General features: G+C 36.3%; 7 protein-coding genes across 8 annotated transcripts; 6 read left to right on the forward strand and 1 right to left on the reverse strand.

Annotated features, from left to right (window-relative positions):
* Positions 1-10,129: 10,129 nt before the first annotated feature.
* LOC115976427 (zinc finger protein 511) lies at positions 10,130-13,615 on the forward strand. Its single transcript, XM_031097695.1, has 4 exons — positions 10,130-10,362; positions 10,949-11,013; positions 11,962-12,160; positions 12,843-13,615. Exons 1-4 carry the CDS (start codon positions 10,225-10,227, stop codon positions 13,206-13,208), a joined length of 768 nt encoding a protein of 255 aa, XP_030953555.1. The 5' UTR covers positions 10,130-10,224; the 3' UTR covers positions 13,209-13,615.
* Positions 13,616-15,247: 1,632 nt separating this feature from the next.
* Positions 15,248-17,582, forward strand: LOC115976428 (protein transport protein Sec61 subunit gamma-like). The gene is made up of 3 exons (XM_031097696.1): positions 15,248-15,498; positions 15,642-15,758; positions 17,273-17,582. Exons 1-2 carry the CDS (start codon positions 15,405-15,407, stop codon positions 15,755-15,757), a joined length of 210 nt encoding a protein of 69 aa, XP_030953556.1. The 5' UTR covers positions 15,248-15,404; the 3' UTR covers position 15,758; positions 17,273-17,582.
* Positions 17,583-22,788: 5,206 nt separating this feature from the next.
* Positions 22,789-26,687, reverse strand: LOC115976429 (50S ribosomal protein L27, chloroplastic). The gene is made up of 3 exons (XM_031097697.1): positions 26,312-26,687; positions 23,223-23,324; positions 22,789-23,130 (listed from the first exon to the last, which is right to left on the reverse strand). Exons 1-3 carry the CDS (start codon positions 26,615-26,617, stop codon positions 22,951-22,953), a joined length of 588 nt encoding a protein of 195 aa, XP_030953557.1. The 5' UTR covers positions 26,618-26,687; the 3' UTR covers positions 22,789-22,950.
* Positions 26,688-28,126: 1,439 nt separating this feature from the next.
* Positions 28,127-30,489, forward strand: LOC115976430 (40S ribosomal protein S15a-1). Of its 2 annotated transcripts, none has more exons than XM_031097698.1 (4): positions 28,127-28,252; positions 29,167-29,301; positions 29,389-29,549; positions 30,117-30,489. In XM_031097698.1, the coding sequence occupies exons 2-4, from the start codon at positions 29,169-29,171 to the stop codon at positions 30,213-30,215; spliced, it is 393 nt and encodes a 130-aa protein (XP_030953558.1). In that variant the 5' UTR covers positions 28,127-28,252; positions 29,167-29,168; the 3' UTR covers positions 30,216-30,489. The 2 variants fall into 2 exon arrangements, with proteins under 2 accessions (XP_030953558.1, XP_030953559.1); XM_031097699.1 differs by having other exon boundaries at positions 28,195-28,252; positions 29,161-29,301.
* Positions 30,490-43,700: 13,211 nt separating this feature from the next.
* Positions 43,701-49,409, forward strand: LOC115976431 (ras-related protein RABE1c-like). The gene is made up of 8 exons (XM_031097700.1): positions 43,701-44,038; positions 45,387-45,459; positions 45,862-45,962; positions 47,750-47,815; positions 48,169-48,266; positions 48,587-48,649; positions 48,737-48,829; positions 48,996-49,409. Exons 1-8 carry the CDS (start codon positions 43,966-43,968, stop codon positions 49,077-49,079), a joined length of 651 nt encoding a protein of 216 aa, XP_030953560.1. The 5' UTR covers positions 43,701-43,965; the 3' UTR covers positions 49,080-49,409.
* A 3,120-nt stretch (positions 49,410-52,529) lies between these two features.
* LOC115978225 (probable methyltransferase At1g27930) lies at positions 52,530-53,715 on the forward strand. Its single transcript, XM_031100241.1, has one exon. The coding sequence runs from the start codon at positions 52,677-52,679 to the stop codon at positions 53,574-53,576; it is 900 nt and encodes a 299-aa protein (XP_030956101.1). The 5' UTR covers positions 52,530-52,676; the 3' UTR covers positions 53,577-53,715.
* A 9,047-nt stretch (positions 53,716-62,762) lies between these two features.
* LOC115969861 (inner centromere protein-like) lies at positions 62,763-64,340 on the forward strand. Its single transcript, XM_031089496.1, has 2 exons — positions 62,763-63,275; positions 63,477-64,340. The coding sequence occupies exons 1-2, from the start codon at positions 62,763-62,765 to the stop codon at positions 64,338-64,340; spliced, it is 1,377 nt and encodes a 458-aa protein (XP_030945356.1).
* The last annotated feature ends 6,428 nt before the right edge of the window (positions 64,341-70,768 follow it).

Below are 70,768 nucleotides of genomic sequence, written 5' to 3' on the forward strand. Positions count from 1 at the left end.
AGGACAGAAGCCTCATCCTCAATTCGATCAAAATCGCCAAGCGGGTGGAAACCTTATCGTTACAAAAAAAAATTCTAAGGACAGAAGCCTCATCCTCGGTTCGATCAAAATCCCCGAGCGGGTTGAAACCTTATCGTTACAAAAAAAAAAAAAAAAAAAAAAAAAAAAAAAAAAAAAAAAAAAAAAAAAAAAAAAAAAAAAAAACTCTATAGACAGAAGCCTCATCCTCAATTCGATCAAAATCGCCAAGCGGGTGGAAACCTTATCGTTACAAAAAAAAATTCTAAGGACAAAAGCCTCATCCTCGGTTCGATCAAAATCCCCGAGCGGGTTGAAACCTTATCGTTACAAAAAAAAAAAAAAAAAAAAAAAAAAAAAAAAAAAAAAACTCTAAGGACAGCCTCATCCTCAATTCGATCAAAATCGCCAAGCGGGTGGAAACCTTATCGTTACAAAAAAAAAATTCTAAGGACAGAAGCCTCATCCTCGGTTCGATCAAAATCCCCGAACGGGTTGAAACCTTATCGTTACAAAAAAAATTCTAAGGATAGAAGCCTCATCCTCGGTTCGATCAAAATCTCCGAGCAGGTAGAAACCTTAACACCCTTACAAACACTAACTGCAATTTCATTCTTGGATTATCCAAACACCGTGCAACAGGTTTTGGGGCATCATGCCATTTACGGTCGGGGAAACTAAATCCCGTTGTATGAACGCGATATATTAAGGCATGATTTAACCCACCGAGCGGGCAACTCTCGGCCCAACTTACTACAGAATAAGTAACCACAAAAATAGATAAAGAAAGGCGGCACAGAGGGTCAAAGTGAAACGCACGCAGACATAATCTAAGCAAACACGCAACGAATAAAACGTCATTCAAAAATTTAAAAGCAGAATTTATATCTCATCGCCAAAACTCGACAACCATTTACGGGTCATCCCCGCGAAATGAGGAAATTGTTCAGTCACCACAACTTGGTGACATAGACAAATATACCAATAATAAAACAAAATAAAAATGCTATAAAAATAAGTAAAAGCATGAAAAATCTAAATGGCAAGGAACTTAATCAAGTGGAGGGCCTGGTTGGATCTGTCACTTCGTGTTGCCGCTAGTCTGTCACGGGAAAATGCAGGTCCTCACCGAGTAGGTCTTGTACGGTTGGGATACTGGTGGCTTCCATCTCATCTGGCTCTGCATGAGCATCAATCTGTTCCACCAGCTCCCTCATGCTTGTCGTTTCTTCTTCCTCGGCGGGCAATGTTGGGTCCTGCACGGCAGTAATGGGGCTCGGGAAGGGAATCTGGTCGGAGTCTCTCAGGGGCGAATCCTCGGGAGCTCCCAGAGCTTGCAGGGCGGCAAACCACCAGACTCAAAACCCAGCCTCTGAGCTTGGGCCACCGGTTCCGCAGATTTCTCGGCGTCGGTGAACCCTTCGTTGTACCATTTTTGCTCATAGGCCTCCAAGGCTGCCCTTAGGTTGGTGAGTTCCTCGGCTTGAGAGGTGTTGATGCTAATGGTTTCAGCTAGCTTCATGTCAGTTTTGTTTTGCTTAGCCAGGAGCTCAGAGCATTTCTTCTCTGCCAGCACTCTATTCTTCTCCGCAGCAGCAACCTTCTTCTCGGCAAATTCAGCTGCCTTCAGTTTTTCCTTTGCTGTTTTGGCAGCTGACTCCCGCACCCCCTTCTCACGATTGACCTCCTCGGCAAGATCCCTTGCACGACCAGCCAATATGTGAGCCAGTTGAGCAATCTGACAAACATAGAGGTTAGTACGGAAGTGAAAATAAATGTATGGAAAGTAATAGATGAACAAGGAGTTTCCGCAATAGTATGCCACTCTAACTGATGCTCCACGGACTCCTCCGACCCATCCTCAAAAGCATGCATGTTGTCAGGAAGAAGAAGACCCTCAGCCAGGGTCTGAGCAATGTGACCACCCTCGCCTTTCTCTCATATCCGCACACAGGTGGTTAAAGGCAGAGGCTTGCCGTCCAGCAAAAATTTAGGCTTCCACGTTGGTGCGGCTTGGGAGGAGGATGCTATGCCCAGACCGACCTGGGTCTGCGGCTCGTGAATGACGATACTTCTTGTTGGCCGAGGAGGAGTCTGGACGGCAGTGTCTCTCGAACCCGTAGATGGTTGATCGGCAACCCTCTATTTTTTCCGGGCTTGTCCAGCTTGAGAAGAGGGTGGAGGGGGAGGCACTTGGCTCCAACCCTAAGAAGGTGGGGGCTAGGTGGGTTGCCGTGCACCGGGCACGAAACGATCAATGGTCATGACCCTCCTAGCCACCATGTTTTCGCCGGGATGGGTATCTGTAGCCGACAAGCTGGTAGCTTCAAGCGCAGGATGCTCGGGCTCCGCAACAGGATTCTCGGGCTGAGCTTGCTCTTGAACAGGGGCCTCTTGTTGAATGGCCTCATGAGCTAACTCTCGAAGGCGCCGAGACACGCGCTCCGCAGACTCGTCCCGCAAAGGAGCTAGCTAGTCCGAGCAGGTGTAGCGCTTTCCGAACTCCCTCGCCTCTTCGGTTGTAAGCTTCAGCGGCAAGAAATTCGCATACCGAACGTCGATATACGATAGAAGTGGACTATCAACCTATAGCGCCTGCTTGAAGGATTGCCAAGTCGAATAAACAGGCTCTACTCCGAGGATCAGGTGCGATGCTCAGAGCTGTCCGTCCCAGTGCACGAATACCTCAGAACGGAGGATAAAGTTCAAGTCTTTTACGTGGACTGTTCTGATGTCTGGAATGAACACTTTGCCGTCTGCAAAAGAACAAATGTTATGTCAATATCCGATAACGAAAATCTACTTCAGTAAAGAGGAAAGAAAAGGAAAAGGGGGGGGGGGGAGAACGGTTAGATCAAGAGATTGGTATGAACCCACTTCATGCCGTGAGAGAGGGCAAGGGACCTCCCCGGCAAACTAGTTGCCGTGCACTCGGACAAACTCCCCGGCGGAGTTCCTATTCGAATCAGGTAGGTATGATATCAGCCGTACCCGATTATCTCTAGGTTTTAGGTAAAAGTTGGAAGCTTTGTTCCCACAGAGGCTATACATGTGGTTAATATCATGGTAATCTAACTGTAAATCAAAGGTGTGGTTCAACCTACTAACGCAATTAACTACCTGGTAAAAGTTGGGGGGAAGTTGGTCGGGACACAGCCCGTACTACCTAAGTTTGTTTATCAAAAAGGGATCCATGGGAAACCTAACCCCACCCTCTAGAATTGCCATTAAAGGAAAAAAGGTCGTTCCGTGCCCTCGGTGGAGAGCGATTTCACTCTCGTGGCAGTAAGCCACTTCCACGTCATAGAGAATATTAAACTTTCGCCTAAAGGTGGCCAAGGCAGCCGGGGCCTCCAGGAGATAAGAGTAACCCATCTATGAAACTTAATGCTATGAAAGGGAACTCAAAGAAATAAGCTGAAGGAATAGGAAGGGGAAGAGAACTTACTTTGGGTTCTAAGGGAGAAAGGAACTCTGGGCAGGTGAGTAAGCGCACAAAGAAGTGGTCGGCAGAGAGTATGCTTAAGAGATCAGAGGTGGAAAAAATGAAAGAATGTTCTGAAGAAATCTATTTATAGGATCAGAAAAGGGCATGGGAACGTTTAATCAAGCAATAAATGGGCGCGATTCACAAAAGACCCTGTGAATGCCAAAGATAATCGACACGAGCGCTGCTTCGGTTCACGAACTGTTAGGCAATAATGACAACTGAACCTAGCGCCCCAGAACAACGTGTCTTTTGAGAATAGCATTAATGAGAAGCCATAACCGCATGAGTCCCTGGCCATAGGACTTTCGAGACCAAAAGGCTTGGTTGGCTCCTTGATTCTTCCCGGCAACCGGGTATGAATCAAGGGGGGGCTAATGTACGGCACCGAGGTCCCAAGACCCAGATGGGCCCTAGGCTCAGGCCCAATGGCACGGCCCCATTGCCCTAGGCTTTGCTTGAAACTACCTTCAAAGAATACGAGTTTTGGGCCTCGGCTCCTGAACTATGCTCGGCATAAACTTCCCGAACAATCAATGAAACCTTGTCCGGGCGTACCATAGGATGCTCAGGAAACATCACTACCGAGCATATTCACCTGAGTTGGAACCAAGTTCCAAGGCCATAATCGTTACATTCCACTCTCACCTAAACATCCATTTATAACAGATAATATTGGACCTTCAATTGCACTAACAATGGCAGTAATCATGATCTCCCCACTAACTTAAAACTATAAATAGAAGAAGTTGGGGAAGAAGAAGGGGTTCAGAAAAAGGGGGAGAAAAAACAGTCATTTAGGAAGAGAGGAGGAATATTACTTTGAGTCTCTGTATCGAGAACGACCCAAAGTAGGAAATCCTGAAACCCACTTTATAAATAAATTGTGAGCTCAAGTGAGGTTGAGCCCAACAGTTTCATTTCAGGCGCTCACAAATATAATTCAAGATTTAAAAAAAAAAAAAAAAGAAGAAGAAGAAAGAGAAGAAGAAGAAGCAAACATTTTAATTGAAGAGAAAATTATTAAAAAAAATATTGTTATGTTTCAATCAGACCTCAAATATCTATATAATAATTTATTGTTTTTTTTTTTATAAAAGTGCATGCATTATAATAAAATATGGAAATAATATAGTATCAATGATTTTATATTGTTTTCAAGTTAAACTCTAAGGTTTAAGATGGTAAAATGACTATATGATTTTAAATTGTTATAATTTAATCATTTTATGATTTTCTTTTTCTTTTCTTTTTTATGAGAAAAAATCATTTTATGAGTTTAATATAATGATATAAGTTGTAATTAACTTTTTTTTAAATTACTAAAAAGTAAAAACCATTACCTAAGAATAATAAGTGAAAATTTGACTATTAAAAAAATAACATGGTTTATTCTTATATGAAAATAAATCCAACAAAAAACTCAAAAGAATGTAGTTGCTATCTTTTTATGGACTTTTAACATTAAGAATATTAATATAAGTATCATTTTATGTATGAATTGATCTTATGTATTATATATACTAGTGGTATAACTTGTGTATATGCACAATACAATAAAAATCAATCATAATTGCACATATATTTGTGGTCAAATTATACCTAGTGTAAGAGTTATACATTTTTTAAGTCACAGATGAGTTTTACTCTCTCTCTCTAGTTTATATATATATATATATATATATATGTAGGGTGTTGGTTTTTGAGCACTCTTCCTATTAGACGAAAGGTCTCAAGCCCAACTGACTCAATGCAATGAATTTTTAGAGAGTGGGCCTAAGAACTAGGTGTTAGTCAAAACCACAATCACTATACATAGTTGGGTGTGGGCGGACCAATGAGGAAATGGGTTCAAGTCTGAAATGTTGTCCCCGGATGTTTTGTCCGAGGAGCTTGATATTCTTCTTCTTCTACTTTTAGTACTAGGTTCCTGCGGTTCTTCAAGACCATGCAGACTGCTGCAATTCTCTCCTTTTTCTCTCTTACTGTCCCTTCTCTGTGATCCCCCATTTTTGGGGGGTCTCTCCCATTAAATATTTCTTTCCGGTCGATCTTGACCCTCCATCTGTTGATTGTGCAAGCCATCACTTGAGTGCTCATCCCATCAACCACCTTCCCAAACCCTCTGTGAGTTGCAGCAACCAAGGTCATACTGTTTAGGGGTCCTTTCATCATTAATGCGGCCAGGATGTCAGTTGGACGCATTAAATGCAGAGATGACAGCTTTTCCTTGAACTGCTCCTACACTATACCCCCGTATGCGTCTTATTGTACTTGTCCTTTCTTCAGGTAACGCTCTGGGAGGCTGCCTTTGATGGAGTGCCGTTCTTTCCTACTGGAGTCTGGAATGCCGAGGACAGAATCGTCCTCGGCAACATCTGTAGGCCATTTGGATTTTCATCGTATGTCCTCGGACATTTCTCTCCTCGGCGCGGGCCTTGGCCTAGCACAAAGTGAGCCGGAGTCGCCAAGTTTTCTGGCCCCACAATATATATATATATATATATATATATATATACACATGAGTTTACTCTTCTTCTTTTTTTGGATTTTTTTTTTTATGGTTTATTTATATTAGACGATTCATCTTTTGCACAATATTAACTCACCTGGAACAAAAATTAAAAAAAAAAAAAAAAATTTAAATAGGACATGTGATACAAAATTAAACAACAATTGAAATCCAACTTAGAATGTAACTGGATTCTCTCTTAACTTTAACTTTAATTAATTAATTATATATATATATATATATAGATGTGTGTGCGTACGCGTGCGAATTATGTCATAATATATGTGTAGTTACATATGCTTGTAAGGTTGTAAAAATCGAGATCTTAAGTAGGATCGTGGGAGGTAGGTGGGATCGTGGATCGTAAGATCCTACATTATTTGAGAAAAAAAACAAAAAATATATATGTTAAATAATCACATAAATTATACATTCATTCATAAAAAACCAAATATTTGCATCAATTTGATATAATTACCATATATCATTACATCCATTTATAAGCATCATTTGACGAGGCCAAAAACCTCAAAACGTGATACTTTATTGGGATGTTATTTTTTATTTGGGTCCAATTGACACTTTATCTCTTAACATTGGAATGACAAAACTTGGTCTATTGGAATGTTATTTTTCATTTTGATCCAGCTGAGCTTTCTGTCAAGTTAAAGAAGATTACAAGAAACCAAGATCGTTTGGGATTGTTAGAATCGTACGATCCTACTCTTCCTGAAAGATCGCAAATATCCTTGAAAGATCCAAATCATTTTGGACAGGTGAAATCGTAAAATTGTAGGATTGTAATATCCAAATCGGAATTTTGACAAACATGTTTATAGGTATATGTAAGAATATGTGTGTTAATTATAAATTTTGTCTCCCCTCAAGTCAAATTTTGACTTCGTCATATATTGAAGACATATTTCACCCCGCAATTAAAATTGCATATTTTTCGTAATCAATAAAGTCATCGGTTCATCAATGGCTACATAGAGGAAGAGGTTCATTAAATATTAGCATACCAAAAACATACATGTACTCCGAATACAAACTGTCTTATTAACCCGTAATTCTGAGAAATGAGAACTATTCAATTCATCCTAAATTGGATAACTTAGAATTTTTTTTTTCTTGGTCCGGGGGTGGGCCTACCTAGGCACACCATAATTAAACTCGACTAATAATCAACCTATAGAATTTTCTAGAATGTACCTCTTGTCTACTGTGCACAGTAGACAAAAATAGATGGAATGGTAAATGGCAATTCAAGGAATTTAATATGATATTGGAATGTGAATAAGCGGAGGGACACAATTTTTGCCACAAATGCTTCAAACTTGTTGAAATAATCATCCATAAGTGGTGGAAGAAAAATTATAAATTTATTTAAAAGTGATTAACTGTCACTCACGATCAGATCATTTCAGCTAGTTATGAAAAAATTATAGCAAAAGTTATGCCCCTAAACTTATTGTATGAACGTAGGATGACATAGTGGAACGACTCCAAGAGCATCAAATGGCCAATGATACCCCGCTGCCACTACCTGAAGCTACTCACCCTACTCACTGGCTTCCACCATCGCTTGCACAGTATGAAGCCAACTGCGATGGAGCAATCTTCCCTGACGTCAATTGTGCCAGATTGGGTGTCGTCATTAAATACTTTGAAGGTATGGTAATTGCTGCATTATCAGAACGAGTCCCTTTACCCCCATTAGTAGACGATCTGGAAGCACTGGTTTGTAGAAAATCGATCACCTTAGCACTGGAAATCAGGCTACAGGATGTAATCTTCGAGGGAGACTCTGAAGTTGTGTTTAAACATATCACCACTGACTCGACTTGCCTGGCCTCATTCAGACACATTGTTGAGGAGTCACGGTCACTTGTCTCAAGGTTACGATATGCATCTTTTTCTCATGTAAAAAGTTGTTGTAATGCAGTGGCTAATTAATAAGCTCGCAAAACTTGCGAAGTACTCGCTTAATCCTCAAATTTGGTTAGAAGACATCCATCGCAATGCAACCAATCTTGTAATAATGGACAGAATTTTTCTGTCCATTTAATATAAAGCCTCGGCTGGTTTCTAAAAAAAATAAAAAATAAAAAATAATGTAGGATGACATATCCGTGATGACTTTTTTTTAATTAATGTTTGCAACCAAAGGACAGGATAAGGTGATTTGATTCCAGATTTAAACCCAACAAGAGCTTGATGAAGCCCTAGATTAGAAGGATGTGCACACCTTCAACTTCATATTGGGATGATAAAGTGCTTTCATATTACAACAGCCTAGTATTGGGCCTTATTGATTGGAGTTTAAATTTGGTAGCAGTTACGTGTTGCCTTGGTTTTTTTTTTTTTTTTTTTTTTTGTTTTTGGAGAATCTTTTCATGGTGTGTTGGCGTAGATGGGTTGAGGACTTAGAATTTTTTATTTTTTATTTTTGGATGGGAGGTTGAGGACATAGAAGTTGAGATTGCTTTAAAATCAGAGCGATGAAAATGACACTATAACAATACGCTATTACAAGACTAAGAAGACTTGTAAAGGTCCCAAATTTTAAATTGTATTGGGTGGCATATCCAAAGCTTAAAAAAAAAAAAAAAAAAAATTATCCAGGCTAATTTCTTATTAGAACCCATCAATAAAGACAGACTATTTCTCAAAAACAATGAATTTTTTAGACTAGTTGCACATCGTTGTATGGAATGGACATGGAGTAATTGGTTAGATATGAGTATTTAATCTTTCTTATGCTGATTTGCTCGTATATTGCTTTCTTGAGTCTTAAGTGATAGCTTTAGTAAAAATAAATGCATTGACAATTTAAGTTGCAAGTTGCAATTAACGTTCCCAACTGCTCTATTACTCGCAAACATGACACATGGTTATTGCTGATTAGTGACTACAAAGATGACACATTGAATATTAGAATAAGCACACTTTGACCCCTCACATTTAATTGACCCCAAATTCAGAGAAACAATTATTCATCTAAAAAGTATATAATATGTAAATTTGATTTAATTCTCCATTCTTTAATTATTCTTTTTTAAAATGAGTGAATTGATTTTTTTTTTTACCACATAGTCAATAATGAGCTCGTGTTTATACAAAATATATATGAAGAAAAATGTCCAATTACAAACTAATTATTTGAATCAAAGCCCATAAGGTTGCAAATCACAAATCAATTTTCTTATAAAAATTTTACAAACAAACGTAACAATAATGGCTTTGGATGAAGTTTGTGATGTGCCTTTATATTAGAAATTAATTCCTTCTCCCTTGTGTATGTGTATTTTTTTCTTTAAAAAAAAAAGGTAATTATCTCACATTATTTAAGAGAGTGTTATGTATAGTATAACTTACTTACCCTTTTTTACTTCTTCTTTTTTTTTGCAAGTTAAGGTGCACACCTTGAATTAAATGTAAAGTCGCCACTATGTGTATATTTTTTTTCTAAAAAAAAGATGGGTAATTATTCCATATTGCTTAACAGAGTGTCGTGTATAATAACTTTACTCCACCCTCCTTTAATAGAATATGTGATGTGTTTTTATGTTAAAACATCATTTCCTCTCTTTATGTGTGTTTGTTTCTCAAAAAAATAAAATTGCCGAATTAGGATTTGAAGATCTCCATGGTATAATTAGCCTGAGGACTCAAGAGGATCTATTTGTAATAATAATCTTTTATCTCTCATACCATCCCTTTCCTATTAGATTAAACCAAAATGACAAAAACCCTGTAATTGGTAAAGTTTCAATCTTATATTACATGACTATGACTGTGTGTGTGTGTTTTTACTTTTTACAGTTTTACAGTTTAAAACTACGTGACTATTGTCCACAAAAATTCCTTTTTTTCTTTTTAGTTGGGTCTTGAATGATAGCCCACAAATGCATAAAAGCAACAAAAAAAAAAAAGCCTCAATGATTTGGGCTTTTTTTTGTCACTTAAACTCCCAAAAATATCTTATCAAAAAAAAAAAAAATTCCCAAAAAAATGGGCCAACATAGATTGATTTTTGGGCCGAGACTATGATCTGAACAACAAAACGGTCCAAACCCACAATTTATTTATTGCACTGGAACCTTCTTGCTTAACGGTTCGGTACCGTTCAAATTGAAATTCAGATTCACCAATTTCCTCTCTCTCTCTCTCTCTCCCTCTCATACACAGTGGTAGATAGAGGAGCATGGCGATGGAAGAACATGATGAAGAAGAGAAACAGAAATTAGGGTTTTCGTACTGGAAATCGATTCCTCGAAGTTTCGGACCCGATTCTCCTTTCTTTGCTTCTGGAAACATCGAGAGGGAACTTCTCGCCAAACAGGTCCTTAACTTTCTTAATCCTGTTGTAAATCATTTTACTAATGCGATTTTCTCTTAGTTGTAGAGTATTAGGCTATTAGGATCAGGGCTGTTAATTATGTTATTATGTCCCATTTATTATAAGCTCAGAAATGTAGAAAATTTGTTTGAACCAACTAGGTTTTGTAATTTTTTTTTTTTTTTTTTTTTTTTTTTTGCTGGAGATTTTTTGAACATTTCTTAAGATCAAGCTAGTATTGCAAGACTACAGGGTTTAGTTAAATTGATGAGTAATGCTACAAGACTACATGTACAATGTTTTTCACAACAGTTGAGTTTGCCAGTTTTTACTGGTTTTTATTTGGACCCACTACGGATATCATTTTTTTAACTGCGAATAACAACTCGCCACCGTAGCAGTTGTGAAATTTTTTGTAACTCTAGATGACTGAAATAATTTAAATTTATTATTTTGTTTGTGTCCTACATAATTGGTTTTCTAAGAGACAATTTAATTATTACTTTGGTTGAATTTTTATTTTTATTTTTTAAAATTTGATGTTCATATTTAGTGTTGTTTAATTGTTCAATTTTCTCTTAATATGCAGGTGGCATTGGACTTAACTGAAGATGAGAAACATCAGCTTCAGAATATGGTAGTTGAGGAAGGCGGGTAATAATGATTACATTACATGTAATTTTATTCTTTGTTTATAAGTTTATTATGCAGTGTACAGTTTATGTGGTTGCTATATCCTTCCTTCATTGTGAGATACTAATAATTGATGGTAAAGTCATAAGGGTTGAGAGTTTAAAAGGTAAATAGCTTTCGCATGTGTGATGTTTGAGAAACCAAATATTCATGGTCTAGTGAGATGCTTTTAAGCCTTAGTCATGTGATAGGTTTTCTGTTTTAAACATATGCTTGTTAGGTTTTTTTTTTTTTTTTTAAGTCCATTTGTTATCGAACTCCAGTTTCAGTGTTTCCATCAGCTGAGCATGTTGGTGTAAACGATCTCTAGTTCTTTTAGTGTAATCAAAGGCGAGCTGAGCTCTCACCCAGGTGCTCAGGCTAAAATAGGCACCACTAAGGCGCCTTTGAGGATTGAAGCCTTGAGGTAAGGTGCTTTTAGAGTGTAGGCAAGCACCCAAGTGCCTTGGGCAGATTGTAAAATGCTTGAGGTGATAGCCTCGATGAAATTCAGCCACAAAAAAAGGAAGGCAGTTGTGTAACATGAAAAAAAAAAAAAAAAACCCTTCTAACTTTAATTCAAGTTAGTGGGTTTCTCTTTCTCTTGTTTTCTTCTTTGTCTCACCCCTCTTTTTAATTTAGTAATACAATTTTAAGATTTAATCATGGGATAGGAGTGATAAGTTTGCAGTTTTTGAGTTTAACTTGTTATGGTTTTCATTGAGAGTTCATTCATCCATAGTTATATAAGTCTAATTGTCACTATAAGGACTGCTTCCTTTTGATATGGCCAAAACTGACTGGTTTTTGAAAAAAGGAGTGTGATTTTTTTATTTATTTTCTTTCAACTTTATGGTGTAACATTGACATATATTCATGTTCATGTGCATGTTCTTAATGTCCCCAACTTTAAAACTAATGTCTGCGCAGGGGGATCTTTTGCCCAATTGTTGGTTGTGGTTCACGTTTGACTTCTTTGGAGAACTTCGAAGATCATTATAATGCACGGCATACTGCCTCCTGTTCAGTATGCTCTAGAGTTTACCCAACATCACGTCTGCTTAGCATACACGTATCTGAACTACACGATTCGTTCTTTCAGGCTAAAGTTGCACGTGGTTATGCCGTGGTATATTCTCTTTACTATCTTATATAGTTATATGTTGATGTTTGTGACTGAATATTTACAAAAACTTCTTATTCGTAGACCTTTAATAGGATATGGTGCTTTGTAGTTTGTACCTTTGTCATTCTTAAGTTTATGTGACAGTCCTTCAACTTTCATTTTGTAGTATTCCTACACCATTGATATTACTCTTATTATGTGTGTGGTGCGAGAACAACTTCCCAAAACATGAGAATTCTAGTTGTTTTATGCTTTGTTTTCTTTATTTCTCCCTTTTGGGTGGTCATCTGGGGCAAACATGCAATTTTCTTATATGGGACATGCTCTATGACCAACCTCTGTCCCCTCAACCTCACTCACAAGGATCATGCACACACACACACACAAACCTATGCCAAGAGAGAGATGGAGAGGCAGAGAGAGATTAAATGAAATGAATAATAATCAGGATACTTAAGGGTGACGCAACCTTTCTTTTATCAAGACTCTTGAAGTCTCATGTTTCCTAGATTGCATTTTGTCCATTTATTTGCTTTCTGGGTTGCAGAATCTAAATTGATGATCATTACTTGCAGCAGTAGTAAATTCCTGTATTTTAATGTTTAATGTGCAGTTTTCATTTATCTGATGTTTAGTCATTATCATTTGATTTCACATAAATATCCTCCTAAATTTTTCTTGACAGTATGAATGCCTGGTGGAAGGCTGTGGTTTGAAGTTCAAGAGCTATAAAAGTCGACAAAGGCATCTAGTGGACAAGCATAAATTTCCCACTTCATTTGAGTTTTACAAGAAGGCCCATCTATCAAAGAAGCAGAGGCAAAAACTCCAACGCAAACAAGCTACTCATAAGAGAGAGGAAGATTCATGTATGGAAGTAGATAATGAATCCATTGATGGCCTCATCTCAGGAATCTCCAAACTAAGCACTTCAGACTCTCCTTCATCTGTCAGCTTTGGTCGCCGCCACACTCGTGGATTGACTTTTGTCCCTCGTGCTGTTCAGCGAGAAAAAATGCCAGATCTGACATCAGCTGGAACAAAGAGATAGCAAGTCTGCTTTTCGGCCAAATTTGGGTTCACTATAAAATCCTCTCCACTCACCATCTCTGTTGATTGATTCTGCTACAGCTTTTGAAGCTGATTTAAAAAGAGGGGGGAAAGAAGGTTATTAGAAAGACTTTCAATGTGGTAGATGATGTTTGGGTTCTCTCTCTGAGAATCTACCCTCTGAATTTCTATCAGAGGTATCAGTTGGTAGGAAGTTTGAGCTTTTCCTTTCCCCCTTTTGTTTTGTGACTCCATGTGGTTTCCATAACATCACAGATGTCCCCTCATAGGCTCAAATGGAGACCTAAGAAGAATTATTTATATGCATGATATTATTGTAATGAAGTATAATCGCTTGTCAGGAGCGGCTGGTGTTAATTTGAAGAGAACTTGAGTTCTAACTTCTAATCCCCATCCCCACGTGAAGTATGGAAACAAAAATCCTTTTGGGCTCTAGAAGAAGCTGACTAATGCATGTTTTCTTTAATTTTCGACCTCTTCTTTTCCTTCATTTCAAACCTTTCGATCCGGTGTTATACCATTCAATTACGATCTCTATTTGAGAAGTAAAAGCTAGTAGGGTCAATAGTTAAAATGGTTTTAAAAAATCACCAATATCAATTTTTACATCTCTATCACTACGACTATTGGATCTCAATCCGTCCCAATAGAGATTTTTTTGTTTAACTCACAAAAATCACTAATATTTTATGTAGGTGTAGTGGCAACAAAGATGGTGGTTTGGTAATGATGGCAGTGACTGCTTAGCTTCTTCGTTTTTCACTCCAAGAAATGTTTTTTTTTTTTTTTAGATCAAGAATTTTCATTGAAACAAACAATGAAAATTGTGGAAAGAAATTATAGATAATTTTTGACAAAATGAATGAAGGTGAAGACTTTAAATCTCTATACTATTTTAATTTACCTCAATGAATAATTATTAATTAACTTTTATAATTTCAAGTAAAATGCACTTAAGATTTATCTTCCTACTGAAAGATATATAGCACGTGAATACTAAACACTAAACAGTGTTTCAATGAAGAAGAAAAATAATACCCGGCAAAAATGATGGTATGTTTATGAAATTGTGCTTATTTGTTAGTCAAAAAAAAAAAAAAAAAAATTTGAGGAGAATTTGTTAGTCAATTTTATCATTATAAATTAAATAGAAAGAATAATTTTAGGACTTTCATGATATATTTCACAATTTTACCAACTTTGTCTTCATGTGTGTGGGGGTAAGATTAATATATATATATATATATATATATATTTTTTTTTTTTGGGGCTAATAGGTAAGATTAGTATTTTGTGTAAGTGTGATATATAAGATCCGTTTGAAATTCGCTTATTTTGTTAAAACTGAAAACTTTTTACTGAAAGTACTGTAGATAAAGGTAAAAATTAGTTGAAATAGTACAATGAGATCCATAAATAATACAAAAAAGTATTGTGGAACCCATGAATAGTAGTAAAAATAAGCTAAATAGTAAAATAAATTAGCAAAAATAATATATGCTAAATAGACACATAATAATATGTATATCTCACACTCCTACCGTGCATCCCATGTGTAAGATATAATCATAGATAATATATATGTAATATAGGTTAAATAAATATAAATTAAAATTCCTAATATGAGAACGCAAATAATGCCATGTGTTTGTACTTGTACCTTCTTTTTCTTTTTCTTTTTTTTAGGTAAGAAATTATTATTTAGACAAAATGGAGGAACTGAGTCATCAATTTCTTTATAAAAGACTCATTGAGAGCGGAAAAAGATGAATTGAGATCTTCAATTTGAAGAAAAAAAAGCCTAACGAGCTAGCATATGGGCGAGTTCATTACAAGAACGATAACAAAAAGAAAATTTTACAACCGAGAAGCAAGGGATTAAGCTGCAAATATCAGTGATGATCGACAAAATTTCCCAAGGGGGATCAGTTGACGAGCAAGTTAATCACATCAGGCTCTCTATTGTTACAACACTTACACGTCATATTACTCTTATCGTGGGTCGAATACAATACTTTTATTACTTTAAAAAACAAAAACAAAAACAAAACGGTGTCGCACCACGATCTTGAAGGGTTTTAGCTATTATAATAGTAAGTATCCTCAATCTCATATCGTCGAAATTAATAAAATTTGTTTGTGATTGTGATATCAAAAGAGAAGAAAGAAGGGAGAGATGGAGGCCATAGACTCAGTGTTCGATCCACTCAGAGAATTCGCCAAGGACAGCGTCCGCCTCGTCAAACGCTGCCACAAACCCGACCGCAAAGGTATCTATCTAATCACTAATCATATTCAAAACCCACCTCTTTGTTTTTTGGATCCGATGTTGGATCTCGAAATATTGGACTTTTCTAATTCCTAACATTTGATCTGATGTGTTGTGTTACTGTTACTGTTACTATTACTGTAGAGTTCACCAAGGTGGCGTTCCGTACGGCCATCGGGTTCGTGGTTATGGGGTTCGTTGGCTTCTTCGTCAAGCTCATCTTCATCCCCATCAACAACATCATCGTTGGCTCCTCTTGATGTACGTGTCAGCTTCTTTCTTTCTCTCAATCTCTCTCTTCTTTTTTTTCTATATCTACTTATTTTTGTTATGGTTAAAACTTAAAAAATAGCTTGCTCTTTTATGGGTGTAGCTTAAGATTTGGATTTCTGTTTGTTTGTGAACCTTTATGGTTGAATTATAACATATTATTATATCAATAATTTGGAAAATTCATGCATTGGTCCATTGTGATGTTTAACTTTAATGAGATTCGGGTTTTGAGTTTATGATCTGTTTTCTTGCTGATTTGATATCAGTGGAGAATAGAAAGTTTGGATTTTGAATCTTTACTCTTTACTAATCTTCTTATATTTGGGAGTTTATATAATTATGTAATGGAATGGAATGGAAAGCAATATGGTGTTGTATTTTCTCTAGACTCTAGCGTGTTCGAAAGTTTATAAAGGACGGAATGGAAATAAATAACATAAATTTACTAGTATGTCTTTTATCTTTTATATGTTCAAAATTGATATTTCAGCTCCGTTTCTGAGTGTTCCTCCCACTTTTGTGAGGAATGCTTAGGAGGGAATGGAATGGGCATCCCCTCATAGCCATTCTATTCCTTAACACCAAATTTCATAACAGGAATATAGATAGAATATTCCTTAAAATGTCTTTAAATCCTTTCCAACGTTGCAAACAAGCTGTAAAAATTGTATCCATGATGAATGTTTGACTCATTTTTGAGAACCTATCGAACTTTATAAGATTAGGATTTCATTGTTTGTGTATTCTCAGAGTGGTATTTATATCTATGGAATGAGTGCTTCTTGTTTTCTACAACATGAGAAATTATGTATTTTGTTGTTGTTGTCATCATCATCATATTCTGTTAAGGTTGTTCAACATGTGATATTGGCCTTTTTGTATTATCATATTGTGGAGATTTCATCTCCTTTTGTTGCTATGTTTATTGGATGAAATGTTCCATTTTGACAAATGATACCATCTTTAAGTTTTAATTACAGCTTTATTGATGAAACTTGTTTGCATATATGTTTATAATTATGGTTGGTAAATTGGTTGCCTAGTCTTAATCTCTAAGCGTTGAAATAGAATATTGCTTAATCAACTATAGATTATCAGTTTGGTGTTGTAGCTGAGGTTGGGTATTTTGTACAATTTAACGGTTGTCTCTTGTCACTGAATTTCTTATCAGATGGGAAGTGCTAAACAATCCTTTTTCTCTATTATAAGTTTGTGAATGACTTGATTGACTGGGACTGTATAAGTCTGATTGAAGTTTATGAACTTTTCAAACCCTCTTTGCTTTGTTTTCAACACCTTTAGTAGGGTCAATGTTCATCTCTGTTGGATGCATTTAATAATGGCACTACTCTGAAGATAATTGGATAAATAGATTTTCATTTTTTCTTTCTTTTCTTTGGAGAGAGAATCTAGGGATTTGATTGTGTATATATATAATGTGTGCTTGAACTTTTTTTGCTCTTTGGTGAAAGTAAGTTTCTAAATGTTTGTTAAATGTGCAGGTCAGTCTAGATTGCAGGGCTAACATGAAGGATGGAAGTTCTCGGTAGAGTAGTCACAGCACACGGGGGAGAGCAAAGATCTGTATTCTGTATTTTTTTTAATACATTATCTGAGTACATTGCCTTGTTTTCAGATTATACTTTTGAGTTAAATTGAGCCGGTTTATATTGCAAGTTTCATTCCAAGCCTATCACCCTTTAATTTGTCAGGATGGAATACAAGTTTGTTGACTTGTCAGCCTTGCACTTTTGGACAAATGCGTTCTTCTTGTTGTGTAATTTTCTCCATAATAATTAATTAATCATCCTTGTTGGCTTTAATTTAGAAATTAACAAATAAATAATAGATAATGATAAGTTATGTGTATGGGCATACACTTTATAAGGACCGAACCAAATCGAAAGGAAAATCCGAAACATAAATTAAGTCCTGTGAATTTTGTTCCTCAAAGAAGCTTCCCCGTCTTTATGGCCTGTTTGGATGTTAAAAAAATGAGGGGGAGTAGAGTAGAGGGAAGGAGAGTAATTTATTTACTTTGTTTGGAAGTTTTTTAAGGAAGAAGGGGGAGGGATTTGGAGGGGTTTGGAGGGGTTTCAACTACCTCCAACCCCTCATTTTTAATTCCCCCAAATTGGAGAGATTTGGAGGGAGAGTAAAGCACATAAATTATTAAATATGTAAATTACCTAATTTACCCTTATTATATTAAAAAAATTACAAGGCATTTTAACGTTAAAAAAAAAAAAAACACTGTAACCCTCAAGGTCTCAGTTCTCTCAAGCTCTCTGTGTTCTCTCAAGCTCTCTCGGCTCTCTCAGCTTACACTGGCTCTCTCTCTCTCTCACAACTTCTTCACTGTTCTCTCTCACGCCTACCATTCTCTCACAAAGGTAAACTCTATTTTTAATTTCTGTTTCATGGGTTTTTTTTAAGTTGAATCAAATAACTATGTTCTTAAAATTGTGATTTTATTGGGTAATTTCTTATTAATTGTGATTTTATGGGGTAATAACATGTTATTTGTGGGTGGGTTTCGGATTTGAGGGCTTTTTTTTTTTAAAATTTTAAAGTTTCAAAGTATTGCTCATAACGTGTTTGATAAAGTGCTTGAGTGAGTCTAGATTGTGAACTTGCATAAATAATAGCTTAGTGTTTATAGCTTAGTGTATCCGAATATGACCAAGAAGTACAAGATTGAGTTCTCTGGGTGTGGGTGCAATGGAATCATCAATCATCAAACTGGTTTCGTGAGAGCTGGGTCTTTCTTGGTCTTTGCTTTCTTGCTTTGGCTTTTGCAGTAATAGAACAAAAATCGATTGCATTTTCTTGATGCTGATTCTTGTAAAGATGAGACAATTCTTTGTGTCTATAATCAGAATCTGGTTTTAGGGTTAAAGTGCTTGATAAAAAGAATTCAATGAAAATACAGGTTTATGTTTCACAGAAAAAGGTTTGTTAATGATTTGTTGAGTGTATATGGTCATATGGTTGAGTTTGGCTACCCAAAGATTTGAATGGTTCTGTCTAATATTTGGTCTCTGGCACATTTGTTCTAATGCATGTGATATTTGGTTTGATAAGTGTGTGCGTGTGTGTGTGTGTGTGTGTGTGTGTGATTAGCATTTCAACAAACCAATTATGGTAATCCAAAATTCCAATTATCCAAGCTTTCAACTGTTATTGCGTGCTTATATTGGGAATAGTAAATCCTAAAGATCAGATTGAAATGAAAGCTATGAGCATGAGGTGCATATAACCATTAACAGTACTCATAAAATGGGAAGCTCCCTATTTGTAGTTTTCTGCCCAAATTGCTAGTTTGTGAGCTGCAAAATTTCCATCATGGTGACTTGAAGGAACTTTGCCATTAGTAAAATGTTATGTCTCAAATCTGATACCAACTATGTGCCTTTTATAAGTAATTTAGTGAGCCAGTGATGAAACAGAAGTAGAGGAGCTATTGAATGCTCTTACAGGAGTCTTCAAGGTCACTGTCAGAGTGTCAGTCTAGCTCCTAAACTTCCTTCTCAAACAGTCCATGAGTTTGATGTTAATTCAATGTTTTTGTTTGCATTTTATAAAAAAAAAAAAGTGTTTGTTTGCAATTTCAGAACAATTGTATTATGCTGAAAGATTTGTGTACGCGTATGGTTTTGTGTTGGTATTGTAATTGTGAGCCTTTTTTATGATTTTTTTTTTTTGGTTTTTGATAATGTATTGAAATTATTTTTTCTTTTTGAAATTTCTTGTCTCGGAACCAGAAAGAAAAAAAAAAAAAATAGTGGCAAGAATTGGTATTGGTGGACCAAGTTTGGATACAGAGCTTGTCAATTTGAAAACTTTGTCTGCTTACATTGTCATAGCTCATTGTAACAGTGTTTTTGTTAATTCAATGTTTTTGTTTGCATTTTATAAAAAAAAAAATATGGTCATAACTCATTTGTTAGAGATATATTAGCCCATTAGCATAGGCCCAAGTCTAATTCTACTTTGTGTGCAAGTCAAGTCTCCTACTTGTACTAGAAGTCTATTAGTCTAGGGTTTAGTCTACTATATATACACATGTTATGATTCATTGTAATACAGGGATTTGTATTACACTATAATATATTATTGATGTAGCCATTTAGGGTTTCCTCCGTGGATGTAGGCCGTTTGACTGAACCACGTAACCCTCGTGTGTTATTGTATTTTATATTTTATGCTTTCGCTTCCGCATCTATACTAGCATATTCAACATGGTGTATCAATGCTAATATTTAACAGTAATAGTGTCCTTTTTTCAATGGCTTGAAAACTTTGTCTGCTTACATTCATTTTTATGCTTTTCACTTCTTAGTTGTCAGGCATGATACAATGTCATATGAGGCCTTTGATTCAAAAATTGGCTGTACTGCCAATGCTCACAATCTCTTGAGCTTGCCTTCATTATTGCTGAGCGCCTAAGGAGGAGAATCACATCACCGCAAGCTCTTGCCCTCTAGGCTTCTACAGTGAGGCTTTAAGAGCCCACCAATGTGCTCTTTTTCTTACGTTAATAGCAGTTATATTAGCATCAGCACTATTGGATTTTTAGTTATTTATGTTGTGTATTGTGTGTATACTAAAAGGAAGAGTGATGGTTTGAGACACTATGAAAACACAGAGGAATAAATGGATAACAATTTATTTATTGCATAAGAATATAAGATATGATTGCATTTTATTCTTGGTTGTATGGTCCAGATAGTACAGTTAAAAGTAATTTCAAAGCTTATTATTTCAGATTTTTCTTATTTGAGATACCATTCAATTGATTCTAAAAATAAAGAAAGATATTTTTTATTAACCAAAACTCTTATGCTTCAATGTCATTGTAAGCCCTTGCCATAATATAGGTTGGGATGGCTGTGATTATTGAAATAGTCAAAATTCAATATTTTGTTGATTTTTTCAGTAAACAAACAAACCAAATATTTTTTTTCTTTTTCTAATTATTATCAATTAAAGATGGTTTTTTTTTAATATAATAAAAAAGTAGAAAAAATATTTAATCATATACTAATGTTGATTATTTAATTCACATAAAAAAATTATCAAAAAAAAAAATATACTAACAAATTAATCATAAATCAATGTTGCAAGTTCATTTTCAAATAGGGGTAAATTTGTCTATTTTAATCATTTCCTCTCCTCTCCATCCTAATTTTTAAAACATCCAAATAAGGGGAAGGGCTAATTACTCTCTTCCCCCTTACTTATTTTAAAAACATCCAAACAAGGTGGAGGGGAATCATTCCCCTCTACTCTCCTCCCCACTACTCTCCTCCCCTCTACTCCCCTCTACTCTCCTTCCTCTCAAAACTTCCAAACAGGCCATTAGTTTTCTATTATATATATTTCACTAGCACCACCTCTAGCAGCATGTATGGTGCAGATTCAATTGAAGCAACGAGTTTTAAGATAAGTAAATGCTGGGGGAGTAGAACCATAGAAATGTTGGCTAAACTGTCTCCCTGTTTAGCTATAATCTTGCTCATAGAGGCATGAATATTGATACTGGTTGCCATGCTTGCTCTACGTCTGATGGATCTATTTTACCCGTCCTTCGTGATTGTACTGTGGCAATAAACTTTTGGCTGAGAAGTGGTCTACCAGGTACCTTTTCAGAATTCTTTGATCCTGACTTAAGTTGGCTCCATATAAAAATAGTCACTCTAACTTTCTTTACCCCAGTGGCTCATTCCATTGGAAATTGTTTTTTCTTTATGGTATTTGGTATCTTTGGCTTAAGATAAACAATAGGGTTTTCAAGCATACCAAACCTAATCCCTCTCTTAATTTTGAGGTCCATAACATAGCCATGGATTTTTGTATCATTGTTTCTCCTATGTTATCTCGTGGTAATGACAGGACTAGGTGGATCAATTGGGAAAAATCAGATTTGAATTGGTTCAAGCTGAATATTGATGGATCCTCCATTGGTAATCCTGGTAAAGCTGGAGGAGGAGGAATCATTAGAAACCAGCATGGTAACCGGGTAAGGGGCTTTGCTAGATCAATAGGAATTGCTTCTAGCGTTGTTGCTGAATTATGAGCTCTAAGAGATGGCCTCAAGTCTTTGCATCCATCTTCAGATTCAATTTCTAATTGTTGAAATAAATGCCTATTTTATTGTAAATCTGCCGAATAATGATAACAGAGAGGCCAATGGCTGTGCTGACAACATAGCTAAAAGTGGAACTAATATGTTTTCCGGATTTTGTTGTTTTTGAATTCTCCCCCTAATTGTATTTTGAGTAATGCTTGGGACACATAATTTCTCACAACTTTGTGCCACAACTCGCCATGTGATGAGTTATGATTGGCAAATGTGTCCTCACATGGCTCACATCACACCTTTGCCAATTACAACACGCCATGTGGCGAGTTATGGCTCAAAGTTGTGGGGAATTATGCGATCCTATCATTACTCTTGTATTTTAGATCAGCTTAGGCTTGATGCCTTGTGCACTGTTTTTTTTTTTTTTTTTTTTTGTAGGCGCAGTGCTATAACTCTGTAGCTGCTCTTTTTTATTCTATTCCAGTTAGTCAAAAAATAAAAAATAAATGGGTATCACAAAGAATACCATTACTATTGGACTATCACTTGAACAATAACCATATCCGACAACAATATGGTCTACCTCACTATGTGACTCGTATATCCTACACATCATATGTTCTCTCACCAAAAAATTGTGAATTAGTTGGTTTTACACCAATTAATGGTGTCAACAGGCCAATGGGTTATCAGTTGATTGTCTAATGGAACAATTCCATATAATTATGCTATTCTTCTTTTGTTTACTTCCGAGTTCCGAGTCATGAATTTTTTCGGTTCAAAGCTTTACTTTTTAATTTAAGACAACCTTTTAACGACCAACCATTTGTCAAAATTCTAGAGGTAATGATAACTTTTAGAGACCTTTAACGTTGCAGACACCTGAACTGAGTATCAGAAACTATGGGCCACTTCTCCAAAAAGGGGAGAGAATAAAAACAAATCGGAACTCAAATCTGCAAATATGATGCAAATGTTTCCAGTGACACTTCTCAATAAGAATATCAACAATTACTGGACAACAAAAAATAACAACCAATGATTCAAATCTATATGCAGAGCAAAGAGATTAGGATAGAGAGACGCAGGCCATAATTAGCAAGTGGGATGGCTATCTTGGGCATCAACAGCCGAAGCCATAACTAGTTGGGGTTCAGCAATATAAGCTTCCTTTCTTGCTTTCTTGCGTTCACGTTGCAACCTGAAGTTTTCTCTCTTTCTTGCTTTGTAACTGTTAGGGTTCTCCGGCTGTAGTTCTCGCGGATAAACACTGATCTGTCAGTTATAGAATTTCATTGTCTAAGTCACCATTTAAAATGTAACTATTCAAAACAAGAACTGTAAGGTTTAATAACTTTAAAGTTAACCTTCTTCCTGTCGGGCCCAAACTTCTCAAATTTAACTAGTCCATCTATCAAGGAGAATATCGTGTGGTCCTTGCCAAGCCCCACATTGTTCCCTGCATGGAACTGAATTGTTGCAAAGAAAACATTTAGGTGTCATTGGAAGACAATACGCTGAGGGATGAGGAACTGTTAATAACAAGTACTTTTTCTTTTCTTGGGACAAATAAACTCCTTTGGAATTTCTAAATACTAATAGAGAAGCTTGAAATTATTTCGTGTAAAGAAAGTGGAGAATTACTTTAAAAATTATACACAGGTTATACGCAAATTTCCCCACTAAACCTCTATATTTAATTATCAATCTACTGAGTTTGATGAACATGATGCTGGCGGCTGGCCAATCACAAGAATGGAGATTTTTATCTCTACTAAGGAAATTCATGTAATTCATTGTGTTCTAAGCAGTACTGCTTTTCTAATTTCTATATAATTGCACGATCATCTTTTATGAGAGTTACAATGGGAGAGGAAGGATTTGAACCTTGAACGTCTCAGTTGGAAACACCAAGAGCTACTAATTGAGCTACAAGGCCCTTGGCATATAATTGCACGATCATCAGCAGATACAAATTAAGACTGAAAGCTGCACATCATGTAGCCTCCATAATCAAAGTATCAAACTCGCCCAAACAAGGGATATTCTTCATAGAAATGTTGTCCTCTTTTTTACCCCACTACTTATAAGAATAGTCATTCTAAGGGGTGAAGCTATAATGCCAAAAGCTCTTTAGTACTGTAAAGGGTTAAGCATCCCTCAAACATCTATCTCCGAAATGTAGCTTTCAGTTCCAAACTGGTTTGCAACCCAAAACCTACCTGTGAATTTTGAGTCCGAAACAATCTGTTTCCTCAAATGGTTCCAATTATTGTCAGTCATGCCAAACTCAAATAGAAAGAGTATCCTAATTCATAATATCACCAAATAATGAAAATAAAAGTTAGACCAAAACGCCTTAAATTTCCTAAGAAACCCTCATAAAATAGTTCTATCCTCTACCTGACCTCTATAGATTGTAAGCCTCATGAATTTCAGGTTACAAGAACCTATGCAATTCCAAAGGAACATAACTAGAGTACTTTTTCTTGATAACCATGGAGTATCATATCCTAACTGAGAATAAATGGAACTACCAAAGACCCACAAGGAGCACTAGGTTAGGTCCAAGCTTCTTTTACCACAGCAATTTCCCTGGTAAAGACAGGCATAACCTCTAAAATTTTCTGTGTATACAGTAAATACTACAGAACTGCATCAGATCAGACTTAATAAATTCCAAGGGAAGGATTTGTCCTTTGCTGTTTGTATCAATCCTTTCGTGTAATCTCTTAGTAGTTTGTGGAGTGGTATCTAATCTTATAATATCAACACATGTTGTTTGCATCAATCCTTTCCCCTTGTTAGCAGTTTCAATTCCTCTACTTATTTACAACCCGCCTAGCTAGCCATCGCAGCTAGCCTCAGTAATTTCCTTTTCTTAACTATATTCATGAGTAATCTCACGAGAACAATGAAAAATGAATACCTTAGTAACCTAAGAGTGTCAAAGGGGGTGCCTAGTAACTACGCCCATGTATGTACAGTTTCAAAAAGAGCTAATCAACCAACTCGGAACTGTAGCAAAACTGAAGACAAATTTCCAAGCACAACTGAATTAGCTGTGGCGACATAAACTTAGTTATGCATATGCCGACTTCAAGCAAAATCATGATTGAAAAATAATTATAACAAAACATTTCCAAACACAAGACATATCCAATTGGGGGAGTATTTCCCAATAAATCAACCAGGGCAGCAATTTAGGTAACACTTAGGAAGTACTGTTATTACTTTTAGCCCTTCTCCAACACATGCAAAATAAGTACCTCTCATATTGCTAACCAAAGTGGGGGATAATTACACATACACAGGTCTAGTATGAGATAAATTCAATTTATCATCCTGTGGTTTTAAAATTGCACTTACCCAAGTGAACATAAATCCTCAAAAAAAATTACCGCAAAATCTTTAAAAAATCATATATTCAAATCACTTTCTTTGGAAAGTAAACAAAATAACAGCTTCATTAAAATCTCAATATATTAAATTCATTAACAAACCCAAATACAATTAAAACTCATGCGCACAGAAAGTGTAACCTTTTTTTTAATTGGTAAGTTTACACTCCCCAGTCGAACCTCCCCCCCCCCCCCCCCAAGTGAGTGCATTTTGAACCTACAAATATACTGTCCACACTTTCTCAAAGGGAGGGAACGAGGTGCCATTTGAGCTGGACTATAATCCTCCAAAGTTATTAGGGTAACTCCACCATGGAGTTTCTAAAATCCTATCCATCCATTTTGAAACAAGTAAATTAGATTTATACCAAATGGTGACACTCGTTTATTTAAGAGTTGATGACATTGCAACATACAATACATTCATTTCAAAATAGATGGATAGGATTTTCAAACTCCAAAATAGTTACACTAGGACATGAACAGGATTCGAATCCTGTTTGTGCTATAACTCATTGGCATTTATAAATTTTCAAATCAAAGTGTTGGTAAATTGAATTGGACACAAACCCACATATCTATCATATACCATACAATAAAATTTGAGTTCCAGAAGCCATAATTATGCCAAATGGTTATCTTCTCTCTACAACAAGTGGTTACACTCTTCTTGCACCAAGTAGACTTTATTAAAAGGCTTAGGTTAGGTAAATTACCTAATTTTCTTACAATTTGGGGTGCTTTCAAATTAAAACCTGAGCTTATTAAAAAGATTAGGATTAAGACCACAAATTTGTTCAATTGTTTCAATTTTCAGCCTCAATAAAAATTCACATAAGTCATAATCAAAACCTATATGAACATGAAAAATCCTTCAACATGAAATTATAAGACCTTGGCTACACTACACTATATTAAATCTGTGAAATTATATAATGAGTAATAATTTTTTAGTTTTCATATGCAATAATACTAGCGATTATAATGAAACCCCACAAGCACAAAAATATAAAGCTCCAAAATTTAGAGGCAGTGATAATGATAAATACAAATACCTTGGTACCTCGCTGGCGAACGATAATGGAGCCGGGCTTGGCGAGCTGGTCACCGTAAATCTTAACGCCGAGTCTTTGACCTTTGGAGTCTCGGCCATTCTTGGTGCTTCCGGCACCTTTCTTGTGAGCATTCTGAATGGTCAGCGGAATTCTCCGTGGGACCGACACCAGCTTTGTGGGACCCATTTGTAAGGACCCACCAAAGTCGCCTCTGAAGAAAGAGGACGAAGATGAGCTTGAAGCTAAGCTTAGCCCTCTGAATGCCCCAGCTAAGTTCAAGCTCATAGTCATAGACATGGCCGCCATTTTTCTTTCTTACTCTATCTCTCAACCAAAATGATTTCACGCAGAGGAGAGAGTGTGCACCGGGCAACCTTATCTTATTCTTCTCGAAGGAACTGTCGTCTTACACAACAATGAACGACACGTCGTTCTTTTGAATTTGTTAGTCGTTTCGTTTGTTTCTCTCATCTTCGGCTTTTGGGAAAAGTAATGCATTTAAATTTTTTTTTTTTTTTAAACCTTTGAAAATGGTGTAATGTGAGAACCTCTCTCACAGCACGTGTGGATCCCATAAAAGAGAGATCTTATGAGATTGTTTCATAAAATATCAATTTTTTTCTTATATTTGATTATTTTTAGAAAAATTTTCAGGAAAAATTTTCAAATATTTGGTTCAAAAAAAAAAAAAAAAAACACAAAATTCACCGTACCAATAATTTAATCCCACATATCCACAATACCAAAGCACAATTTGATTTTACAAAATATGAAGACTCTATGTATCTAAATAAACTATCATAAGTAACAAAATCAATAAATTCTCTAGCATTCAAATGATATTCCATTGAGCCTTGCAAGGAATACCATTTATTAGAAAACAACCATCAAGATCTCTGTAAGGACTCAATTTGTAACGACTCCAAAATGGTGTTGGGTCACTTTCTGCCTTATAAGCTGTGAAGCCAAGGGAGTAGTGTACCACCAAGCCTCTGATCAGATGTTTGGTGGTACACTATTCCCTTGGCTTCACAGCTTATAAGGCAGAAAGTGGGGGGGTTTTTTTTCGATGTGGGACTGATGAGCCAAAATCGGTTACAAGCAAGCTATTGGCAGAGCTGAGGCAAAAATGGTCTCCACAATCCCCATTGGAAATTAACATCCACACATCACAACTTTCTAATTGCTTGGAAGACCCTGAAGCTAAAAAAATAAAATACTAATGTTGCAAGATACCTAATATAGCCATGAGTAGAATTTTCTACTTTTAGTATTTCAAGCAAACCAAAACTTCATATTCCCCCAAAAAATTTACCAAAACCCAAAATTGGGTCATCTTATGTTTGGCACAGAAATGCCTCAATGGAAAAAAAAAATAAAAAAATTGGTTATCATTTGTTGTATTGTCTTTTATCTTCACAATCTTATTATAAATTAACTAAGAAGATGTTAAAAGCCTTGTACCTTAACCGGTTGGCTTTTTCTGATGTGGTTCAAAATTTTAAATCTTACATCTCCTAATTATTGAATTACTAAAAAATAAATAAATAAAAAAGATAAGAAAATTGAATAAAGAAAAAAGATAATTGATTTTTTTTTTTAATGCAAAGTAAGAAAAATAGTGAGTTGAGCCGATTCCAAACATTTAATTGGGCCCATTATAAAGTCTTATGGATTGCTTCTGCATTAAGACGAGCTTGGACCAACACACACTGGTAAACCACCAGTACTTTTAAAAGCCCATTAACAAGAGAGAGAGCCCATTAGAACCCTAGCTGAGGTGAAGAGCAAATTGGTAAATCAATGTCTTTCTTTTCCAAAACCAAATATAGGAATTTGGAAGGAAGACTCTATTAAGCTTTTTTCTCTCTCTCGGAGGCGCCTCTGCTCAGAGCTCTCTCTCTCTCTCTCTCTCTCTCTCTCTCTACTTCTATACCTACGGTAAGAACAACAAACCCAACAAAACAAAATCCTCAAACTTCGACGATGCGTTTAAGGATTTCTTTTTCAAACTTTCAATATTTCGATATTCGATCTGTTGTTTTATTATATATATATATATATGTGTGTGTGTGTGTGTGTGTGTGTGTGTGTGTGTATATATCTGTGTGTGTCGTATGGTTCTGTTTCATTTTGGCTTTTGTGCTCGCTTCTTGTTACTGGGTTTTTGGTTTTAGATTTTTAGTTAATAATATGTGCGTGCCTGTTTGAATTTTTCAATCTAAAAATGGATTGGTGATCAGTGGGGGTTAGAGCACAACTGATTTAGGTAAATGTTTTTTTTTTTTTTGAAGCATACGTAATAGAAACATTTGCTTCTATTTATTCTTTGAGTTTGTATGTTTTGTTAGCAACTAGATGTGTGTTATATAATTGGTTTTGCATTGTTCTGGGTACGGTTGTTAAATTGGATGATTTCATGATTTTGGGTTTGCCATATGATGTAAAGCTAGTGGCTTTGGTAGCAATTATGAAATTTTGGGTTTTGCTATATGATGTATATGACTGGCCACAAGAGTAGGTTATTGTTGATTTGTTCCTAATGGCATAAACTTCTTTCAACTGTGGTTTTATGTTCGTTTCTTGGTAAATATATGGAAGGTGAAGGATTCATTGGTTAAGGGTAATGTGGTTGTGATATTTTAGATTGACATAAATACACATCATTTCTTTCTTTTTATTTTTTTCCCCAAAATTTAAAGGATACCAGGCCATTACAATAATTATATGGAATGTTTCATACTTGATTCAGAAATTTTTTGTGTGAGTGTGTGTGTCTTCTTTTTGCATATTTGCTTTGTGTGCCAGACCCTTGTTTTAGTCATTGATATGGTTATTAAAATATGTAGCCGCAGCAATGGTGCGAGTGAGTGTTTTGAACGATGCTCTTAAGAGCATGTACAATGCGGAGAAACGGGGGAAGCGCCAGGTCATGATCAGGCCATCCTCAAAAGTCATCATTAAATTTCTCCTGGTTATGCAGAAGCATGGTATACTATCATAAGTCACCTTCATTTTTTTTGTTTACTCATAGACATTTTAAGTTCTCTTTTAATATATTTGGTGTTACTCTATAGGTTACATTGGAGAGTTTGAGTATGTTGATGACCACAGGGCTGGCAAAATTGTTGTCGAACTGAATGGGAGGCTCAACAAATGTGGGGTTATTAGTCCTCGTTTTGATGTGGGTGTGAAAGAGATTGAAGGTTGGACTGCAAGGCTGCTCCCCTCAAGACAGGTTAGCACCACATGCTTCTTGTAAAGTCATTTTCAGGAAATTTGCTGTTTCTTTATTACTGCAAGCCTTCAAGCCAGATGTCTCCTGATATGTTTTTTACCTTAATATGATTATGCCATTTCCTTTTTCATTAAATGTTTGGTTTAGGGTGAATTTAATCTTCAGATGATTGGCTGATACTGATGATTAAATTTATGAAGAATGTTAAATGTAAATTAATGGCCTCATTTGACTAATTTGTTAAGGGTGGCCAAATCTGTTAAGGATCCATAACTGATCCCAAAAAAATTGGGATAGGTTAAGGAGATCAAATCTGTTATTGTTGTTGTTATCGGCTGTTTATGTCTTTTTCTCTCCTTGTCCCTTTTTGCTTTTCTTTGCTATGCTTTTAATATGCCCTGCGTATTAGGATGGCACTTTATCTTGCTCATTTTTATTGAAACTCTATGACTTAAATATATATTTTTTAAAATGGACTTTGATCTGCATTACATCTCTTTAATTTTATTCGGTTATACAGATTGCCATTTTTTTTTTTCCTGAGTGATATATTTCTGAAAACTGCAGTTTGGATATATTGTGTTGACAACTTCTGCTGGTATCATGGATCACGAAGAGGCTAGGAGAAAGAATGTTGGTGGTAAAGTGCTTGGATTTTTTTACTAGGCTTAATTTCAAGACTGATCTCTAAGTTTCTGCTTGAGAGGAATTTTTGGGTGTATTTCCAACTCGGTTAATATAGAATGGTTCTATGTTTCATATGATGTGTGTGTGAGTGGCAATTTGTGTACCCACATTTTATGAAGACTGTAATGTTGCCTTTCATTTGCTCTCAGTCTCTCACTGTTAAAGAGACTACATATTTGATTATCGTTCAGTCGGGTTATATGAATCACAATTTACTGCAATTTTCAAGGCTTTGATCATTGAAGTATCCATTTGGCCTGGTCATTGTATGAAACTATGAAATATGTCATCTTTTTCCTCTATGTGAGTGATGGGCAGGCTACAGAATTCAAACTGAACTAAAATGATAAATCAGTTTATTTTTTAAGTAATCTTATTTATCAAGTTTGTCTAAAAGAGTTTCTCAAAAAAAAAAAAAGTTTGTCTAAAATCAAATCAGAACCAATTTTAGTTCATACATGTGAAAATTTCAAATAAAATTCCAAGGGGAAGATGGAAACACCAAAAATTAAATGCTTGATTTTGAAGTAAATTTATAACAATTATTATTATTATTATTATTTATTTTTGTTTTGTATCTCATCCCATTTAAACCACTTTTTAGACCAAAAGGTTACTGCATACCTAAAACTAGGTTTAAATTTAAAAACAATTGACATTAGTTATCCTATTTGCTTCTATAATACTTTTTACTATATCAAAACAAAACATCCTTGTATTTCCAAGATGGTTTCCCCCTGTTAGAATTTGCTTGAATATTTTACGTTGGAAGTTCTTTCGCTCCTGTGTTGAAGGAATCTTGAATTAGATTTGTAATTTTTTTAACGTATTAAATTGCCTATTAGATCAAGTTACTTTAACTTCGTCCAACAACAAAATTGAAAAGCATCAGCGACATTGACTATAAATACTTTCAAACCCTAAACTAGCTATAATTGAGTAGCCTCACATAATTTCTAGTCATAATTGGTGTTTGGGCATAAGCTCTATTTTACATGGATTTCTTTTAAGGGGGTTGAGAAAAGTTGATCCAAAGCTACACTAATACTGATGAGTTCTATCATTACCTTTTAACTTATTTTTCTCATTACCTTTAACTCCTTCCTCATCATAATTATCGAAAAATTTAACTCATTTCCTCTCTTTTTCTCTAAAAATCTTTTATTTTGATTAGATCCCAGCCGTTCCAATTTACCTTTAATTCCTTCCTCATCATAACTATCGAATTATCAAAAAATTTAACTCATTCCCTCTCTTTTTCTCTAAAAATATTTTATTTTGATTAGATCCCAGCCGTTCCAATTAAAGAAGAATCACCAAATCATCATTTAAAACAACTCTATCTTTAATAACAACATTCGATTGCATTAAATTTGTGTGTTTGTTGATACGAGACCAAATTTTTAACTTTACATATTTGGCAATTTGGTTTGCAAGAAAATTTTGTCCATAAAGTTTCTAATCAATCATATTATTGTATTAATATCAATAATCTTAATATCATTTTTTAGTCAAATTATAGTCATATATATACAAAATTGGTTCTACATCATATCTACAACTTTTTATTTCTTTTGTTTTTGTTTTTTTAAATTGCTACAATGAGTTATTGTAGATCTTTCATCCATTTGTTAATTACCTTTTGTTCTTTTTCAATTCCGTACTCTTCAACTCCTCTTACCTTTGATTCTTAGAAGTTAGATCTCTCTCTCTCTCTCTCTCATGAGCGGTGGTTGTTAGGTGCCAACGTAGGCGGCCGTGAATCATTGTCGTGGAACATCTTTTGTAGTGGCCAATTTGGTGTTGTCTTCTCGTCAAATTTCTGTTGTGGATTGATTGGTTCTGTCAAGTTATTACTATGTGGTACGATGATACTGATCTAATTCTGAGTAGCTAATTTCTACAGTAACTACGATGAGGTTGGGTATGAGCTGATTTAGCCCCTATATGACATGGGTTGAGTTGAGCATGGTGGGTGTTGTGGAAAAAATAAATAAATTATTTTGTATTATTTTAATTGGATTTATAATAAAATGAAGATTGAGATATATGCAAGGTCAATTGAAAATTCTAAATTAAAAAAATAAGTTGCTTTTGTAAAATTTGGCTAAACTTTTTCAAATCAGATGTGAATGCTTTAAAAATGAAGCGATAAAAGATATGATAGCAACGGTAACATTTAAACAAGTTAAATATATAAACATTAAAATCCAAAACTCACATGATAAAGAGTACATGAAGTAGATTTCTCTGAGATATATTTTGAGGCCATTAGAGGATATAGTAAATATGACATATCCACCTTCAAGATGGGTTGAGCACATTTAAGATTATTATAATCTCAAGTGAGAGTTACATATGACATTGCCAAAGATAGTAGTTGCCCTCGTCGTGCAAGTTTCCTTCCTGTCACGAGCTAACTTCCAGGATGAGTCTCTTTTATTGTCGTCGTCGTCATCATCATCGGCATCATCCTCACTGTCACTGCTACTTCCTGCAGGCTCCAAATCCATAGGATCCCTATAAGAATTACAGTGGATATATGTCAAAGTGAAGGGACATTATGGAAGACAATTTTTTGAAGCCTTAGAATTAAAGTTGAAAAAACTTAGTGGCCTTTTGTAGGTGTAGAAAAGAGTGGGGTTGGTTGGAGGATCTTCTTGGCATATACTCTTAAGCACAACTTTTTGATAATTAACCACAAACTAAAAGAGACCTGTAGCAATTTTGGAATCATATATATTCGTAGTATCTTTTCTCTTGCAACTTTTGTGAAACCTTGGCGTTTCACGTATGGTAGTAGCCGAATTTTAATGTGATAGCCACATTGAGACTTGCAAAATACCCTTAAGCAATGTTATCGAACTCAAATATTACCTTTTCTTTTTTTAATTACAAAAGTGCCTAGAAGTGTTGGTCAGTCTTAAAATGAGAATGACTACTTACTTATTCATCCACTATTTTTTTTATTAAGTTAAAAAAGGAAAAGAAAAAAAAAAGTTGATGAAACCATCAGTTGCAAGCATACCCTTCGAAGACTGTGTGAACCCCAAAACCACAGCAAAAAGAGTATGGTGAACCCCAAAGTAGTTTGAATAAGTATGTAACAAAAATCCAACTCACCCTTTCATCATGAGCTACTTACAGTTACCTTTAGGTATGAGCAAAAATTGGGTGACCATCATGGCATCTTGTCAAAGATTAGTGCGTGCTACCACTAGTGAAACCAATCATGGCGCTAGACTTGTAGTAGACTAGTAGTGACTCCCAAACCAAACAAAGGCATATCTACCTGCAGTATTAGTGTGAACTGAACTCAAAAGTGGACCAACTGTACCTATTGAAGAATGTCTCGTCTTTTGTATCAATACAATACTTCTGAATAGGGAGATGCTACGTCTACAATATTTTTATAACAAATCACAAGTGGTTAGTTGTTATTGGTTCAAATTTGAAACTAACACTAAGATTACTTTTTTGCCCTAACAATAACAACCAGTAACAACCTGCCATTTAGGACTTGTGGTAAAAATATTGTAGACATATCATTTCTCTACTAAATATGGATGCTAGGTTTGGAAGCAACACTTGGAATCTTTTTTTTTTTTTTTTGGATATGCTTACAATAATGTCCCGGTTTGTTAAGTTTTCGGTTCAAGATGCTTCATCTTTCTGCTACTTATCCTCTTTGTTGGTATGTATATATATATAGGATTATGCAAATGAGTACCCTTAGGCATTGGTTAAAAATCCAGTTAAAGAAAGTTTTTATGAGAAAAAAAAAATTAATGGTTTGACAGTTTTTTTCATTTTTCATAAAAAAGATGTTAAATTTTTTTTTTTTTCTAAAATAGATTATTAATCAATACTCTAAGAGTACTCGTTAGTATTTTTCATATATATATATATATATATATATATATAAACAATTAATTCAACATGTGTACTTCAGGATTGTTCTTTTGTATCTGTTGACGTGGGTGGCTTGAATTGCCAATAAAGCCCACAAGCCCAATATTTGTATGTCGGTCAAGTATGAGAATATAATTCCCAGTAATTGCCGACCTATAACATATATATATATATATATATATATATATATATTAAGTTTGTGATAAACGGCAAATATATAGAGAGAATTTGAGAATTCTATTAACTTAGTAAGTGCAGCCGTATAAGAGAAAATAGAAAAAATAGAGGTAGTCAGTTTCTATTTTTATTGTTTTTGTGAGAGAGTGTTAGGGTGTAATTAAGATTTGGATTTATAGAGAGTGTTTTTGTGTACTATTGTATTTCCTTATTTTTTATAGTGAAATTTCTCCGTCGTTGCCATGAAAGTAAGCAGTTTACCGAACCACGTAAATTCCTGTGTTATTTGTATGTACTAGTTATTTAAATTCTGCTTATTTACTATTATTAATTTGAGTCCTGAGGTGCTATTTGCACAACAATATACTTTTGGACTAGGATGGGAATTCTTGGACCCTTGGCTAGTCCCTTTTACTTGCCGTTACGGAATGGCTTCCTTTCCATAGATTTCACTTTCCTTAGAAGTACATATTTCCTATGGTATTTAACATCTATGGTTGCAGAGAAATTTTTTTCTTTTTTCAGGAGTAGGGTGGTAAAAGCTTCATTTCTTGAAGTTTGTTTCAAAAAGGTTGTGGAGTCCTTCTTCAATCTTCATGGTTCCAAAGTTTCCATCCCAAGCCTAATATGATTACCATCCTTTGAAGTGGTGAAAACTCAAGACGGATTTTTACCCAAAAAAAAAAAAAAAACTCAATACAGACGACTCCTCATTCTGTAACCTTAGGCTAGCAGGGGAAGGAGGCCTCCTTTTAGATAGTGAAGGTAATTGACTAAGGCATTTCTCTAGATCAATTGGTTCTGTCACGAGTTTTATAAGTGAATTATGGGCATCGAGAGGTGGGTTTACTTTGGTAGATGAATGTGGGGCCACAAACTTGCATTTAGAATTAGATGCAAAAGTGTGATAAATTTGCTGCAAGAAGTACTAACCTTTTAATGGCACACCTTCTTACTGATTGCATATATAACCTATAGAAAAGTGTCAGCAGAAACCAATTTTTAATAAAGCTTGGTCTTTATTAATGTTTACAAGTTACTTCAAATGAAACTTAACGTGAAAACCCAACTCAAAGTGGAATCTGACATCATAGAATAGGGTTTGGGGTTAGAAATGCGCCAATTAAGATGACTTTTTATTGCAATGCAAGTTACAAAGGAAGATGAAAAACCAATTAAAGTGATTACAATTCCTTAGAAATTAAGTTCTAATTCATAAGTCTGTGTTATTTCCGGTGCCACTTATTCGAAGTGAATATCAATAAACAAACTAACTCGAAGCACAATTATTCAAAGTAAGTTAGATCAACGTGAATTGATTTGAAGTAAACTATAATTCGAAGTAAAACCCAATAAGATCAAATCCTAAGCCATTAAATAGTTTAAAAAATGAGTTTATTGTAATAAAATTTGGAAATAATATAACATCATAATTTGATATTGTTTTCGAGTTAAGTTCTAGGGTTTTAGTGTTTTAGATGCCCAAATGGTTAATATATATGGATTTAATTATTATAATTTAACCATTTTATGAGTTTAACATAAGTGACATAAGTTGTAATTAACATTTATCAAATTACTAAAACTAATTATGTGAGAATTATAAGTGAAATTTGGCTATAAAAACTGTAAGGACACGATTTGGTAACGAACCTAAACAGTATTGGGTTCGCACGTAAAAAGGCCCAAACAATATCATTTGTAGAGCGTGGGTTTGAAAGGCTAGGTCTTGGTCACCAGGCGGTGGGTTTTTTGTGGAGTTCATACATGGTTCGGTTTTCTTCACCCCTGGAGTCTTTCTCCTGGAGGTAGGCTGGGAGGTTCTAGTTTTTGGCCATTTTTTCCAGCCTCTTCTATAGATTACTTACCTTTCCTTTTATACCAGCCTGCATCCACTGTCCTTCGTCCACGTGTAGGTTTAAACTTTCCAAAACTGATACTTGTCCCATCAGTCCATACTCAAAGTCGTTGGGGGTGGTTGTAAAAGCCAAAGAATGCGGCTCTGTCAGGTGCAGAGTATTGAATGACAGTAAGGGCAGCTTTCCCTTGATATTTTAGATTTTCTTTCAAGTTTAGTCCTATACCGTTTTTGCCTCTCTTTCCGATAGGACTTTGGGTTCTGCCGAGGACTGAACTGTCCTCGGCTGTATCCCAAGGCCATCTTGTGCTTTATATTATCGGGCTTGGGCCATAACCCTCCTCGACTTGGACCTTTGGATTCCCCACGGGTAAATGGGTCTGGCCCATAAATTACTTGGGCCCCACAATAGTCCCTCAAAACCTTGCTGTCCAACCTCTTGGTTGGAAAGGGGGGTTTTGGTAATGCCGAGCCTTTATTATGGCTCACTTAATTCGGTCTTTCATTAATGCTGGCGGTTTTCCATCTGTCCAGGAAATGTACCGATCAACGAGACATTTTTTGATTTTACTCCCGACGCGTTCTTGCCGTTTGGTTATCCAAAACGCGCTTTTAATGACTTCTATTTACGAGACTCATTTACATTCGACGGTTTGTTTGATGAGGTGGGGAAGTGGAACAGATACATTTTTGTTTACAGATTCTTTTTGGAAACCTGGATGAATTTAATACCTTCCGTTTTACCCTTCCTATAAGAAGACAAGTAGGAGGTTATCGCTTTCGTACAGAAACCCTTTTATTCTTCTGAGATCTGAAATCCTTAGCCTCCCTTAGCGTTTACTTTACCCACTAGTTATGCACCAAATCATAATACGTTCACCATAACAACGAGTAATGAAGGAACCATACCCCTCCCCAAAGCACCATGTTCTAATAAAGCTCGAAATGACTCGGTCAGGGCAAGGATGGCGGAGACTCAAGATTTGTCTCACCTTCCTTTCAGCCAAAATCTGAAGCAGGGACTCGTCACGTCAAACTTTCGGCGTGACTAAGTCGAGAACACCCATTATCAGTACCAACCGCTCTCTTATAAGCATACCTAATATGGCACCAGTGTGTTAGGAGTCAGGACTGAGGCAGGGACTAAGTGTCCCTACTTCTTCCTCTCTTCGTTCACTAGCGCCTCCTTTTGCCTCTCTCTCTTCTTCTTTTCACCACCAGATCCATCCTGGTACTTTTCCTTCTCCCTCTTTTGCTCATTTTTCTTTCTTTTCATCTCTTCCCTCTTCTTCTCCTCCTTCTTCTCATTCATCTCCTTCATCTTCTTCATTCATCTCCTCCATCTTCTTCTGAAGAAAGTCCTTCTCTCGATATGGGCACTACTGAGGCAGAGTTTGGAAGGATTTCGGAGACGAGTTTAAAAAAGAGATCTGGCTGTTTATTTAATGTATTGCCCCTTTTTTTTTTTTTTATGGTTTTGGCAATCTATCTTTTGTATAGGCTTGTTTAAGCCCCTCATTGTACGTTGTAATACATCTTTATATTAATAAAAATTGTTATCACTTTACTTGACATGTTCTATCTCTATATTTTTCGAAATAATAACGCAATGCAAAGACATACAATCGTGTTAATTCTTTTTATTTTTAAACCGTGACCGACGTCTAGGACCGAAGTCTCAGTTAAATAAAAAGATCTTGCTCTGTGTTTATAAAAACAGTCCGGCTTAGTAATATTGAATCGAACGAATGATACTTAGAGCCAAAACTCCCATTAGGCGGGAAAAGGAAGGACATTATGACGAGCTTACTGAGTCGGCCTGGCACAATACCGCCGACCTTAGAGTACAATATTTGGGGCCCTAATCCTTCATCAAAGATAAGGGCGCTATTACGAATTTGTAAGTGCTATTCAGCACAATAATGTAGCATTTGAATCAATGACACCTAAGGCCAAAATGCTCGCTAAGAAAAAGATATCACCATAACTTTAATAGAGTTGTTTGGCACAACAATGCCGACCTGTAAAAAACGATACTTACCTCAAAACTAGCCGAGATGACAGCTCAATACTCGATGCGGTGTAGGAAGTAACCATCCGAGGACGTATCATCCGCAAAATGAACAGCCCCCCTAGGTTACTGAATAATAGCGCGTTTCACCATCTTCTTAACACTCCTATCGGCATTGACCTTTTACAACATTTGAGCCGAGGATTGAATAACTTAGAATTGCTATTAAGTAGCCAACCTTACAAAACTCAATCTTTTCCTCATCCAAGTAGTTGGTTTCCCCATAGGCTTGAGTCCGAGGACCATGCAATGCCTTGGTTCTGTCCAAAACCTAGTTTTCTCATCCAAGTAGTTGGTTTCCCCATAGGCTTGAGTTCGAGGACCATGCAATGCCTTGATTCTGTCCAAAACCTAGTTTTCTCATCCAAGTAGTTGGTTTCCCCATAGGCTTGAGTCCGAGGACCATGCAATGCCTTGGTTCTGTCCAAAACCTAGTTTTCCTCATCCAAGTAGTTGGTTTCCCCATAGGCTTGAGTCCGAGGACCATGCAATGCCTTGGTTCTGAAAACCTAGTTTTCCTCATCCAGTAGTTGGATAGGCTTGAGTTGCAATACCTAAAACCTAGTTTTCCTCATCCAAGTAGTTGGCTTTCCCCATGCAATGGGTTCTGTCCAGTTGGTTTCCGAGTCCGAGGACCATGCAATGCCTTGGTTCTGTCCAAAACCTAGTTTTCCTCATCCAAGTAGTTGGTTTCTCCATAGGCTTGAGTCCGAGGACCATGCAATGCCTTGGTTCTGTCCAAAACCTAGTTTTCCTCATCCAAGTAGTTGGTTTCCCCATAGGCTTGAGTCCGAGGACCATGCAATGCCTTGGTTCTGTCCAAAACCTAGTTTTCTCTTCCAAGTAGTTGGTTTCCCCATAGGCTTGAGTTCGAGGACCATGCAATGCCTTGGTTCTGTCCAAAGCCTAGTTTTCTCTTTGCGTGGGACCTTGGCTTTAGGGGAGTTAACTCCTCAGCCAAGCCCCTAGAGTTTATCCATGCGATGAATGCTACCAAGCGTAGCCCCTAGTCAAGAAGTATAGACCTTACTTTACACTAAAACTCTATAACCAGTTGTTAAAAATGGCAAAGGAACTCTCTCAACCTACCGTCTATGCCAACACACAAGCCTTTCCCACAGACGGCGCCAATTGTAAGGACACGATTCAGTAACGAACCTAAACAGTATTGGGTTCGCACGTAAAAAGGCCCAAACAATATCATTTGTAGAGCGTGGGTTTGAAAGGCTAGGCCTTGGTTACCAAGCGATGGGTTTTTTGTGGAGTTCATACATGGTTCGGTTTTCTTCACCCCTGGAGTCTTTCTCCTGGAGGTGGGCTGGGAGGTTCTGGTTTTTGGCCATTTTTCCCAGCCTCTTCTATAGATTACTTACCTTTCCTTTTATACCAGCCTGCGTCCACTGTCCTTCGTCCACGTGTAGGTTTAAACTTTCCAAAACTGATACTTGTCCCATCAGTCCATATTCAAAGTCGTTGGGGGTGGTTGTAAAAGCCAAAGAATGAGCAGAGTATTGAATGGCAGTAAGGGCAGCTTTCCCTTGATATTTTAGATTTTCTTTCAAACTTAGTCCTATACCGTTTTTGCCCCTCTTTCCGATGGGACTTTGGGTTCTGCCGAGGACTGAACTGTCCTCGGCTGTATCCCAAGGCCATCTTGTGCTTTATATTATCGGGTTTAGGCCATAACCCTCCTCGGTTTGGACCTTTGGATTCCCCACGGGTAAATGGGTCTGGCCCATAAATTACTTGGGCCCCACAAAAACAATATAACATGACTTATTCATGTGAAAAAAAATATATATATTGGGTACCCTATTTGACATTTGACTCTTACATATGAAAAAAAAAACTATGAATATGTTTGGTAACTATTTTTTTCCCCTTATTTTATGTTTTCAAAAACAATTTTCTTTTTTTGAAATTAAAAAACTTGTTTGGCAACCCAAAATGGATAGAAAACAAAAATTGTTCTCAAAACTCAATTTGTGAAAAAACTGAAAACATGCAAAAAACTGTTTTTTATTTCTAATTATCAAAAGTCAATAAAAATACGCATTTAATTTAATGAATTTGTCTCTTTTAATGAGTTAGCATTAGAGTTCAAATCCTAACAATAACATATTTTAGTATTTTCTATTTTTTTCTTCAAAAAATTATTTTTTTAATTTCAACTAACCAAATATGTTTTTTATTTCAAAAATACAAGAAAATTGTTTTTTTCTTTATATTCCTCAAAACAAGTTTTTGAAAATCGAAAATAAAAACTATTACCAAATATAACCACTTTTTTCAACTAATATGCTCACAGTTTTTTCCCACAATTTTCAAATTTTTTTTTTTTTTAACGAAAAAGCCATTGAACTCCTTTTTTTTTTTTTTTTTGGTGAAAAAGGAAATTCATTAAACTAAACAAAAGACAAAGTCTAAGGGCAACGCCTGTTAACATACAATTCGGAATTATCAAATTCTAAATCCGACTAATGAGGGGAATCTTCACACAAACAAAAGTTTACAAGCTGCTGCACTCCCATTCGGACTAGCTTGTCTGCGCAACGTTTCGCCTCTCTGTAGCAGTGCCTAACTCTAAGCTGAGGAACTTGGACCATCATCTGCCTGTAGTCATCAAGAATGGCAAATATGATATTGTTAGACTGGTTCGAGTTGGTAAGCACATCAAAGATACTTTTAACATCCAACTCTAACACTACAGTAGGGAAGTTTCTATGCAAGCAGAGGGATAGTCCCTCCCTCACAACCCATAATTTTGCCACAAAACTCGTGGTAATCCCGATTTTCCTGGAGAACCCAAGCAACCAATCTCCATTATCATCACGAAGAATCCCACCACACCCTGCTGGTCCTAGATTCCCTAAAGACGACCCGTCAGTATTTAGCTTTACCCACCCTCTGTTAGGCCTCTCCCAACGAATGGCTCTGAGGCCCCGTCTATGTTCAGTCATCGCATTAATGCCACAGTGAATAAATTCTCGAGCTTTTTGGATAATTTCAACGTGCGTGTTGGGAGACATGGGTTTGTTTTAGAATAAAACCAGATTCCTTCTCTGCCATAATATCCAAATGGCAAATAGAAAAATGGTATCCTAGTGAAGTGGAAGGGTTGCCTTGATGTTCTTAGTCATCCATAGTTTCAGCTCCCCATTGAAAAACTCTGTATCATTCCTTGCTACACCTAAATTGAACCACACTTCTCTCACCGTCCTGCAATCCCGAAGAACACGGACAATGGTTTCCCACCTCCAATCCACACAGAGGACACATCATGTTTGTACTCATCCCCCTTTCCGCGAGGCAGGCTTTGACCCTGACACTGTTGTGCATGCATTTCCAGGCAAAGAATTTGATTTTAGATAGAACTTTCGCCTTCCAAATCCACTCCCCATCAAACTGGCAAGGCTCATTATTAGTGGCTAGACTATAGGCAGATTTGAGTTCAAAGACTCCGCAAGGATTCGGAGACCATGAAAGTTTATCTTCAGTAAGTGCAATCATGGCAGAGGGAGTTGCTTGGATTTTCATCTTCAAATTCATTGGCCACTCCATGGTAATCTTAGTCCAATCCCAACTACCATAAATCAATATATCCTTCACCCTCAACCTTTCGATGTCAGGTTCAATGGGGCCTTGAATGACACTTCGTAGAGGACCCAGGTCTGACCACAAGTCACTCCAAAAATTCAGGTTACTGTCTTTCCCAAGAGACCATCTAGCTCCCTTTACAAAGGTAGTTCTACCTTTCTTGATGCCCTTCCAAACTTGGGAGCAGGGAAGTTTATTTGGATTAGGGGAATTAATTCTTCTTGAGCTGCAATATTTCCTCTTTAGAACTTGGGTCCACAAAGCATTTGGCTCCGCATGCAGTCTCCAGTTCAGTTTAGCTAATAAAGCGGTATTCCGATCTTTTGCTGTTTGAAATCCCATTCCTCCTACTTGGTGACTTTTTCCCAAGAGACCATCTAGCTCCCTTTACAAAGGTAGTTCTACCTTTCTTGATGCCCTTCCAAACTTGGGAGCAGGGAAGCTTATTTGGATTAGGGGAATTAATTCTTCTTGAGCTGCAATATTTCCTCTTCAGAACTTGGGTCCATAAAGCATCTGGCTCCGCATGCAGTCTCCAGTTCAGTTTAGCTAATAAAGCGGTATTCCGATCTTTCGCTGTTTGAAATCCCAATCCTCCCTCTACTTGGTGACTTTTTGCCAGCCAATCCAATGGATCCTCCTACTCGAATTTGAAGTGCCCCATAAAAAATTCCTATTCACCCTATCTATACCACTCGAAATCCTTTCCGACAGATAGGCACATTGCATTACATAGGCAGGAACAGTGGATAGGGAAGACTAAATGAGAACAACCCTCCCTGCCATTGATAATAAATTAGCTTTCTAGCCAGCTAGCTTCTGCTTCATTCGGTCTAGGATGAAGTCAAAATCATGAGAAGAGGATCCGGGGTGTCTAATGGGAATACCAAGGTACTTACCAAGTGACCAGGTGGACTGGAATCTGAGGATGTCCGAAAGGGAATCTCTAGTGTCCCTATCTACACTTGGGGAGAAAAACACCCTAGATTTAGCTTCGCTCATTGATTGCCCTGATTTTTCACAAAACTCATCGAGTACATCTCTAATGGTGGAGCAATTAACCTGATTTGCTTTGGCAAATAACACCAAGTCATCGGCGAAGAACAGGTGGGAAAAGGATGGACCACTTTTTGAGGACTTAACCGGGTTCCATAGTTTCTCAGCACATTTTCCTTCTATGAGCTACCTCAGCCAATCCATGCACAAAATAAACAAAAAGGGTGAGAGTGGATCTCCCTGCCTGATACCTTAAGAAGGGGTAATCAGGTCCATAGTCCCCCCATTGAATAAAATGGTAGTGGTCACTGATGAGATGCAGCTTATGATCAAGTCAATGAGGTCCATGGGGAGATTAATATGGAAGAGTCGTTCCCTGATAAACCTCCATTCAAGCTTGTCATAAGCTTTTTCAAGATTAATTTTTATCGCCATGTAACCTTCTTTTCCTTTAGCTTTGAACTCTCATTTTGATAAAAATAGTAGTTCCAAAAAGTTTTTTTGATATTCTGTTTTCATTCTCGCATTATTTTTTTGATATTATTGAAAATGAAAATGAAAATTTTCCCCCAAATCACAAATTCTGAATTCCTGACTCGGTCATTGTCTACAATTTACTACTTTTCACTTTATTTCAAATGTGAAGATTATCCTTCTACGATTTAATATGTGTGAATTAAACTCTGCATGCAATTGTTAATAAATATTGTGTCAAAAAAGAAAAAGAATAAAAACAGTGTGATAAAATATTTATGGCAGAGTTCTATATATATATATATATATAGATATTTATTTTAGCAAAAAAAAAAATATATATATATATATATATATTTATAGATATTTATATTTTTCACAGTCTGCACGCGGAGAGAGACACAGTCACCCAAGGTCATCAAACCAAACCCAAAACTCAAAAAACTATAAAACTATTTGATCGTTTCTGAATATGTTGCAGACCACTTGCTAACGTTTCCAACACTTCGATCTCTCACATTCACACTCCATTTATATCTTTCTCTTTCATTTTTTGGGTTTGTTTGCACTTTGCACACACAGAGAGAGAGAGAGAGAGAGAGAGAGAGACAGGAATCGAGTTTGTGGGATTTGGAGATAAAACGATGGCTGCACCACCAGCAAAGGCTCGTGCTGACTACGATTACCTCATCAAGCTTCTCCTTATTGGCGACAGTGGTTAGTCTTCTTTTTCTTTTGAGAGATAGAAACTTTGAGATCTTTATTTTTATTTTTATTTTTTATAATCTTTTTGTTCTTATAGATTTTAAATTTTGGTATGGGTGCATTACTGCATATGATTTGGGCTGTCAACAAATGGGTATTTGATCTCATTTTCTATTTGATTGGTTTTAGGCTGTTGGTTTCAATTAGATGGCTGTGATTTTTATGGGATTTTTTTTCCCTGATATCTTTGAGAAATGGGTTTGCTTGATTTTTGGTTTTTTCCAGCTTTGTGCTATAATTTCCTACATGCTTTATAAGTAGATGGCAAAAAAAAAAAAAAAAAAAAAAAAACAAATAAATGGAGGTGAAATCATAATGGAAGCAAGGCTTGCTAAATCTGTGGGGCTAAATTTTGATGGGTTTGCTCTGGACAAATTTTTTTTTTTTTTTTGGTTGAGAGAGATTGCTATGAACATCTCTATTGTGTTGTGCAGCCAAATGTGATGTATGATGAGTTATGTACAAGTTTGTTGGCATCATGTGTATGATATCTTCTACTGCAGAATTGGAAAATATGATCAGCTCCATGTCTGTTTTCATATCTTTGCTTTTCATTTCCAGTGGATATTAGTGATGTTAAAAGCTTGAGGATTATTTGTTTGTATTGTCTTCTTCTTTTTAAACTCCTTGATCATGCAAAAGCCTTCTCTTGTTAAATTACCAAATCTTGTTTTGCGGGTTCTTGGTTTTTCCTTTTGTTACTCGGTTGCAGGTTGAGTGTCATGGATCCCTAGTCTTGATCTTTTGATTATGGACTCACCCAATGTAACAGAATCTCTAAATATATTATTCATTTTTATCACACGTATTTGACTTTAGGTCATGTTACTTGACATTTCTACCATTCTAGACAATGCATCCTTGACTTAGCATCATATCTGCACACAAGATTTTAGTTAGTGTTTAAATTTAAGGATGGTCTCTGTTCTACATGCCTCCTTTTTAAGCTGGTCATGGGCACTTGAATATTATGTTAAAACAAAGCACTTCAAATTGCCAGTGGCCTAGTAGCATCTGCTGAGTTTCTCATGGAGGTTGCCAGGGTTCAAACTCCTAGAGCGATAGGTTGTACGTAATTGAAGGGCTTTGAGGGCATCTGGCCTATGGCCTTAAGTAGTCAACCTATATATCTAGTAGACCCCCCTCCCAAAAATATATATATATACAGCCAAAAAAGAGGACTTCAAAGTCCTGAAAATGGCCAAACGTAACATGATAGTTTTTTTTTTTTTTTTTGTTTTTGTTTTTGTTTTTTTGTTTTTTGTCTTGGTTATTTGACATTCTTATCAAATCTCTGCAGGTGTGGGCAAGAGTTGTTTGCTTTTGCGCTTTTCTGATGGTTCCTTCACAACCAGTTTTATTACCACCATTGGGTTTGCATCCCTTGGAACTTCAGTATTTATCCAATTATTAATTTTGCAAATTTGCACCTAGTAAAAACTGATACCAAGACGAGGATCATGGGTAACTAATTGTGGCACCTCTTATGTGAATAGGGAAAAAATTAAGGACACTTGAATGATTGTTGGCCTTTAGATTCATTCTATTTATATTGCAACATAAAAGACTTCAATAAATTGATGAAATGGTCTCAAAATTTCAGATGCTATATAATCAATTGCTCATGCTCATAATTATTCTAGACACCTCTTTTGTTGAGGGTCATGACTTACATGCACCTTGCTGTGATGGCTTGAGGTTGAGAACTTGCATATATATGCATTTATATCTGTCTTGGTATTTCTTGTGATTTCAATATTAAATTTTCACAACAGCATAGATTTTAAGATAAGAACCATTGAGCTTGATGGCAAACGAATTAAATTGCAAATCTGGGATACAGCTGGTCAGGAGCGGTTTCGAACTATCACAACAGGTTTGTGTTTTGGATTTTTGTTTTTTGCGTCTTTGATTTCAACGTGGGTAGATTGTTCCTAGTTTGTCTCCTCATTATTTGCAGATGAGTGTTTCCTTGGACAATTGAAGCATTGTCCATATTCCAGCCTTGACATTGTAAACCCACCCAGCTGTTGAGCTTTTCAATTAGAGAATTAAGAAAGGTTGCATTTGGATTTTTGGTTTTAAAATCAAGGGATTTTTAAGAAAAATAACTAATATAAAATGCTTGATATAAATTTAACAACACATGATGATGTGAATTTTAGAGATTTTGCTCAAACAAAAACAGTTGTGACATGATGGATTTGAAATGATATCTTAAACCTAATTATTTCAAACCCACATATTAATAAAGCTCCAAGCCCTCCACAAATTTCATCAATAGGAAATTTTTTTTTGGCATTTCATACTCTATTCAAGTCATTTAAACTGAAAATTCAAATTCAAATCCTTCTCTCCAAATGAACCAAAAAGCATAGTTTCTTAAACCCCCCTTTTTTCTTTTTTGATCATTAAGATTTTATTTATTTAAATTTTTTTTTTTTTAATAAGTAATAAGAATATATTAAAAAGAAGAGGGGTGTCACCTGAGTATACAGGAAGTATACATCAAGGACAAATGCAAATCAAGTGCCAAAAGTACAAAAGTCCATGAAACCATGGACTGAAGAAAAAGAACGAAAACCAAACACTGTAACCCAATCCAGAAGAGTCTTAAGGAAGAAGAGTTTAAGATCTGCAACTGATCTCTCTTAGTCCTCAAAATGCCGGTTATTCCTCTCCCTCTAAATGCACCACATCAAACAATGGGGCACAGTCATCCAAATAGCCGAATTCCGATGCCTCCCCAACTTTCCTTGCCAACAAGCCAACAGATCCACCACTGTTTTCGGCATGACCCAATGAATGCCAAATAGAGTAAACACCATAGACCATAAATCAAAAGCAATAGGGCAATGGATAAGGAGGTGGTCAACAAATTCCCCATTTCTTTTACACATACAACACCAATCCAAAATCAAAATCAAAATCTGCCGTTTACTAAGATTATCAATAGTCAAAATATTCCCTAAAGCTGCAGTCCACACAAAAAAAGCAACTCTAGAGGGGACCTTAGACTTCCAAACAGTCTTCCAAGGGAAAGACTGATCGACACTATTAGTCAGTACCTGGTAATAAGAACGAACAGTAAAACCTTTACCCCTAGCAAGATTCCAACACATCTTATCATCCCCAACTCCTTTCAAAGAAGCTCCATAAATCCTAGACATTAAATTGTAGAAGGATTCCAAATCCCAATCTTCGCTGTATCTTCTAAAAGTTAGATCCCAAAAGAGAACACCATTTGGGAACTTCATCAACTCAGCCACAGAGGCCTCCTTATTTTGACTTAACGAAAAAAGTCTTGGGTAGAGCACACACAAAGAAGCGTCCCCACACCAAATATCCTGCAAAAATCTAACAGTAAAACCGGCCCCAACCTCAAATTGGATGTGACGAACAAAAGATGGCCAACCACGACTAATAGACTTCCACAAGCTTACCCCATGAGGGCCAATAACAGGAAGAGTGCACCAACCTCCCCCTTCAAACCTTTGATGAAGTCCCACCATGTATTTGGTTCCTAAACATTTGTGCTTGCTGGCATATAAAATGGGATGTCTGATTTATACTTGTAAGGATGGTTCATTTTTATTTGAACTGCATCTTGCATTATCTTTAGATTGTAGAGGAGTTTGCTTATGTTATTTGTATCTTTTGCAGCTTACTACCGAGGAGCCATGGGTATTTTGCTGGTGTATGATGTTACTGATGAGTCATCTTTTAACAGTAACTTCTCTTCCTTTCTCTTCCTGTTTTAGTCTCAGCATTTGGAATTTGCATAGCAATTGCTAAGTTTGATAAGTTTATAGTATTTGTAGTTTGACGGATTTATCAGCCAATCTTGTGGGATATTTACTATAATGTGCATGTATAGTTTCATCTTTTGTACTTATCATTAAAAAAAAAAAAAGTATAGTTTCACCTTTGTTGTGGTCATAGAGTAAAATTTCTTTTGTATATTTTCATTTAGAGTTGGTGGTTGTTGCGCCAGTTGTGGTGCCTTTTTCTTTTTTGAGCTATTGCAATTAATTCTCTCTCTTTCAATTCTATATGGAGCTGACCCATCTCTTTCTGTTCAGACATTAAGAACTGGATTCGCAACATTGAACAACATGCATCTGACAATGTTAACAAGATACTGGTGGGAAATAAGGCTGACATGGATGAAAGCAAAAGGGTAGGTGTTTTGTGATTAATCAACTTGCAGCAAATTCTGCCTTTTCACATGGTGGGCTGGATGCCAAGTTCATTGGTGGGCTTTTCTATTGCATGACTTGCATAACTGGTGCAGTATATGCCATCCTGCATGCAATCACCTTAAAAGTATGAGAGAAGGATGACTTGTGGATCAATATGTGAGTCTGTAGCCTTAAAAGCTTGGGTGCTGACTGGGCTTGTATATGATCCTCTCCTCATTCTCTCTATCTCTGTCTGTATTTGTGTGCGTGACCATGTGTTCTATGATGTTAACTATAATGTTTTCCTTTCTTTCTCTAGGCTGTGCCTACCTCTAAGGGTCAGGCTCTTGCTGATGAGTATGGCATCAAGTTCTTTGAAACTGTAAGTCACAATATACTATCAAGATGTAATCTACTTTTGAAATACCAGTTGTTCTGTTCTGCTCATACCAAAAGAAATATTCTGCAGAGTGCAAAGACAAATTTGAATGTGGAGGAGGTTTTCTTTTCAATAGCAAGGGATATTAAGCGAAGGCTTGCAGAAACTGATTCCAAAGTTGAGGTATGTTTTGTGTGTGGGGTTCCAAATCCCTTTTTGACCCTGTGATCTATTCTTTTTCTCTTCTTAAAAAGCAGTAGATTTGTGCCATCAAACATGGTTATTTCATTTTCTTTTCTTAAAAAATATTAAATTCTAATAGACTTTTTATCTTGTCTGGTGCTTTCAGCCTCAAACTCTCAAGATTAACAAGCCAGACCAGACACAGAATGGTGGTCAAGCTGCACAGAAGTCAAGTTGCTGTGGTTCATAATGAAGAATATTGGGAATTTTCTGATAGTGGCACTCATTTAGGTGTATTATCGATTCTGATGACATTATGTAGGGTTCGTGTATCTGTCCTGTTATTTTTCTAATGTACCAACCTGTGTGTGTGTGTGTATTTTTTTCACTGAAGTGGAGTCCAAAATATGCCATGCTAAAAAGAAAAATGTTGTTTTGCCACAAGAGTAGTGTTCTTTATCTGAAGAGGAGGATGTAATGGCAGTATATTTATTCATACTCCCTCTTAGAATATTACTTGTTTTTTAGTAAAATTCATCAAGAAACTTATAAACAAGTCCAAGTAAAACTGAACTTGCAATCCATGTCTCCAGAACTACTCTGAACTTCTTTTATTTGTTGCAAAAGTGACAAATACAACTCTTCAAAGTTGGATGGTCTTTAATATGCAAAATTTGGTTGGCCTTCTTTGCCAGGTTGAAAACTATCTTCTTTCCTTTTATGATTCTTCGAAAAGCCAAATTGGACATAGCGATCTCTGTTTCTGACTAACCAGTCTTAGTCTTTGTTGTGATACTGGATGTATGGTTGAATATAACAATTACTTCAATTTTTTCCCTAATCAAAATTGAACAACATATTTACGACACTCTTGTTTTAAGTTATGGTGGGTCGCAGTATGATTTACTTTATTTTATTTTGACGTTTTAAATCGTGAGATTTTTTTGTGTCTATAGAACAATTCATAAAAAAGTTTGAACAGGTTTAACCTTCTCATTCAACATCGGAATTTGGTATACGCCATCTCACACATGCTACTTACTATCAAAAAAGAAATGCAATTCGCCAAGAGCCTTGTAGCTCAAAGCCTCAAATGATTAGCATCTCTTGGTATTTCTAACAAAAACATTTAGGGTTCAAAAATATAATAGGAAAGAAATTCAAATTTTAATATAAGATGGGAAAAGAAGATTAATTAACAAACCCATAAAACATTAACATTTAAGAATTTTGGGCATGCGCGAGGCGCTCGCACCGGGGGAGGGGGGGGGGGTGGGGGTTCTAACTCTACTATAGTATCAAACCCATGATAAACTCTTCTACAGATATAAGAATTTGCATAACATTTTTACAACAAGCTGAAGTGTGAACCCATTATAGGTGAAAGTAAAATAAAATAAGATACTCAAACTCACAACAACTCAAAACAAGGGTATTATAAAAGTATTGTGAGATTTTATTATACCCTTAAACTTTCACTATTTCGATTGGAATATAGTTGAGTGAAGTAATTTTTCTACAAATCAATTATGTTGTAGGATAATTCAATCTCATTGAGAAATTCTATCCTAGAAGATTAGAGGAATTATCTGCAACCCATTGGTGGGCGTCTATGTTATTATTATTATTTTGCCTGATAAGATGGTTTCTTGATTTTGTAAGTCTTACTTGTCACTAAAAGGTTATGATGATCTTTGCAATTGTTCAATTGCTTTGTTGACTAACTGGACTTGCATTAGAAGGAAGGATCATGTTAAGTTTTTTAAAAATTGGAAGTGTAGGTATAAAATATAGAAACCAAATTGACTTAGACTATATTTGGCATTAGCTTATAATATCAACTTTTAACTTTTATATACAGTTTTTAAAAATCTCTTCTTCTTTTTTTTCCCGCATTTTCTCACTTTTTAAAAAAAATTTAAGATATAACTATACTTTAGCACACTTTAAATAAACAGTTTCAACAAAAAGCTATATAAATTATTCCTAAACGGATACTAACGTTACTTTCTAACTTATTTTTCTGTCCTCTCAATTGTTTTGTTGACTAAACTAGCAATTAGTGTAGAAAGATTGAGTGGCCGTGTAGTTGGGGGAAGGACTGAATGGGTCATGCTGCATTAGTGGGAACTAGGAAGGACTGACTTGTGCGACCATCATGGGGAAGGGCCAATTGGGCAGCTCCTTGATGTTCATATCAAAGAGTTCAAACCAAATACAAAGGACTTAATCTTAAAATTAAAAAAAAAACTTTGATTTTTTATTTTTTTTATTGGGATACTGTTTATTTCAAAGTAAAATGTTATTGAAAAAAATATATTTTCAAGGAAACAATTTGTTTTCAAGTGGTTTAACTGCATTCTTGAAAATAATCCAAAAAATATTTACAACAATCTTGTTTTGAGTTATAATAGGTCGCAATATGATTTACTTTATTTTATTTTAACATATGGGGGTTTAAAACATGAAATTTTTTTGTGCCCATATAAAAAAAGGAAAAATTACAACACTTTACTTTCTAATATAATATAAGGTCTACATCAAGCCTTCATTTGTTTTCTTATGCTTAATATATCTCATTTTATTATAAACCATGAGTCGGAATTCATGATTTTGATTTAGTGCTTTTGTAGGAAGTTGATAATCTTAAAAACTCCCTCTGTCATTTATATATATATTTTTGATTTCATTTTTATTTGTTAAATAGTGTCTGTATCATCCGCTAGAGAAAATTTTCTATAAAAATTATATAGATATATATGTTTGGTGATGCATCACTCACAATAGTGAGTTTTTTGGAAATTTCGTTGGCCAGTGACCTTCATCAATCAAAAACATTTTCTTGATAGCCAATAGAGCCAGCCCTTTTTCTTGTTGATGATGACAATTAAGTTGGCTGTCTAGAACCAGATCTGGCAATGTTTATTTAATCCCCCTGATGATGTCTTATCTAACTCTCAAACTGTAGCTTCCTTATAGAGTAGTGGAGTGATCGATGTATCATATATTGCCGTGGTTATGTATTATTTATTTATTTGGGGAATCATGTAACAGCTACTGCTATTGTCTGCAATATTCTCAATCTCACACTATTATTTAACCTATTATAATTAACCACGTACCTTCATGTTCCCATAAATGTTTTCGAATCCAACTAGGTATATAACTTGGGGCAGTGTCCTTTCCTTTCATCTATTACCCCATCCATTACTATCAAACCAACTTTATATCACACAGAACCCAAAAAACTTTATATCACACAGAATTTACCACCACATCTCGATCATGTACAACAAGCTGCTATGTCAATCTTTCACGCAAGATTTCTTGTCAAAATCTTTAATTGGTTCGATCCCTATGTTGTAACTCGTTCACCTTTCCCCAGTTGTGGACGTTATCCATACATATATACGTACCGACATAAGAAGGATATTTTAGCCTAAATAATGAGAAAACTTAGTAGTATAAACAAAAATATCTAATTTTCTCACTAAGAACAAACTTTACTTAATATCTTTATATATATATATATATATATATATATATTGCCAAACAAAGTGAAAGGAAAATGGTGTTAAATGTAGTTTGTGCTTAGTGAACCTATTGAATATTTTATTAAAAAAAAATTCATAGTACTACTGTACTAGTATAACTGCATCAACCCAATGGGTTATTTTTGTTTGTTTATTTTCTAAAAAATGATAATGGTAAGTGCTAAGTCCACTATTTCGTATCAATTCACGCCACGTCACCATCTTAAAATTCTCTCGATCTAGTCTGATCACCCATTCTTATAAAACCAAACACAAATGCTTCCTCTCTCTTCCGCAGCTTAATTAGCTGAGACATGAAGAACAACAACACTAATCGCCGTCACATTACCGAGAAGCTCCGGCTCCTCGCCGCCGTAAGTGCCGGCGCCATCACCGCCACAATTCTCTTAGTCGGCTTAAGCAGAACCCCCATTAACAACTTCAGCAACAACAACAACGATGACATCTCGCTCCTCTGCCCACTGATCCAACCCAACTCGAACTCAAACTCAAACTCAGCCGCCGCCACGACGACGCCGACTCAGTTCCTCGCCATTCTCCACTACGCCACGTCACGCGTGGTCCCACAGCAAACCCTCACCGAGATCAAAATCTCCTTCAGCGTCCTCCAAATCCTCGCTCCTTGCAACTTCCTCGTATTCGGTCTCGGACACGACTCGCTCATGTGGGCATCGCTAAACCCACGTGGCACGACCTTGTTCCTCGAGGAAGATCCCAAGTGGGTCCAGACAGTTCTCAAACGCGCCCCTGTCTTACGCGCCTCCACAGTCCGCTACCGCACGCGCCTCTCCGAAGCCGACAACCTCCTCTCAACCTACGAGACCGAACCGGACTGCTCTCCCTCCAACGCGCGCCTCAAAGACACGCGCTGCAGGTTGGCCTTAACGGAGTTGCCTGAAGAAGTGTACGAGAAGGAATGGGACATGATAATGATCGACGCGCCAAGAGGGTATTTCCCGGATGCGCCGGGGAGAATGGCGGCGATATACACGGCGGCGGTGATGGCACGCGCGAGAACGAGAATGGGTGTGACGCACGTGTTCTTGCACGATGTGAATAGGAGGGTAGAGAAGGGTTATGCAAGAGAGTTTTTGTGTATGAAGTATAAGGTGAATGGAGTTGGGAGGCTTTGGCACTTTGAGATTCCTCCAGCTACTGCTACTAACGAAACTGATACTACCAGTTTTTGCTGATATGAGATATTCTGGGGAAAAAAAGAAGAAGTTAAAGTTATAATTCATTTCTTATTTTAGATTTTTTATTTTTTAAGGTGCCAAATCAACATTGTATACGCAACTTTTTATTGAATATTTATTTATGGATTTGTATGAATTGACAGTTACCAAAATTAATAAAATTATGATATTTTAAATTTGAAGAATGAAAATTGGGTTTGAATTAAATGTAAATTATGGGAATTAAATTTTAATTCTCTGTTTTGTTTTTGTTTTAAAACTTTTGAACATGTATTATGTATAATAAGGGAGTAAAACATCAATCCCAATGGGGTTTTGATGGACCAAGATAAAGGGTGAGAGATGAGAGGAGAGTGTCTAGACTTTATAGTGACAGTAATAATGAAGATTCTGTTACTCTATGCAGCATAAATAATTAGATGAATTTAGCACAGACGGTAGTGTTGACTTTGTAATAATGGGCTTAGTTTGCGTACAACGTATTAGACTTAGCATGGGACCGAAACTTCACTCTTTGTAATTTTAACGTACAATGAATCAATGATAATGATAATGATGATGAGGATGAGGAATTCTCTTTAGCACTGTTCTTTTTCCAATCTATGGAATTTTCTAAAAGCTTGGCCTTTTCTTTTCTTTTTCAGGCGGTGTATGGTTTATCCAACTTATTGCACGACTTTTGTAAATATACAGTCAATCGCCTATCATTTACATTTATTGTTTTGTAACATGTTTCACAAATTTTTTTATTTTTTTTATAACACAGAAAACAAATAAATTGTAACCGGTGATTCCCATCAAAAATATATATATGGTAACCGGGGATACAAGATATAGGCCTCTAATTATACGTACTTATGGACGAAACTTGCTAATAATTGGGCCTGAAAACCTACCAAACCTAATAATTGGGCCTTAATAATTAAGAATTCTTGTATGCATTTTGCTATTTTCTATTTAAACATAATTTTTACTTTTTAGTTTTGTAAGACAGATTTGAAATTAATAATAAAATTTTCTTTAGTTTTACAATTGGTGTCGTCTCTAGCCATGCTTGGTGCTATTTCTAAGCAAGCTTAGGTGCTGATTGTTAGAAGTATGTGACTAAATGATTAAAGTTGCATATAACATTGGCTTAAAAAGTCAACTTCTTTTTACTATTATTTTAGTTAATATTCATAGGTCTTATTGCACTTTTTGATACTATTTATGAGTTTCACTGTACTATTTTCAGCTACTTTTTAGCTTTATCTACAGTTCTTTCAGCAAAAAAATTTTGTTCAGCTAAATAAGTTGTTTCTAAATGGACTCTATGTTTACCATATCCCAGTAACTTAAATTTTTGGGACAATCAGTAATTAACACATGCATTTATGTCGGCTGAATCATTTTTTTTATTTTTTTATTTATTATTTATTTTTTGTTGTTGTTGTTATGGTTGTGGTGCTCGAGGCCCAAAAAACTGGTGATTTGGGCTTGGACCCTCAATTTATTTGTTATTTGGTGATGTTCTTGGCCCATAATGGGAGATCCCAAAAATAATTGGTTGTTGCGATGGATCGGGCCTTTAAGCTAATCATTGTTAATTCATTGGAGGTCGAGCCGAGGATAATATCCTCTTGCCGAGCTCACCCTTTTAGGTCCCGAGCTAGGCCTCAGTTCCCTTATGTTTTTATCTTTCATTTCTCTCATGTTTCACACCCCAATTTTTCCAACCCCTCTCACCTTGACCTCCTTTCCCTTTTATACTCTCTCGTTGGTGGAGTCCTCATGATGATAGAATCATTCACCAGTGTGTGGGACCTACCGAATCAAGGGTTCAAGTGGCTATCTGGGTCTGTAACACTGTTCCCACCTGTCAAATCGGTTATCAACAGTGGGACCCATAGCTTCTGACGTTGGTTATGGTTAGGTGCACAGGCGCATGTTAGTCTTCGGATGGGGCCATGGGTCCGAGCGTCAGGCTTTTTCATAGCTTACTCATTCTCGAGTCGAGCGTATTCTTGAAAATGGGCCCCTCAACATCTTCGGCCCAACTCTGGAATGGGCCAAAGACCTACCTCACTACAATGGTAATATGAATATTTCATAGAAAATCAAATAGATGTGGCCCATGTGGGTAAAGTAACACTGAGTGCCATCAAAATACATGCCAAGTTTGTCCAAGTAGAGTAATAACAAAACATCAAATTCAGATGGAGGTACATCAATTAAAACAAAACCATGTTCTTGGCTATTCGCTTCTCTAAAGCAATGCATGATCTCCTTCTTGGAATATTCCTGATTAAGTCCCTGCAATCATCAATAATAGACACAAATTCACCAAGTGATTCCAGAGTTGCTACTAAGGAGACAAACCACAGCTTTACCATCTAACTCAGGGACAGACACAGGTGGGGGCCCGGGCCCCCCTAGCCCCTTTTTTTTTATTAGTAGGTACATTTTCAAAAAAATTAATAATAATAATAACTTGGGCCCACCCCCCCCTCCCAAATTTTCAACCCCATTACCAGCCAGCCAACCCAATGTAAATCAACTAGGAAAAAAAGAAAAAAAAGAAAAAGAAAAAAGAAGAAGGTAAATATAGAAATTCAGTCCAAACTCCAAACACAATAGACCCCCTCCAAAATTTTCAACCCCATTACTAGCCGGCCAGCCCAATGTAAATCATTAAAAAAAAAAAAAAAGTAAATACAAAAATTCAGTCCAAACTCCAAATAGAGAACGCAATAAAAAAAGAAAAAGAAAAACTAAGAAGAAAGAGCAAGACTGCAAGACAGAGAGAATTTGTTTTTCCGCTTATCTCCAGCCCCCCTAGCCTAAATTCTTGGGTCTGTCCCTGGTCTAACTCAATTTCAACGGCCTCAATATGGAGTTGGGAGCAAAGGATGAGGCCATCCCTTAATCCCCACAGTTCTGCCACAATACTATTTTGGTCCACTTCAATCTATTTCAGTCCATTCAATCCATTTTGTCTCCTTTAATAACATCTTCTCCATTTATATAAAACAATATTATAATTATGTAATTTAAATCTTTTTGTTAATTACGTCTTTTATTCACATTGGAGGTCTAGACTCTCTCGAAGTAGTCTATTTATCAATTAAGAGGTCTTGGTTCCCTCGAAGCAACCAACAAACTCAATTGGGTTTGTAACAATCACAATGTTACATGCTTAGTTTTTATTTAATTATTTAAGATTTTATTTTTGTTATTAGGAGTTGGGTAATCAGATAATAAATAGGATAAATTGTTAGTTTAATATTTGAATAAATCTTATCTACTTGTTATTTAAATTGTTAGGTTTCTTTAGGATTTAAATGTTAGCTTTATTTTATAAAGTTATCTATTTATATGGGTTGATATTAATTAATAAAGGATTATTTAGTGAATATTTACTTTGGAGGTCTAGACTTCCTTGAAGTAGTTTATTTATCAATAAAGAGGCCTCGGTTCACTCAAAGGAACCAACAAACTCAATTGCGTCAATTGGGTGTGTAACAATCTACCAACTGAAAAAGGAACAAGTTTTTAAGTTAGATTTCAAACCAAAAATAGAAAAGAAGTAAAAGAAAGTGAGAAAATGTTTAGGAGTCGTCTCTGCTCTGTTCTATCATCGTTTCTCTTTGCTTAGCTTCTACCTTGCTTCAAGTTGTTGTCTGCTCTTTGTTGGTGTTGGGTAGATGGTCTTCTTGTTGGGATGGAGCTGGTTGTTGAGAATGGTTGTTGAAGGTTTTTGGTAGATGAAAAATGAGGGATTTTTCTTGGTCCTCAGGCTTTGTTTTGGATTCTGTTTTTGGGGGTTTTGGAGGAGGTATGATAGTTTTTCGGGTTAGGCAGGGAAGGTTTTTTTGGGTGTTTGTGACTTAGTGTGATGTGTAGGGAATTTAACCCAAATTCCCAACCTGTGAGAAACAAAAAAAAATAGAGAAAACAAACGTCAAAGAAAGACAATCAGAAGCACAAGACAGTATTTAGTGGTTCGGCAATTTGCCTACATCCACGGAGTTGCAGGGATTTTACTATTATCAGGGAAGAAGAAACTACAAGAGTGCGGCTACAGTTATTCCTCACAATAAAAAACACAGCCACAACACCCACAATAAAAACCCTAATCACCAAAGTCGGTTTCTATATAAAAATGGGCCCAAAAATTTTTCCCAGGGGCGTTGCCCCCGGACCCCCAAAAGACTTGTCCATAAGCACTCCAACTTAAACCTACCAACCCAAGCCTTCACTCCATGGACTAAACCTCAATAAATCTACCATTAAAAACCACACAATATTATTTAGGTCAAATTGAGTCGTTGAACCAAATCAAACAAAAAACTAAACTCCACAAAAACCCAATATGATGTTGATAGAAAGTATGGCATGAGAACTATGTCATTAATCTGCGAGTCCACACAAGATTTTTTTTATTGGGTAGAGGTTAGAATGAAAACCAAAATAGAAATGGTAAAAAGCCCAAACCGTGGGAATGTGGAATCCGTGGGGCCGGCCATTGATTATTCCTAATTGGAAAGAAAGTGAGAGCTTTCATATGGGGTTTCCTGTGGCTTTGGGGATTTTAAAGATGGTGGATAAGGATAGGTATCCTGTCTCACTAGATAAGAATGGATGAGATATAACACTCGAAACATACTAGCAATTAGAACCAATACCATAATTTACTTGTGCAATGGATTAAAACTTGGACTGCAGTGTACATAGGGAATTTTATAGACTTTAAGTCAACCGTTAATATCTCAGATCAAAACTTGGCATGCTCATTAATCAAAAGAAATTAACTGGATTTTTGAATAAATGATAAATCACATGTATGTCCTGATAAAAAAAAAATCAAATTTAACAAAGTAAACGAACTCCATAAAAACATGACACAAAATTAATTAAATTCCTCAATCTATTTGATACTCAAATCTTAATGACATATTCAATAAAAGAGACCCAAATGATATATTTAGTAGCAATTTTTCAAGAAAATCACACTAAAATTTTAGCATGTGTTCCATAGAAAATTACATATTTTTTCACAATTAAAATGCAAATCAAGTAGATTCTTTTAATCAACAATACCTTATTTAATTTAAACCTAGTCTTCGCCCATGAGCAAGAAAATTACAAAAAATTTCATGGTGTTAAATATAGCACCATAATTAATTCAATCATATGGTTGATTTTAAAAGTCCACTAATATTAGTTGACCATATAGAAATTGATGAAAATCAACAACAACAAAAATTATTAAAACTATGAAATTATTCATTTTTAAGCTAAAACTTCTATCAAAATTTAGAATTGGACAAAATACAGTATCAACATATGAGACCTCATAGAGATTAACTATACTCTTTAGCCAAATGAGCCTAGCTACTTGAGAAGTAATGGCATCCACAAAAGAAAAGTCAGTTCCCGTCCACTGTTTAGAACATTAAAAACATTTTAACTTATCTTCGGGTTAAAAATTATTTCAAGAAGTTTATATATATGCTAATATTTCTAGAAGTTTGCAAAATTCTAGTGTAATGCACAAGCAATCTACGGGTGTATATATATAATTAAAGCCAAACCTGAGAAAAAATTTAATTAAATTTTAAATTGGACTTTAATTGTTGTCTACATTTACATCATGTGTTCTATCTAAATATTTTTTAATTTTTACTAATATTTTAAGTGAATTAATGTTGTGCAAAAGATGAAGAGTCTAATATAAATAAACCATAAAAAAAAACCCAATAATAATAAAAAGTAAATTCATGTGAATATTCAAAAAAACTAAAATTAAAAAATAAAAGGAGGGGGAGAATGAAACTCATCTATGACTATATATATAATTAAAGTCAATGCTAAGAAAAAATTCAATTAGATTCTAAATAGGATTCCAATTGTTGTCAAATTTTACGCCAAGCATCCTATCTAAGTTTTTTTTTTTTTTTTTTTTTTTTTTTTTTTTTTTAATTTTTGTTCTAGGTGAGTTAATATTGTGCAAAAGATGAATAGTCTAATATAAATAAACCATAAAAAAAAACCCAATAAACAAAAATAATAATAGTAGAAAGAGTAAACTCATGTGTATATATATATTTTAAAAAAAAAAACTAAATTAAAAATTAAAAGAGAGAGAGAGAGAGAGAGAGAGTAAAACTCATCTATAACTTAAGAAATGTCTAACTCTTACACCGAGAATAATTTGAACCCATATATATATGTGTGAAATTATAATTATTTTTAATTACCATACATATGCACAAGTTATATATTAGTTTACATATAAAAACAAATACTAAAACTCTTTTTTTTTTTTTTTGATAAACAAAGACTAAAACTTATTTATAAGTAAGGTAAATTATGATCCTCAATTACATTTAAATATATAGTTGTGTTAAAATTAATTATCAATAAAAAAAAGAAGATAAACATTACTTGTATTTCATCAATTAATACAATTACGTGTTTGAATTTAATTGAAAAACTTAATATAATCCACGTAGTGCTTGTCTCAAGACTAATTTGTGTTTAGTGTAAATTACAAGTTACCTTTTTGTGGTACGGGTTAATAATAATTTAGACCCACAAGCTTTTTCAATTGTTAGGTTTTAACCTTCTAAAATTTAAACTAAATTGATGTTCCAAAATAAATAAATAAAACTAAAATAAAATCATTAGGGATACTTGAGACGGAATTTTAACAATTTCATTTTAGTTCAAACCTTAAAAGGTCAATCATTACTGTAAATAGTTTTGTGAACTAAATTGTGATAGGATCATATACATAAAGGGGAAAGGAAAAGGTTTCTTCTTCCCCCCACCAACTTTGATCTTGGATCCTGGAGACAACAACATACAAATGATAAAAATAACCACCAAATCCAAGAATTTTTTCGTTAGATATTCGAATGTATTGGTATCTATTTTATGATAATTACTATGAGGACACGATTAGTAGCGACCCAACACGATACTGGGCTCGCACGTAAATAGGTCCAAACAATATGATTTGTAAAGCGTGGGTGTAAAGAACTAGGTTAACTTTTGTATAATAAAAAGATTCACTCTCACGTATATTGAAAGTCTAGAGTTGGCACAACGATCGTTTTCTTTGATAATCGATACAGTTCTTTTTCTCTCTTTTTGCTTTTCTTCTTTTGTCTGTGTTTTTCTTTCTTTTCTTTTCTGTTTCCATCTCCTTTCTGCATGTTCTTCTTTTAGTTTATATATCACCCTTTGTGTTCCATCCTCACCACACACGTGTAGGTCGGGTTCGGAGGATTTCTTTCTGTCCCATCTAGCACCTCCTGGAACTTCCTATGGGTAGCTATAAGGCTGCTTCCTTACTGTTCAGGTATCACCTCCACATTAATGCGGCCAGAGAGTTGGTTGAGAGGTCATTAATGCGGAGGCAGCTGTAACTATAGATATTTGTTTGCCTTATCTCTTTCACCCTTGGTCGGTTATTCTATCTTTAGTGGTGACCTAGTTCTGAGATCTGGTTGCAGTAAGACCGCGTTCTGATTGTCCTCGGACGCATACTGCCGAGGAGTATGGCGTCCTCGGACGGATACAGAACTATATCCTCGTGATATTGATTACCACCACCCTTCGGTAATTGTCTTGTGACCTGACATGGCCTCCTCGGACGGATATGCATCCTTGGATGGGCCACAGGCCCAACAATCCTGACCTTAATGGGTCTGTTGATTGACAGGCCACCACAATAGCCCCTCAAAATCCTATTTTTCGACTCCTCGGGAGAGAAGGTGGATTTTGACGTCATAAGCCCGTACCTATGCGTGTTTTAGGGCACGCCCCTGACGCTTCAGCATCCCGATTTTGGCAGCATTAAATTCTGGCAACGCCCTTGTCTCCCACGTTCGACGGTGAGATTTAAATCTAACGGCAGAAGGCCTTCCTTGTTTTGTGAGCGGGAACTTTACCGCTCACAATCCGTATATGACTATAAAGGCGTTCCCCAATTAACCCTGTACTTTATCTTTGATGATTACGTGGTTCCAGAGTTCATACATTGAACCTACCTTTCTCTATTTTCGTTACTTTCCTGGCGACTACAAATAATCGTACTTTGTCCGAGGTCATTCCTTTGAATCTGTAAGTCCTCTCGAAGTTTTTTCTACTTTTATTTCAGACCCAACAGTCTTTTCTGCTAAATCTTTTAGAAAAATGGGGAAACAAAAGAATCCATTTCGATGTCTCGTTGAATCCGAGGAAGGTATTAGAAACTTTCGCTCTAAGTATAAAATCCCCCCAACGGTAGGGATGAGGTACGCAGCCCAAGGGGAATGGGTTGATGCCAGACAAACTGGGGAAGTAGTTATTCCCATGATTGCCTTTTTAGAGGGCGGGATGACTATCCCCATGGGTAGTATCACTAGGAGTTACCTCAATTTCTTTAGGTTATCCCCCACCCAGTGTGCTCCAAACATGTTTAGGGTCCTGGGGAGTATAGACGCTCTGAACAAGAGAATGGACTTAAAGCTAACCCATCATGATGTGAATTGGGTGTATAATCTCCATCACTTAACCGGCTAGAGATATTATCTCAAGTCGAGATATCCCGAGGTAAGGCTAATTTAGTGCCTTCCCACTTCAAACAAGAACCTAAAGGAGGATTTCCTTATTCTCTCTAGGGAATGGCACGATGGTTTGCCTTGCCCGACCGTAGAGGGAACACCGGGTGGGCGCGTAGTCATAGATCTATACTTTTTAGTTCGTGAACACATTTCATTTACTTTTTCCTTTTTCATCATTTTTGTCTCCTACAATTTTCACTCTAGACTCAACGGTTTTGCAGATAGACGCTACACGAAGCCCAATCTCAGGTTAGTCAATAAGGCGAGCCTGGATAAGTTATTGAAGGCCGAAATATACGTGAATGAGGCTGACGGTCAGCTCCAGACAGCACACTTAATTCTCGGCTATACTCCCCTTTCTTTTGCTTTTCAGGCGCCGAAGTGCGTGATTAGAGCACGCGATCCTCGGCTTCACCGTATCAGTGTTGCCTACGAGGGGTTCATTGTTCCAGAGGGTATTTCGCTTCCCCAGTACACACCTCGCACAGAGCCTCTTTTCGTAGCCAGCGTCTCGGCGGGAACTTCTTCACCGTTACTTTCCCTCAGGGAAAAGGAAATAAAAAGGAAGAGGAAAAAGGAGAAAGGCGAGAAAATGATTGCAACAATATCTGAGTCCTCGGACGATTTCGGGATTTTTGATCAACCCACAAGCCCCGAGGAAGATCCTGACAAAATGGGGATACAAAGAAAACCTCAAAAAAGCTTGCTGGAGCTGATGGAAGGTCAGTCGGGAAAGAATGTGCCTGCAAAAACAATACCATCCCAGGCTTCATCTCTTCCAGCTAGATCTCCTCCTCCTGCTCCTCGCCAACCTCCTCGGTCATCACCACAACCAGCGCTTCCTAACGCTGCCGAGCAGAAAAGGCGCAGGGAACAGAAGGGTAAGGATGTGGTAGACACGAGCAAGTCTCGTCCAAATCGAAAGGAGGAGGCCCAACGAGCTGCAAAGCAGCAAAAGACCAAGCACCAAGCCGCGCGGGACCAAGACAAATCTGATTCCCAATATCCTGAACCACGAGCATGGTTACCCGCACCTATGCACGATGGGGAGCCCCTGCGAGATGATGCATCTATAAGGGACTTTAATGGCGGCATAGGGTGTCACGTAGCTTCGGCCATAGAGGAAGCCTTATTGCTCCCAAAGGACATGGCCGAAATAAAGAATATGAGGAAGAATGAACTCGTCCTCGACAACAAACGATATTTGGGCATGGTAAGAAGATATCTTTTATCATTTTTCATTTCGTAACTGTTACTCACCAATATGTACTTTTCATTGACTATAGTGTCAACTTTTTTCCTACAGATCATCCAAAATACTTTCAAGTTAGATGAGATGCTCAACGCCTGTTCCGATCAGCTAGATGACGAAAGAAAAAGACGGGCAACGGCTATACAGACCTTGTCCAAATTTGAACAGGACTTGGCCGATGCGAAGAAAAACCTACAGGTCGAAGTGCAAGCTCGCAAGAGCGCTGAGTCGGCATTAGAAGGCTACCAGAAGCAGGCCGAAGACCAAGGGAGACTTCTGCGTAAGGCGAATGCCGAGCTAAAGAAGACTCAGGAGCAAACTCTAGTTCTCAGGAAGCACTTAGAGGAAACTCAAAAGCTACGGGAGCGAGCTGAAAAGTCCAAGGAGCAAGCTGAGAAAGCAAAAATCAAGGCCGAACAGACAATGAACGAAGCTGAGCAGAGAGGCTACGAAATTGGTATAGCTGAAACTGAGAAGGCATTGAGAGCCGAGGTTCCGGAGGTATGCCGTATCTACTACGCAAGAACTTGGAGCGAGGCTCTTAACCGTGTTGGGGTTAAGGCCTCATCTGAGTTACGTAAGCTAGAGAACATATTCTATCCCGAGGCGATCCGCCCCTCAGTTCTTCTACCCCATCAGACTGATGCTCCTTCTTCAGTTATTAACCTCAACGAAGAGGTTTTGCCTCGCAATTCTCCTCCCCGTGGCCAACCGGAATCGGCAAAAGAGGGACTTGCCCCTCCAGGAGCTTCCCAGACAAGACCACCTCTGCTTCGGAGGCAGAGACGGCCTCCCAAGGTTTTCAACGGGATTTGGACTCCACAGTTCTACCAACTGGGGACGTTACCCAAGCCAAAGAGGGAATCACAACTTCGGAGGCAGACCTACCCGCCATCCAGAACCCACAGATCCAGTTGAATTAAAAAAGTAGAACTTGTTTTGCAACTTAACAAGATGTCTAGTAGGGGACCTCCTTGCTCATTTTCCTACCGTTTTTACTACTTTATGTTACTTTTGTACTCATTCACTGTGTTATCGTAATTTAGAGAGGTTCGTTTCAACTATCTTTTGCTTGTGTGCAGCATTTTTACTCATACATATCGTCAATCTATAATTAGCAATAGGCAATAAGCATTAATACAACAGGATCTTAGGGAAACGTTTTAGATATGCACGTATCCTTTCCAATCAGTTGCCATTCTTTACGAAAGTTCATAAATTAAATAAAATCATGCCCTCAGTACCTTGATTGTAAGCCAACTTATGTCCAAAGATCTCTCTTTGATTCCCCAATGAGTGTTACTGAGCGTTATTTCTCGTTAATTTTGTGATTAGAAGATCTATCACAACTCAGCTACTGCTTATCACCTCAATACACAATATGGGACGTTAACTTCCACCAAGTTTGCGATCCGAGGACCTGGCATAACTTAATTTCTGTTTAACATTTCAATAAACATCATAGGACGTTAATTTCCACCAAGTTTGCGATCCGAGGACCTGGCATAACTTAGTTTCTGTTTAACATTTCAATAAACATCATAGGACGTTAATTTCCACCAAGTTTATGATCCGAGGACCTGGCATAACTTAGTTTCTGTTTAACATTTCAATAAACATCATAGGACGTTAATTTCCACCAAGTTTGCGATCCGAGGACCTGGCATAACTTAGTTTCTGTTTAACATTTCAATAAACATCATAGGACGTTAATTTCCACCAAGTTTGCGATTCGAGGACCTGGCATAACTTAGTTTCTGTTTAACATTTCAATATACATCATAGGACGTTAATTTCCACCAAGTTTGCGATCCGAGGACCTGGCATAACTTAGTTTCTGTTTAACATTTCAATAAACATCATAGGTCATTAATTTCCACCAAGTTTACGATCCGAGAACCTGGCATAACTTAGTTTCTGTTTAACATTTCAATATACACCACAGGACGTTAATTTCCACCAAGTTTGCGATCCGAGGACCTGGCATAACTTAGTTTTTGTTTAACATTTCAATATACATCACAGGACGCAGGAGTACAAGACGTATGGTCGACGTAAATTAAAAGAAATATTTGAATTGAAACACTTTTATTAATAATAATACCTCTTGAGATTATTTACATTCTAAGGATGAAGCACAGCTTTTTCGTCTAGGTCTTCCAGATAATAAGCCCCTATTCCCGCTACAGAAGTGATTCGATATGGCCCCTCCCAATTAAGTCCTAATTTTCCCCAATTTGGATTCTTGGTGGCCCCCAGAACTTTCCTCAGCACCAAATCTCCTACCACTAGTGGCCTTATCTTCACATTACTATCATAGTTCTGCTTGAGCTTATGTTGGTAGTAAGCTAGTTGAACCATCGCGCTCTCCCTCCGCTCTTCAATGAGGTCCAAACTTTTCTCCAATATCGCGTCATTACTATCCGAAGAGAATGTACTGGTCCTTAACATTGGGAATCCAGTTTCTAGGGGAATGACGGCCTCAGCCCCATAGGTCATGGAAAAGGGAGTTTCCCCCGTTGAGCGTCGGGGTGTTGTCCAATACGTCCAAAGCACATGTAGCAGTTCTTCCACCCACTTTCCTTTAGCGTCATCCAGCCTCTTCTTAAGCCCATTGACTATCACTTTGTTAACAGCCTCAACCTACCCATTGCCTTGTGGATAAGCCGGAGTGGAATATCTGTTTCTTATACCCAGTTCTGAACAATATTCCCTGAAGGCATTGCTATCAAATTAGAGCCCATTATCCAAGACAAGAGTGCGGGGAATTCCAAATCGCGTAACAATGTTTCTCCAAACAAATTTCTTCACATCTACGTCTCTGATGTTTGCCAGGGGCTCAGCCTCGACTCATTTAGTGAAGTAGTCTGTGCCGACCAGCAGGTACTTCTTGTTTCCTATGGCTTTAGGAAAAGGGCCGACAATGTCCAGCCCCCACTGGGCAAAAGGCCAAGGGCTAGAGAGAGGGGTTGGTGGATATTTGGAGCATATCTTTGACACTGATCGCACTTCCTAACGTAATCCTGCACTTCATTTCGCATATTTGGCCACCAATATCCTTGTGTGAGGGCTCGACATGCTAAGGACCTTCCTCCTGTATGGCTCCCACAAATGCCCTCATGCAATTCCTCCAGTATTGACTCTGCTGTCTCAGGAGGCACAGAGAGTAGGTATGGCCCAGAGAAGGACTGTAACACCCCGACCCAATTTTTATAATTAAACTATATGTTTAAGTGGTTAAGTATTATTAGTATTTTAAGCCACTTACTTGCAAAAATTAATATAAAAGTATTTAATAAACATATTATTTTATAATGTCATTGAATAAAAATTTTAAAGATTATAAACAATTGAAATGACTATTTGTATTATAAATATATATTTAGCATGTACAAAACTATATTAGGTGGTTAAGTTGTGAGATATATATATATATATATATATATATATATATATGCAAAGTGATATTATCTTTGTAGAAAAGTAAGTGTGAATGCAAAGATTATATATATATATATATATATATATAAGTGTGAATACAAGAAAATTTGGAAGAGTGGGTGTGATATTTGTTTTTCCCTAGCCATACACGTACCCCACCCCTAAAGTCAATTTGACTTATGTTTATTTTGCTGCATCTGAAGTCCAGCAGCTCACTTTCCTCTTTCTCTACTCCTTTCTCCCCTTTCTTTGTTCTTCTTTCCTCTTCCCTTCTTACACGGCAACATCTCTCTTCCTTTCTCACCAAAAATTCTAGTTTCTTTAAAGAAGGAATTAAACAATTAGCCTTAAGGTTTCATCTTCAAAGTGTGTGGGTAAGTAATTAAACCTCATCTGATTTTGTGTATTTGGATAGTATAATTGTTTGCTTACTTTCCCTCTTTGTTCTCTACTCTGATTTTGGAAGCTGAATTGGTGATGCTGTTTTAGTTACTGGAAATATTGATGATATTTGGTCTATTGAATGCTTATTAGGGTATTTTAATATGTATATTATAGGTATAAAAATACCCAAATTAAATTAAGACCTATTGCTATTTGTTGATGATTTTGTAAGATTATGTACTGGAGCTGTCTCTGTGACAGATTTGATGCTTACTACAAGAAAATTATGTATTAAATTGTATATAGTGAATTTGAATGCTAGGGATAATTCCTATGAAACCTAAGACACTTGTGGTTGTTATTGAATTGGTCTCACAGCATTTGGACGAACATAAAAATAATGGTTTAAATTATAAGTTGCATGAATTTCTGACAGGACAGATTTGAGTATGCCGTCTTGCGTGATTTTTAGTAAATCATGGGTTTATGCTTTGACTCCGAAATTTTTATGGTTTATACTGGACATACAGGGGAGTAGTTATATAAAATTTCATGACAATTGGATGTGTTTGAGCATCCCGTTTGTATTTTACAAATGGAGCCTATGCTGCTGGAATAGAACAGTGAATAGTAAGGGACATGCCTAACTTTGTGGATTTAATTATCAAGTTAGGGTGAATGTTTTGAGCTATAATTTAATATGCTTGTCTTTTAGTATGTCTCGATCATAGATTAATTTTGTATAACTTGTTTTGAGGCTTATTACTCAAAGGAAGGGGTTCTAAACCATGAGACGGTTGTATGTATGAAGCTGTTTTGCCTGACGTGTTGTATGCTATCATATGAATGTATATAGTTACATGATCATGCTTAAAAGATTTTATATTTATGCATACATTATTGCCCTGACCTTAAAGCACCTTTTGAAATAAAGTTAGCTCTTTTAGAGATATGGGATTAATATAAGAATGTTGGTTTCTCTAGGATTTTGTACTTGTTGTTGATGAATGTATTTTTTGTTTGTGGGAACCTCGTTGAGGTGGGATTAGGATTTCCTTAATTCTAAGAGATAGGCTTTGAGATGAATGTGAAGTTTATGATAAGGAATTATGGATAGTAATAAGTTTTGAATTATGGTTTAGGTGTTACCAGTATCCAAGTCTAAGCTCCTTCGACTTTAGGCTCTCGGTTCCTCTGCTTTCAGGTAAGGGATAAGTTATATGAGCATTTGGTAAGTCATGAGGTTATTTTAACGTATGTTATGCATTAAAATGTTTTTGATTAGAGATATGGCATGTAATCATTATTCTAACAATGATATGTTCATAAGCTTTCGAAAAACTTATGTATATGATTTAAGCATATTGATGCTATTATTGATTCCACGAACATGATGTTTAATGAAAGGAATGGAAATGCTATTATTATGAAATGTTATGCAAAATAAGAAATTTCAGTATGATGTAAAGTATGAAATGTTTTCGGGTTATGTCCTCTGATAATTTGAACTCAGCCAGTAGGGGTTAATTATTGGCTTTCCATGGAAATATGTTATCTGTTTGGCCATTTAAAGTAGAGGAAATGAGACTGCCCGTAACTCTAGGCCATTTAAAGTAGAGGAAATGGGGTTGCCCGTAACTCTAATCTGACTAAGGCCTTCTCCCTAATGTGTACGGACTGCGGGGAGGAACAAAACCTGGAGGAGATGTGCCATCAGGCCTCTCAAAGGGGACAATATCATGCACACGAGGTTTTTCCAAATGTGATGAGGCCTTCTCTGTACAGCTTATCAGACATGGACTAACCAATATGATATGAACAGCTATGTTATGTTATTAATCATGAGAGAATTATTTTGTTTAAATGCATTATGAAAAGTTAAAAGCTCTCATGAAAATAAGAAGTTTCTGATGAAAAGAAAGCTGTTCATTAAAGATAAAAGTTTCTGAAATTCTGTTATGCTATAAAAGTAAAGTTTCTGATGAAAGTACAAGTTATGTTTAAAAGTTATCAGATACCTGTTCTTTATGAAATGTTAAGTTTTATGACTATGAAAGTTATAATATTTTTGGAAAGAAGTTTATAAAGAAAAGTTTTCTTATTAGTCAAGATGTTTCTAGTTTAATACAAAGTTGCCGATTATCTGATTTGAGTTGAAATAATTATTTTGTAACGAGAATATATATAGGGCGACTTTGTAAGAAATGAAAGAAGTTTAATCTGAAAGGTTTTGGTAATATTAAACCGATAAGAAAAAGGAGAACAATTATTTCCTATGATGAGCGTATAAGCTGTTATTATAAATAGTATAAAATACTATGCATGGAAAGATGTTCTCCTGTTCGAATATTCATAGAATGAAATGATTTTGTTACATGCATCCTTATTAAATTCTCATATATCTTACCTTTACTGAGCTGTGTAGCTCACCCCTTCCACTCTTTCAGTTAGCAGGTTTTATTTTGGAGCAGAGGGAGCCTTAGTCGAGTTTTGAAAGGAGCTGGTTTTAGTTTGATATGTATAGATCCTAAATTAGCATTCTGACGTTTAGCTTTATAGTTATTGTGTATCTTAGGATCAAATGAAAGTTGTGTATACCTTAAAGTATCAAGCTATGTATTATGTAAAAGTGTGGAAATTAAATGATTGGTGGATTATGTTATTCTTTGGAGTACAATGTAGATGCTCTGAATGTCAAGTCAAAGGTTATATAATTTAAGTAGAGAAACAAGGATTGAAAAGAAAAGAAAAGGAAAGCTTTCGGTAAAAGTTTTGTAAAAGTTAAGTTGGTTCTTGTTAATATCAGGTTTAGACTTGATATTAGCATGCCGGTCATGGTCACAAATCCGGGTATCGGGTTTGGGGCGTGACAAGGACCGTTTGTATAACTTTTTATCCTCGGATAACCAGTACCGAGGAGCTTTCCTTCGTATTTTCTCAGCTTCCACCTTATCGTCGGGCAATACATCACTTTCAAGGAATTTTAATATGGGATCCATCCAGCTTGCCGATGGATTGGTTTGATTGACTTGGCAAACCTCCTTTTCCGGTGAGGTGAGGGTACACAGGTCTTCAACGATAATCACCCGAGGAAAATTTCGTACTGAGGAAGTGGCAAGGGTCGCCAAGGAATCAGCGTGGGTATTTTCACCTCGAGGAATATGTAATACGTCGAAAGACTCAAACTTCGCATGCATACGCCTAACCCGGTCCAGATACCCTTGCATCCTTGGATCTCGGGCCTCCAACTCTCCTGTCACCTGGCCGACTACCAACCTCGAGTCTAAAAATAATTTCACTGCCTTTCCACCCATTTTATGGACCATACTCATTCCCATTATCAAAGTTTCGTATTCTGATTCATTGTTAGTAGCTGAGAATCCTAATCTTAACGACTTCTCGATGATAACCTCTTCAGGGGATATCAACACCAATCCCAATCCTGCTCCCCGTTGGTTTGCGGCCCCATCCACATACACTTTCCAAAAAGACTCTCCTTGTGCGGATATTAAGCCAAACGA

This window comes from Quercus lobata, chromosome 2 (genome assembly GCF_001633185.2).
Source record: "Quercus lobata isolate SW786 chromosome 2, ValleyOak3.0 Primary Assembly, whole genome shotgun sequence".
NCBI lineage: Eukaryota > Viridiplantae > Streptophyta > Magnoliopsida > Fagales > Fagaceae > Quercus > Quercus lobata.

Coding starts and splice junctions, on each gene's coding strand:
- LOC115976427 (XM_031097695.1), top strand. CDS start 10,225: ATGGCGATGGAAGAACATGATGAAGAAGAGAAACAGAAATTAGGGTTT. Junction 11,014..11,961: donor ATGGTAGTTGAGGAAGGCGG/GTAATAATGATT, acceptor ATGTCTGCGCAG/GGGGATCTTTTGCCCAATTG. Junction 12,161..12,842: donor TTGCACGTGGTTATGCCGTG/GTATATTCTCTT, acceptor TTTTCTTGACAG/TATGAATGCCTGGTGGAAGG.
- LOC115976428 (XM_031097696.1), top strand. CDS start 15,405: ATGGAGGCCATAGACTCAGTGTTCGATCCACTCAGAGAATTCGCCAAG. Junction 15,499..15,641: donor CCACAAACCCGACCGCAAAG/GTATCTATCTAA, acceptor CTATTACTGTAG/AGTTCACCAAGGTGGCGTTC.
- LOC115976429 (XM_031097697.1), bottom strand. CDS start 26,617: ATGGCGGCCATGTCTATGACTATGAGCTTGAACTTAGCTGGGGCATTC. Junction 23,325..26,311: donor TTCGCCAGCGAGGTACCAAG/GTATTTGTATTT, acceptor GCAACAATTCAG/TTCCATGCAGGGAACAATGT. Junction 23,131..23,222: donor TTGGGCCCGACAGGAAGAAG/GTTAACTTTAAA, acceptor TATAACTGACAG/ATCAGTGTTTATCCGCGAGA.
- LOC115976430 (XM_031097698.1), top strand. CDS start 29,169: ATGGTGCGAGTGAGTGTTTTGAACGATGCTCTTAAGAGCATGTACAAT. Junction 29,302..29,388: donor CCTGGTTATGCAGAAGCATG/GTATACTATCAT, acceptor GTTACTCTATAG/GTTACATTGGAGAGTTTGAG. Junction 29,550..30,116: donor GGCTGCTCCCCTCAAGACAG/GTTAGCACCACA, acceptor TGAAAACTGCAG/TTTGGATATATTGTGTTGAC.
- LOC115976431 (XM_031097700.1), top strand. CDS start 43,966: ATGGCTGCACCACCAGCAAAGGCTCGTGCTGACTACGATTACCTCATC. Junction 44,039..45,386: donor TCTCCTTATTGGCGACAGTG/GTTAGTCTTCTT, acceptor AAATCTCTGCAG/GTGTGGGCAAGAGTTGTTTG. Junction 48,267..48,586: donor ACATGGATGAAAGCAAAAGG/GTAGGTGTTTTG, acceptor TTCTTTCTCTAG/GCTGTGCCTACCTCTAAGGG.
- LOC115978225 (XM_031100241.1), top strand. CDS start 52,677: ATGAAGAACAACAACACTAATCGCCGTCACATTACCGAGAAGCTCCGG.
- LOC115969861 (XM_031089496.1), top strand. CDS start 62,763: ATGATTGCAACAATATCTGAGTCCTCGGACGATTTCGGGATTTTTGAT. Junction 63,276..63,476: donor ATGGCGGCATAGGGTGTCAC/GTAGCTTCGGCC, acceptor TTTTTCCTACAG/ATCATCCAAAATACTTTCAA.